We start from the raw sequence: 72089 nt of genomic DNA, 5'->3' as shown, positions 1-72089 counted from the left end.
GTAAATAAATTAGGTGTCTTTATTCTAATTACTAAAGGTAAGGAGAGGAAGCAGTATATTTTCTAATTAACACAGTCACCTGCTTTCCTATTTTACTGTTGTGACCTGGGTTTTTTATGCCATTTTCTGTGGTGAATATCAGAGGGAATTGTGTCATTGACTTTGGGGGATGTCTTCATCCCCCATAGGTCTTTACTCAGACATTTCTCCTGAAAGTAACCTGTAAGCTTTCCAATGAGTTTTGTTGCTTTAAACTCAGACTATCCAAAAATCTCTGCCAGAAACTTCAGCTCACCTGACAACCATGGTTACCTGCCTGCAGTGGTTTCTGTCACATGCTCAGATTTGCAGTTCGGTGGTTGTTTTTGACCTTTTTCCTTGCCTTGAAATTTACATATTCTGAATTCATGCTCATTTGTGTTTTATATTTCTTTGAAAATAATACAAAATATTTTTCTTTGGTTTATAAACATTTCTGTGAATCACAATTAGAACTTGTGTTGTCAGTGTGTCTGCTTCCAGTTCTACTGTGTACATACTCAGCTTTAATTGGTCTTCATTACTATCAAGAATCCCTAATATGATTAGGTTATTAAGATTTCCTACCCTATTATACTCAGAAAAACAATTAAGACTTCCTTTCCTTTTATACTAGCTTCTCTTCATTTGCAAATTTCCTGTTCTTCCTGTTGAAAATCTTTTTACCTCTATATAGTTTGGTTGGCATGTTAGGTTTTTTCACCTTTTATTTCTGCATCACCTTTCTTGCATAAATTACTCCTAACTAATTGGTGCTGTGTGAGAAATGGATTTTTTGATCAGCCACTTTATTCTTGCCCACTGCTCAGTTTTTCAGAAAAACTCACTGCTTCTCCATCCCACTTTTCATACTCTCCTGCTGTGTTCTGCCCATGGTCCTTAGAGCTTTGCTTGAATAATTTTGTTTGCTTTCTTCCTTTTTCTTTGCTTTTTCCTGTACTGCAGTGGCATCCAGTCACGATATGAACTGTAGTGAGTATAAACTTCTAAGTCAAGTTGCCTCTGTGTAATACACAGAAACACGTGTATTACAAAAATAAAACTGCTTTCTAAAAAATTTCTCGAATTTAAAAAAAAGAAAGCAGTACCACTTCCACATGTAACTGTTGCCTTAAAATTCACTCCCAGTTAGCTTTCCACCACTTGAGGAAAGGGAGTCTTGTTAAACATTGAAAAAGCTAAAATACAAGACTTGCAAAAGTTTCTACACTAGTATGTTAGTTATTTCCCGTAACTGACTGCTGTGTGCTAATCCAGTGGTAATCATTTACACATATATAAAGTTTTTTCTCTGAGGAGTTCAAAGTGTTTTTAAAGCTCCAGCAAAATCAAAGAACAACACTGTGGAATAAGTTAATACCATTTTGTTTTGTATTAGAAATTACTTTTACTTCCAAACTCATGGCAAAAAAAATTCTGAGAAGAACCTTTTCACCCAATAGCTTTACAAAATAGTAAACTCAATTTCTGGGGGCTTCATTGAACTAATTTTCACTCCCCTTCCCTATAGAGGTGTCCTAACACAAACACTCTTTTGACCTCTGTGTCACTATCCTATTCAAACAATCCTTGGATGGATATTTCCTTTTGTTCTCTAGAAGTCACAGTGCTTCTCTGCATCAAGTAACTTCCTGTCTCAGTACAGGGAAAAAAAGTAATCAAGACCTTTATTCAAAAACAATAGGCTCAAAATTTTCATTTATATGCCTAGAATGCTAATAACTTATTTCACAGTGCTGTTTCAGTTCAACATTATCTTTATAAATTGCAGATTCTTAAAAACAAGCACAAGTTTACTCAATATGTTGAAGTACAGATAAATATTTTTATAGTAATCCCAGCTAGTTTTTCATACCACAGTTGTCTGATATGATTAAAAGAAATCTTTTATATAAGATTTTAACCACTGTTTTTATGAAATAATGTTACTGGGCAGTAACTGGGGTAAAGGTAGTTCCAGGAGTGGGAGACCATGATCACTGATATTGGCCACCTATTCAAAATGGACCACTGACTCAAATGTAGAGAAGAATTGTGCATGTAGATTAATTAGGATGAGAAGCAAGAGACATAACTAGCAAACAGTGGGTTGAGTATGAATTAATGAAAAAGTTAAGCAATTTTTAACCAGTGAGTGCTGATTCCTTTCTGTGTTAAAATCTATAAATAGTGTAATGTTTTGATGATTGGGGAACCACGCTTTTGTGGGTTACCACCCTGCTTTGCACAATCCAGAATAAAATTAGAAATATCTCACCTCAGTGCGTGAACTGGCACTGTGCACTGGATAACTTTTCAGAACAATTTTTTGCGACCCAGATAGGACAGCTTTAGTGCCTTTTCTGGATAAAAGGGTCACTCTAAGCAAAAGCTCTTGACTGGATGAATTCCAGTTGTCGGGTTTCCAGCCCCATATTGGGGTGACCCCAAAAGATGGAAAAGTCTCTCCTCCAACCCGTGCTTTCAAAGAAAGACTCAGTAGTCCTCTGTTGTCCGGTCTCAAGGTTGTTTATTGTTGGTTATCTAAAAGATTCTTTTCCTGAACTGCTGTGGCCCGTTCAGCAGGTCAGACAAAGGCACACTGCCCTCCCAGGGGGCTGGTGCCATCTTTTATATCATATATTACGTACTACATGTTTATACTTTTTCCCCAATGCCTACTATCTATATTGAATAGTGACTTTCTACTCTAAACCAATCTGTGAGTGCCAACATCACCAAAGACATGGAGGTTAGGAAGGAGAAAGAAAGAGGACAGGGCACACCCAAATCCCTCCATCTTAGAACTCTTGACCCCCATGTACAAAACTTGGACCCCTGCGTACAAGGCTTAAAACCCCCTTGTACAGCACTCAGAAATCCTTTCACTTTGTGACGACTTCTACTACAATACCTAACTTGTGTGTGTGGCTTGTAATTCTTCATACAGAGTTGGTAATTTGCTCCACAGGCTAAGATCAAAACCCCACGTGTGTCTTTGGCTGCATGCCAGGGTCTCACAGCCCCCTGCCAGTGGCTCTGGCCATCCAGGGCACCCAGAGGAATGTCCCGGGTTCCAACACTTTTCTCCTGGTTAATATACATTCCCTTTTAATAAAAAAAATCACCAATCAAATGGTTTGCCAATGAAATGGTAATATTTGAGAAGTTTTTCAAATCTCTACACTTAATTAAGCTTTCTAGATCTGCATTTTACTTTACAACCAGTGGTTAAATTTTAAAACCCAGTACATATCTTGAACTTTCACTTCATTTTGACTGAGTGTTTAAGACTTGTATGACTATGTCATTTAAGCTGGGTTCTAAATACATGATTTAGGCTTTTATATTTAAAAACAACCCACAGGCAGAAAGATATAAAAGAAAGATAAATGTCTTCTGTATATCATTGGCTCTGTAGCCTTCTGCTACTATCAACCAGTGCAGCAATGTGCGACTTCTTCTTCAAATGACTGTAAATGCCTACTCGGAAGAAAATTGGATTGCAGGAGGTTGCTCTGGAGAGGAAAGGACATGAAATTGAAGGTGACAGAGCAGAAATTAAAAAAAGGTACCTAATGTTTTTCCTACCAAAGTGAAAAGAGATCATCATACCTTTCTGTAATGGTATATATAAATCTGAGGCCTCATGTCATATGGTGAAAAGTAGTACTATTCTGCATCACAAAAGCAAGAATGCAGATAGTAAGTAAACATTTTGCAGTAGCAGCATTGTGAAAACTCATCTATTCTTAAGGCTTCTGTTTGAGTTCAGTTGTGTTAGGAACCAGGTAGCTAGAATGGATATTGCCACCATACCTTGAAAGGTGTGCAGAGGTCTGCAGTAGTGGATTAAAAAGAAAAAAACTTTTTTTTTTTTTTTTAGTACAGAGTAACAGCTTTCACTTTTTGCTTTCACAGTAGTATTCTTTGTTTAAAATCTCATTTATTAAAGATATTTTTTCTACAATCCTAACACTGATTTCTACGTGCATCTCTCATTAATCAGTCTCCAAACATTTATTTTTAATGATCCATTTCAAAAGCTGATTGAGTTTGCAATGACATGACATGACATGCTGTTTTGGGATTTTTTTGTAGTGACCTACCTCTTTGTTAAGTATTCACGATTAAAAGGGAAGAAAATAAGCAACTTAATGATAGAGTTTGTGCTGGCAGCTGTTGTGTTAGCAGCTTGTAGAATTAGTTTAGATAAAACAAATGTGAAACCTTACTTTTAATAATTACTTAGGGTTTTCTGGAATTTTAATTATGCCAGTTAATTGAGCAAGTTAGCTAAATTGATGAATAATGATCTATGCAAACATCATTTTACAGATGCAGCAAAGGAAGTTTAGCCAATCATGAAATAAATTAAAAATAAACAGAAAACCTAGGAGGCAGTATCACTACACTTGCAAGGTAAATATTTGAAATAAAAAGGAGAACATTTTAAAGTGTAACAATGAGCAGATATTTCAGAAGACAGAGAATGAAACTGGTATTTCAACTGGGCAGAAAAATTGTACCCTAAGTAGTCAATGGAAGTTGAATCAAAAACTAAATCGGAGTCATAATGGCCTTGTGTCATGAGAATGAGAAACAGAAATGATGGAGCTGAAGATCACAATCACCTCTGATAGTAACTTAAATCAACAGGAGTTTTTTATGCACATAAAACTCAATGTAAGTTTTGAGTACACAAAGAGTACAAGGAAATTATTATAATAATTGAGGTATTAAAGGGCTATCTGGAAAAAAATCTAATAGCGTTTTCTGACTTTCTGAATTTTGTAAATACATTTCAGTTTAGAATTACTTTTGTTTTAAAATATACTTTAATTCCAGAAATATTCAATTATAGATATGAAAATTTAAATGAAATTATTTCATGGACACGAAAAAAGGATTTTCAGGGTATGACTGTGGATATGAGGCAAGTGGGGAGTTTAACAGAATTAAGGAAAACTTTCTATCCACAAATATCTCAGATCTTACTTCACAAATTTATATATGACATAGAAACAATATATAGTTGTCCATGACAAGAAAAACAAAGCAAAGAATGTAGCAAAATTACTCAGGCTAGAGACTCCTAAAAATTGTCAGTGATTGTAATGTATAGAGATATAGAGAAGATCTCCAAAATAAGGAAGATTTCCTCTAACCAAGAATATTACTGAAAACTGAAAAATATTCAGTATGCAGACTCCACAACTGTTATAACATAAGAACTTGTGCCCATCATTAAAGGTATCTTAATAAAGCTTTTATTGCTGAAACATCTTTTGTTGCATTTGAATAGCAAGTGTACAAGGTGAGCAAGAGTGCTTTGAACCCCATGCATTTTCTGAGTTGTTGGTACAGCTTGCTAAGGTACCTTTCCAGTTTTGTTGATATTGCAAAAACACTCCAGATAATAGAACACATTTTCATCCTCGCTTGTATTTCCCCACCCAACTTCCAACTTCAGCTCCTGGCACAACCTATTACACACGTGAAGACACACATCTCTCCACTTGTTTTATATTCACCCAATCAATCATTTTCTTGCCTTTCTTGCCTTACAGCAACACAATCAGCTCAAACTTTTTTTTGTTGTTGTTGTTGTGTTTTTTTTCTTTTTTCCACTCAGGGAAAGCTAACTGTCTAAACAAAAAATATGCATCATTTTAATAACATGTAGGTGCACAACCAAGTAGAGGCAATGGACATCTCAACATTATTCTCAGTCACCAGTGACAGAAGGATATAACAGCACACTCCTGTGGTCACAAAAATAGAGAGAAAATGCTTGAAAGGAGCATTTTTGTACATAGTTCAGACCTATGTTAAAAAAAAAAAGAGCAAAAGAAAGGGTTTAACTATTGCAAAACACTTAAACCTTAATGGGAAACTATGGAAACAGAGAGGAGGTAATTCATGACATAGTAAACTGATTTTTCTTCCCACATATATTACTGAATATTTGTATCACACAATTTGACTTTTTTTCAGACTTTTTAACAGGAAAAGGCCAGCAAAAATAAAGGCCAGAAATGTATGCCTGAAAGCATCTGAAAGATTTCTACCTAATTTCACAGGAAATTCAAATATTCAGAGAACAATGGAACTCTGGACCAGAGCCAATTTCAATTTAGCCGGAGTGAAAAAAAAAATTGAAGTTATTCTGACCAGTTTATAAAAAGAGGTCTAAGCTAGGAGCTTTGTGGCAGAAATGGGGTATACTGTGTAATGTGGCCCTTATATGTGGTTCCATGTTTCTTCACACGCATGCAAAGACAAGAAACATGGTGCATATTCTGTGATATCTGTGTCCTTTCCTTAGCAGGACGCAGCAACACAGCTTGAGTCAACAGCCAAGAAGATTAAAATTGCTCAGAGTTCCACTGTTCATGTGTAGTCTAACATGTTAATGGTTCCCTAATAGAATTTTTTTAAAGCAATCTCAGAGCAACTTTCCTCCCTAGTTACATTCTTTCTTCTCTGATATGATGCCCTGGATCTTGACTATTATACAGTCTATTTTCCCCTTAGTCCTGAAGTTTGAATTAGTTGGAAAGGAAATTATTTCCATTCAGAGAAAGAAAAAGAGTTTCTGCAAGCAGTGGAAGAATTCTTCATATTTTTTGATCCATAATACTCTTGTGAGAAATAGCACTTTTTTTTTCTCTCAAAAAAAGCCTCAGATACTTGCAGTTTGACCGATGAATCACCTTTTGATAAGTATAGCTTCATAATTATAGATCTAAATGTACATTTTAAGGAAATTTGAAAGAAGATAAAAACTAAAATTTAAGGTTTAGTAAATTCTAAGTGTTAAAGTCATGTTAGATGTGAACAATTTCAACTGCCTTTCAAATATTGATGACAGTGAGAGTAAACTTATATGTAAGTAACTCAATAAATCTAAGCTTTTTTCCCTCAAAGTAGTTTGAAAGTACAGCTCAGAACAGAGCCACAATGAAGAGAATAGCAATCAAATGTAGAAAATGAAGTGGTTCAAAGAAGAGAAGGTAGTAGGTAAATAAGGTTTTAAGGGTGACCATTCCTTCTTTTCTCTCTCAAGAACCTCATTTGCAGAGAGCAGACTTCCTGTTTAGTGTTTTGGCACAAAGAACCACAGAAAGAAGCTAAAGAAACCAAAGCTCCATGGTGGGGGAGAACAAACAAAATGAATAAAAAGAAAAAAGATGGGGGGAAAAAAAAAACTTTGGAAAAACTATAGACTTAGGGAAAGATTAAAATGACAGTCAAAAATAGTGAAAGTATTATTTGTGGGCCATGTAAAGCCCTGTGATAGAAGAGGAAAGTGTGTACAGAGGAGGAATACCATTAGAGAACCATATCTCCTGGTGAGACAGGGCTCTTCAACTTGTAAGGACAATGACTGTGGGTAATAAATGCAAATAAAGAATGTCTTCATAATCTGTGTAAAGAGCTCAACCTGCATCTTGCTGGGAGTCCAGGAGGCTAAAGAAGATAACACAAAAGAATGGGTAGAAAGGACTGACAAATGTGTGAGGAATTTAGGTGGAAGAAGGGAAGCTAAATGTATTTTTTGATCATTGGAGCTTGAAGGCATGGTGGATTACTGCTAGTGTTTGTGGGTACTTGAATGGACCTAGTGCTGAACCAGATGAGCACAGATGGCTTATGTACTTCTCTACTTCCTTAGTGCATTTTTCCACTTTCAGGGCAGGAGCTGAACCCTGTGATGGCCACTGTGCCTAGAGCCACCTTCCCATGCCTTCACACAGGCTGTAAAAAGAACATCAAGTGATGACCAACACAGCTGTGTTGTTTGATCAGGTTTGCCACCTCTCAGCAGGCCAGTTGAAGGTGATGACCTGCAGGGCGTCAAGAAAAGGAGCATGTGGTACCAGAAATGCATAAACAGCATCTGCCATGAGGCAGTCAGACCTGTGCAGACTGAGAATCGTGCATGCTTTTCTGGCCTAAATCCTGGGTGGTGGAGAACTCAAACTATTTGGTATCATGACAGCTGTCAGCATAAAATGTTGCAGTGTCCATGAAGATTATCCAGGACCTGAAAAGCTTGTAGGGATAAGAAGTGGTAACTTGGGGCTCATAAGCTCATAAAAGACTTGTAAATAACACCAAGTCTACAAGGCTCCTATGCACTTGTAGCTACTGTCCTGGGAGAAGGCTCACACATCGTCCTCAACTTTTTGATGAATCCTGGTCATGGGTGATTGATTTCACTCTTCACACTTTGGACACAGAGGGTCAGCATCATGATGCTCACTGACTTTCCAGACCTTGTTTTGTGTGGGATAGCAAGCCAAGGGGGCCATGAGTATGGTACAATCATACAATATCCTGAAGTGGAAAGGATCCACATGGATCATCAAAATTCTACTCCTAGCCCTGCATAAGATAACCCCAAGAATCCCAGTGTGACTGAGAGTGCTGCCCAAATGCTTGAACTCAGTCAGGCTGGTGCTGTGGCTGCTTCCCTGGGGAGCCTGTTCCAGTGCCAGACCACTCCCTGGATGAAGAACCTTTTCTAATATCCAACCTAAACCTCCCCTGACACAACTTCAGGCCATTTCCTTAGGTCATTGAACACCTTGTGAGGAAGCTGTAGACTGCTATGGGACCCTCAGTCTCCTGTTCTCCAGGACCATCTTGCCCCTGTCTTCTTCTCCGGACATAGGATGCCCAAACAGTCAAATCACAGGTGATTAAAAATGATCCGGTTTTGCTGGACAGTACATGCTGTATAGGATATTGTCCCAGATAGCTCCAAGACAAATATGCAAAGTACCTTTTTTCCTCCCCTCCATCTTTCCACAAAACAGTATAATATATCAACCAGAGATTTCTGGTGAAAATGGTATCTGACTTCATGGAAGACATGATGACAGTTAGAACTAGTCTCTCTTATTTGCCATGCATTCAAATATAATACCCTACATTCTAGAAATTATTCTCTTTAGTCTTTGATACAGTCTACAGAAACATAATTCTGAAATGACATAGCAATGTTGAACGTAGACACGTTTTGAGTGAGAAGTGGCGGTTATGAGTCTAGATGGATCCCCTGCTTGATATTTTGCAATTTGTTTGGGTTTTGGAGGGTGGTTTCTTCCATCTTCTCCTTCCCGTCCATATACATCCCACAGGATTCATTTGGTACTTAGAAAGTCTTTTAAGGAATTTACTCAATATTGATCTAAAGGATTCAAATTATGGAATCCTATTACATTCCTAATGAAAGCTATTCATCTGTTAATAAATAAACCTTTGTAGTCTATTTCTATAAAAATATCTATTTTTTCTCCCCAAAATGGATCCTGTTTGTTTGGTTTGGGTTGTTTGGGTTTTTTTCTATAAGATGAAAGTAGTCTTTAAACCAGAACTGTTCTTCATGTAGTTATGCAGTGATCAAGATCAAGTAACATTTTGACTTACTTTTTGGTAAACAAAATGAATTGAGGTGTCTTTAGTGTCTCATTATAAGACACTTTTGCCTGACCTCAAATCATTATGGTAACTATGTTCTGAATCCTTTCTTTTTTTGTTGTCTTTTTTCCAAGACAGTACAATTTTGTGGTAAGAATCTCATTATTCTGATATGTATTGCAGTTTTACTGCTACTCAATATTATTTTTCCTATATTATTGCACAGTTTCTTCTGCTAGCAGAATTCAGCCAGAGATCTGAAGAGCGCAGAAACTAGCTACTCTCTGACATAAACATCACCTTTGCTCCACCTAAAAAAAGGATTTGTTATTTTGAGGTTAAATATTTTAGTTCTTTTTAGGGAAAAAAATGGCAATAAATACTGAAGTAGGAAAACAAGTAGAGGATATCAAGCCTTCTTTGCATTTCTACTCCTAAAATCACAGTCTGACTGAAGTAAAAACATTATTCTTTTAATACATAGGCATTTCAATCTTCTCCTAAAAAGACATACTAAAATTTTAAACCACATTCCTTTCATCTATGATTACTCTTATCAAAGTGTAGTACTCTCATCACAGCAGCACTGCATTGATAGCAGAAATTTTGAACTAATAAAGGCCGCTATCTTTCAAAGTCACTTTCAAAATTCTGTGTCATGGGAGAAAAATGAATGAAACATCATTAGTAAAATATGGCAGAGGAGCATGGTGACCAAAATAAAGTGCTTTCTTTGAGCAACAGTCCATACACTGGCAAGAAACATTTAACTGCTTTTTGTGCAAAGAGAACTAAACTGGGATTTTTTTGCTTTATATCAAGAATGTCAAAAAGATTAAAAACCCGATTTGACCCAAGACCTTGAGCAAAAAAAGAGTCTCATTTATTCTTTCTTGTCTGGTGTTTCTCTGCTCTTATGTTCTGCCTTTGGGCACCGAGCTAAAATAAAAGAGATTTGTCCACCTGTGTGTCAGTGCTGACACACAGATGACAAGACTGAGAAAACCATGACCAGAGAGTACAAAAGAATACCTGGATTGTTTCTTTAAAGCCTCACATGGCTTTCACCAAGGAATAGAGGACATGGTATCTTGGTATATATCATGGAAGGATATGTACAATGGGTTTTAAAGTTCAGTTTTTGCTATTTTAGTTTTTAGGAAGCAAAACACCTTTCACTTCTCGTTCTGGCTGAAACTCTTCTGTATGACCTGAGCTTTTGCTTAGAAAGAACCCAGGTATGCAAAAGTTTTCTACTGCCAGATAGATAAACTGTAATTATACAAGACTGTATACAACGAATCAATATAGTCTCACTCCAGAATAAGCTTTAGATTTTTCACATAGATATTTAGACCTTTGAGGCAATTAAAAGGCAAAAATATTCAGACAGCTGAGATAGATAAGCTGCAAACATATTTATTTGTGTATTAGAAAAGGACATCGATAGCCTGACTGAAAGGTGAGGAAATGATTCACTAGCTAAGTGAATCTCACTCTGCCTTTGTGAGCCATTTACCATTTGCCTTATATTTATAGTTAATACCATTTCAGTGGGGAAATCATAAGTCCTTCTTAGACTTTGGCTATCTCACAGCATGTGTCCAGCTCCAACTATCATGAGATCCCAGTGTAATTTACAACTTTTCATGGAAATGCTTTAAAATATGTCAGATATATTCATACAGATAAACACACACACACGCACACATACACACACACTAACATTTCTGAAAATCTAAAGAAGACTGTGTTGTTTGACTCTTAATATTAACTATTGTATATACATCTAGCACTTTCTAATTAATGACAATAATAAAAATAAAATAACAAAAACCACACAAATATATTTATCTGTAATACATAATAGATATTTCTAGAAATCATAAAATGATAACTAATAATGGGACAACAATAAAATAGTACAAAATACAATTGAGAATTCTTGACTGAAGTCCTAACTTTTCAAGGTATTTTATTATTTTGCATCATATAACATGATACATGAAAATTCATAATTGCTGCTATATTGTTAGAGTAATCCAAAAGAATGCAAATAAATCCATGAAAATAACCATTTTAATGAATCTTATATTGTTCCTTTATTTCATTGGGTTTATTTCGGCCTCTTAACGATGGAAAGCTTACCCCTGAAAGGAGGCCAGTGAAACAGGGATGCATGACTGCCGATAACTTCATGGGAGTCCCTTCACGCTAGGAGAAGGGACAATGAACATACTTAGCTGCGCTCCCCCAAACCACCGTAATGTGCAGACCCAAAAGATCTGCAATGACAATAGGACTGTGTAGCTAGTGTTATGCTGTAAGAGGGAAGAGCTGTGAGACATAGTGGTTTTATCTTCTTATCACTACATCTTATGGGGCAAATGCAAGAACTTAAAAAACACAATTAATTCTCTCAAAACACTGCAAATAAGGAAATTTCCATAAGCCACCAGAAGAGGAACTTTAGATAAGCACAGGTAGCAATAAAGAAGACTCTAATTCCAGGCCTAAAAGAGGAGAAGGAGGCATTTCTTTTAACAATTGGGTCATAACAGCAAGGTAAGATGAAATGAAGACAGAAAACATGGAATCACTTCATGAGTAATTCAGTGAGTTTTGTTTTCAACAGCACATCTATGAATGAACCACAGGTTTTACAATTTGCTCTGATAAGTGTGGCCCAACAGTTTTCTAAAAAAAATTTCAGGTTGCATTTCATGGAGTTCCTCCAAAGTATTTTATGCTCAGAATGGCAAATGTTAACTACTCAGATATTTTCTGGGAAAATCCTGGGTCAGTTCAAATAAGCAGGAATTGAGTCATTTGTTTCAATTGGGAGTGGACAAACCTTTTATTATTTCAAAGTAAAAAAAAGAGGCAGTGCTGTCCCTGAAAATTAGCAGAAACGAGATGTCTCCTAATAGACCATTATTAAGGTTCAGCTGCTTAATTAACTGGAGGATCTTAAGTACAAGCTCAATTGATACCATAAAAGTATGAGGACACAGAAAAGTAACTGCGAAATACAGGGAAGACATTAAGGAATTCACAGAAGGCTCAGAAATCACCTTGGGGAGGTAGAATGTTAGAAAAGACAAGGCTATTCGATATGGTGCAGGACAGACTAGTCTTTCATCTGCTGTCAGAGGTGAAAAAAAAAAGGGGTTCTGTTTCAGTTCAGCTTTATATAACAAACATCTAAGGTCATGAGGTGCATATGTAAAAGAGGACTCATAAATTAAATTACAACAGACAATATAAATTTCTAAAAATAAAGTAAATAACCCAAAAAAATAGATGAAAGTTCTTTATAAATTGTTTCATTATAGTAAAGGAATTTCTGCCATTTACCTTTGCTTTATATAAGCACTAGGAAACCCTGATTCTATGGGGGGGAGAAGATTACCAATTCAAGGTTTATTTGCAAGTATTATTGCTTGCCACATCAGACAATACATTAAATTCCTAGTTACACCCATAATAAGTAAAATTAAAGCATAACCAAATGAAGTAAAATTATCATAATTTCATTACCTTACACAATTTTGCAGAAGGCATTCCCTGATGCCTTAAACATTTGATCTTGTCTATAGTTACAAATGAGGTTGTAGTCTCATACATTCCCATGTAATTCTGATTTTCATTAGATCATTAAGGAACTCTGTGAAGTGTGGCGCTCCATCACATGAATGTTTTCTTCAGTGCCAATCCATTGTTATGTGGGACTTCGTTACAGAAATCCAGCACAGACTTGAACAAAAAGTTCCAGACATAAAAATAATCCTACACAGAAATGTATATTACATACAGGTATATATGCATTATTCAATACATAATTATAAATAAATAACAAGAGAGAAATCATATAATACTTTCAAGAATGCATTGTTTATATGTTCCACCCACCCCCTATACAGACACCCAAGCATGTATACACAAATTGGAGCTATTGTCTGTGAATGCAACTTATTGGGAAAACAGAAAAGAAAAAGTTACTGACAGATGCCACCACCAAAACTAGAAAGCAGGATTTTGCACAAATTATCAGATTTTCTAGAACATGGGCAAGCTTCTGGGCTTATTCCAGACTCTTTTTCAAAATACTTTTTTGCCATTTCTTTCTGCATCTGAACTTTGTTATGTTTTTACTATTTAGAAATTCAAAAGCATATATCTTAACCTTAGCTGGCCCATTTCAAGGACTGGCTCATTAAGGAGAGTAAGAATATGCCTGTTCTCACATAGCAGATTCTCACGCATTGAATGCTCATCTATGTGAGTATATATTTCTGTGTTCGCACATTAACATGACTGAATACCCACAGCAGATTGGGTGCATTAAAAGGAGTCTTTGAATACCATAAAGGGGGAATAGTGATAGTCTTTTCAGTAGCCTTTGAAGAAATAATTTCTTTTTCCAGATCAGAATTTACACTCAGGAAATCAGGAGGAAAATATAGTGAAGCATTTCAAAAGGCAACAGTCCCTTTAAGTAGAATGGGAATCAAGATGATACCACATGCTACCTCTGAGGAAAACTGTTGATTTCCTTAGAAGCAATATAATCTGAAAGAAAACATTCCAGACATCCCTACAAAGCTAAAAAAAAAAAGGAAAAAAATTACCAGCATACAACAATCAAGAGCTCTTAAGGCAGAGAAATGTGTCCTCACAGTCAATTCCAGTTTCTTAAAAGGAAAAAACTGAAAAGCTCTGAAGAAGGAATGCTGCTTCAATTATCCTTAGAAGTTGCGATGATTGGTTCTAGGCATAGAATTACCTAATTACCTCATAGTCTCTGGCATCTCTGTGCCCTCTTCTATTTTTTAAATCTTATCTACATGCTAAAGAAGGTGTCTATCTCCACAAAACACTAATGCTGAAAATAGAGGAGACTGCCAGAAGCAGAGACATTTCACAGAACTGTGTGAACATGGAAAAAGGGTTTCAGGGTATCTAAGAAAATCCTAATTTTGTTGTAGTATTAGAAAGTAGAGATTAGTTAACATTTGGCAGGCTCAGTCAGATATCAGAAGTAATTCAAGAAAAAAATCAGTGTTTTTCTTTGCTTATACAATCATTCATATGCAGAATTAAACACTCTCTCTGTTAAGTAACTTTCTTGTAATTTCAGTAGTGCTTGGAATGGATATCCCATCAAATCTGTGAAGTGATTTCTCGTGCAAGGCTGTACAGCACCATGATACATGGATCAAAAGAGCTCTGTATTTAAATTATTACAGTTATTCAAGCATAAATCCTCATAGTAATTGGTGATGAAAACAATTTTTTCCAATGTATTTTAAAATTATATATGTGCATGTGTATGTATATGTATGTATAATACTTTTTATTCTATTTATCAATTTCATTAGTTTTGCTTAGATTTGCCAATCTGTCATTTGTTTAAGTGCAACCAGTCTCAGCCCTTATAGCACAATTGGTTAAACTATGGCTTATAAGCAGAACATGAAGCTTCCTGAGCAGCTCTGGTTCATCTTTCAAAGTAAGATTCAGAGCAAAATTTATGTAGCTTACCTTAATCACCAGCTCCTTATTATAAAACATGTTAACACCTTATTGGGTTTAGATGAGACATTTAAGCTGGATTTCAAGAACTACAGGGGCTGGATGCTCAGTTAGGCAGGGCTGTCAAGCCTTTCAGCTTTATAGTCAGGACTTATAAGCCTATAAAGATTGGCCTGGGGAAAGAATAATGTCTCTGTCATAAGGGACTATTCACATACTGGGGATTTTTTTGTGCACAATATTGCACTGGAGAACCTGCTCATCAGACACTAAGGCCAGCAAAAGAGGTAACATTAAGGCAACATCACTTTATATTCTCAGTGCTGTACAGCATGTGAGTGGTAATTATTAATATTTGTTCCAAAGCTAAAGTTGTTATATTTGGATACCAACACATTATAATCCTATTGCCTTCAGCAGAACTACATCATTCTGATATGATTCATCATGCTGCATATATAAGAACAGGATGCTCTTTTTGTAGACTCTAAACAAGTTTCCAGTGAAAACTGGAGCCCTGACTTTCATCCACAAGATAATTCAAGTGTCAGACATGTGGCAGAATCAGGTGCTTTGACTAAGAGTAAAATTGCAGTCTTTAGCATAATTGTTAATATACTGTACTAAGCACTGTGCCAGTTCATCATGTGACATCTGCACTCTTGGCCTAAGGGACAATTTAGACCAACTAAAAGGAACTTCTTGGGTGAGAGAAAGGATACAATGCAAGAATTGCTTCACACATCATATAGTTTCTGGAGACTAGCTGATATATTATTAACAAAACATAAAGACAATATAAATCAGTGCATGGTGTTTTGTAAACTGCAATTATTTTCTTGCTGACACGTATATTATATTTCATAAGACCAAATCCTAAATCTATAAAACTATAGACTAGTCATAAAGTATCAATACTTATTCACATCTTTACTGATGCATCATATTTTAATTTTTTTCGGTAAGTCTCTTAGACAGTATCCTGTTTTTCTTCTGAGTCACAGAAAGAATGGTACTGATGTTATATTAATTTTTTTTCTAAAACTTCTTGAAATAAATTAAAATAAAAACTTGCAAATTTTTGTATGGAAATGACAATAATGTGATTAAATTTTAACTAATAGTAGCCATTTGATTTCCTTTACTGTTGTTTTCAAGGGATAAAACCCATGGTGGTTTTGTCTTCATCTAATAAATATGCATATTTTGTAAATATAGCATTAATATCTGAAAACCTGCCACTTGGTCTTCAGTTCTTGAAAGATTACTCTAGCTCCATACTGGTTAACATCCAAAACTGCCTCCTCAAAGGTACTATATGCTTATTTCAGGCATTTACACATTTAATTCTGATACTATCAGTGAGCTTGGACAGCTCTTCTTCTAGCACTCAGACAATGGTCTCTCCTATCTTTTGGGAGATGTGATCAAATCCACATAGTTTGCTATGCAACATTAATTTCCAAACAACAACAAAAAAAAGTTAATTAAAGACCTTAGGGGACAATGATTCATTGGCAAGGACAACACAACCTACAGTTTGAACCTCCCTTCTATTTAATATTTAAGCAAAATATTTCTCTTTGAGAAATGCAAACATCATGAGGCACATTTGTCTTTCACTGGCATTATTTATCCTTGAACTGGATTTATCTAATCTATTTTGATCCAAAGAGTGTACCATTTCCTCACCTAAAATCAATCTAAACACAAGCCAAAGTGCACAGACAGAGTTCATCCTTGAAACCTCTTTCATGTAGAAATAGCATTTTAGCCAATAAGAATTTAGGACATAGCGTGTGACTTTCAAAAACATTGTGTCCTGTCCCAGCTGTGGTTCCACCTGTAGCAAGTGACAAAGTGATGCCTTGAGAGGCTACCTAGAACAGAGGCTAGACAGTGCTACAGGAATAACGTAGGTGTTTATTGAAAGGCCTACAAAGGATACACCTTGGACAGTACAAAAGCCCAGCTGGGACGACACCAAAATCACGAGTTTCACGACATGACACCAAAGTCACGTCGACGCTGAGTCACGAGTTTCACACTTTTATAAGTTTGGGTCCATTTACATATTGGGGTTAATTGTCCAATTACAGCTTCAGGTTATGAAGTCCCATCCTCCTAGTTTGCTCACTTCAATTCACCGTTTTTTATGCTTTTTGGGCCTGAAGCTGCAATGGTGTCCTTTGTTCTCAGGCTAGAAAAGGATTGTTTCGTCTAACTAAACTGTGAAGAGAAATTGCTAACACTTTATATGCAGTTCAGAGTTATATAGTAATGTAGTACGGAATCTGGAAAATATGAAAGCTAAAACACATCATTCCCTCTGTTTGGAGGCTAGACAAAGCCTCTACCTTGGCACTTCTACTAAATCATCTACTCAAGGCATTAACAGCATGACTTGTGACGTGACCATATCCAACCAGATATCCAACCAACTAGATACTCTTCACACTGACTGAGTTTCTGCTTACATGAACCTTATTATCATTCATATCAAGACAAGATATTTTTCACACAGTTTTCTTTCCCACTTTGCGTTTTCTAGTAATAATCCTTACAAAGAATTAAGGCTTTGTTTTGCAATATGTGTCAGAAAATTCAACTTGTCCTTCTGTAGGTTGCTATGTAAATAGTAGAAATACACAGAATGTATGCTCACTCATGTCTTGTGCTTCCCTAATCCTCTGTGATCTATGATACATTAACATATACTGATGTATATATACATGATAAGCAGGTGGGTTTGAGGGAGATATACCTTGATAATAATGCTATTTTGAAAACCAGAAGTTTGTTTGACTTGTAAGTTTCTAGACCCAAATCATGTCTGGAAGAGAGGATATCTCCTGGAATGGCTCAGATCAGTTCAATGCATGGCACACCTTACCCACACATTAGCCCTAAACCCAAATGCTTTTCTGCCACACTTCTAAAGGGACATTTCATTGACAGTCTATTATACTGATATTTGTTTTCCAGAAATATGTTTTAATGTGTCTCTTACTGGTTTAGATGTCTTTTTCACATATTGATACACATTTTTATCTTGCCTGGACAGGAGATACTGTTGGAAATTCACATAATCTCCTCCACAAATCTTGGAATATCTACTGGTTTTCATAATACCCCAGCTCCAGTAGTCAGTAGAAACGTATCTAAAATGATACTTTAAATCCTACGAGATTAGGTGAAAGTTTAAAAATGTGACTTGTGATTTAAAATATGGAATGCTAATAAAAAGCATTCAAAACTTCCATTTTTCCTTGACTTTTTTGAACTTTCAATATTTTCTTTGTCCTGATCAATGCATTTTGAATCTTTAGAACTGGCAAATGTACTACTTTACAGCACCACAAGTATTTTGAACATGGGCTGTATATGATTAGCGACTACAACTTCAGTATTTATCCTACCTTGTATTTGTAAGCAAAATGTGAGCCTTACACTAAAAAATCTGAGCTATGAGATTTGATGATATTGATTTTGTTTCAGAGAAGTCCCAAGAGCTACCTCCATAACCTATTTTGATCATAGGATTATCAGACCAGAGTAGAAATGTGAATTATTCATTGCAATCATAATGATTCAATGTAGAGAGCAGTTAGGGGGATGGTCCAATCACTTTATGGTATTTTGGGTATTTTGGGCCATAACCTGCTCTGTGCCATTTGTTCCTAGCATCTATGATTAAGACATGTCCTGGAAGCTAGAGGGTTCCAATTAAAGTGTATTGTACTTAGCAATCTTTGGTGGCACGTATTGCCCTAAGGTTATTGCAAATTGCTGCATTAATTTCATTGCATTCCTCAAGGCTGTCCAAATAAACAAGCAATTTCCTCTCCCAGCTGCAGAAGTAAACTGTTTCTTTGCATGTTAAAAGTGAAAGGGATTAAATCCTATCCCTCAGAAGAACCATAACAGAAGAAACAAAAGAAATTTTCATGCGCAGGAGGTCACTGGACTTTGGCAGCTACTTCAGGCAGTGAGGCAGGTTGAAAGCTACAGCTTTTTTTTACTGGCAGTGGTGGCTAATTTCCCCCAGAGTCTTTAGTGTGAATGGTTACATATGCCTCTACTGTCAAAGGTCTTACTGTATACTCACTGCACTAGGGTGCTGCTACTGCTACAAAAAAGGGAATGCAGAAGAGATAAACATTACGCATCGACACTTTTGTTTACTTAGCAGTTACACAGAGTTCACATAGAGTATCACCCCCTCCACATATTTTTATGCTTATAAATAAATCAAACACTGAACAAATTAATTACAAACATACTTGAAATAATACATTTACTGTCCTAATGGCTTTTTGGGTTGAGAAATTTAATTACTTTCCTATACACTGAAGAACAGAAGTTTGATAATCAGGAGTGAGCGCCTCAGTTCTAAACTCTTGTTAAAGCTCTGGTTTGCCAGGCAATGAAAACTTTTTATTTTGAGTGATCAGTGTAGAATTTATGCATAAATTCTCTCCTCATACCCCCTTCTTTCAGAGATGAAACATGGGGTTTAAAATAACTAAATAAGAAAGATACTGATTTGTGTGGTTGAAAAAAGCTCTATGACCTTTCCTTTTTATAGGAGGTTGTTCATGGTCTAAATCCACAAACATTGTGATCAGATGTTAAACTGAAAGAAATGTTAAGATTGGAGGGGGGTTATATTTAGCTTGAATTTTAGTAGATTACTTGAGTATATTTGATCACATATACTTTGTATATTTAATTGTAAAAACATGCAAGCAAACACAGAACTCCACATATTATGGTAGGTTTAAAACTCCTGTTTATACTCCTGCCATTGGACTGTCACCAGAGCTCATTACTCTCAGATGCTGGCAGAAGATTATTGAAACTGAGGTCCTCAGTGTCCATCTCTGACAATGAAGAGAACATTTAATCTTGAACTACTATCAATTTCAGTAATGCAGTGCTAGCTGCAGTACTGCAGCATCTTATATTCGGGAAAAAGATTTATGCTGTGTAATCTGTCCACCACAATATATCTGTCAGCAAAGCCCAGAAGAAATCTTATGAAATTAGGTAGTTCTGTTTCTAGATCACAGAATCTAAACATGAATGAAAATTACAATAACATAAAAATTTAAATTTGATGTTGTGTAAAATTACAGATGAAGTAAACTCTTCTAAATTAAAGTGTCTTTCTTGCATCTTTAGCTGAAGTTTACAATGAACACTTAGCTGGAATAGACAAATAGGAAAAAAAATTAATGGTTCCCTGACCTCCTTATTTTCCTACCAGAAAAAATGATTATCCATGGTAATAATTGCTGATTATCCATTATTCCCTTGTGGAATGCCATGTTTCATCTTGTGTGATCAACCAATATAAGTAAATATATACCAACCTCCCATTTTTGTGTAGAATTACTGCATTTTTATTTGCAGTACAAAAAGCAGTACAAATCAACTGCTCTGTGCTGGGTACAAAGTTGCTTTAAAATAATGCTGAGGGTCAAATCAGTGAATATAGCAAGGGAAGAGCATTTTATACTTTATGACTTTTATTTCCAAATATCCTGCATTAGTATGACTTCTTTTGTAGGCAGGAAAAGTGTAATATGATTCCTTCAGATGCTACTCAGCTTCACTCTTGTATAAGGAGTCACTTTGTTACTCACACGAGAGGACTTAAAATCACAATATTGTCTGTAAACCTGACTGTACTGTGTCTTTACTATATTACAAGACAGTTTTGTTCTTGTAACAAAGAACATGGGTCATTAATCAAATCCTAGTGTTTTTCTCTTGGACAGTCATGTGAGCTTGTAAGTTCCATCTGTATTACAAATAGTAAGATTTGTTTAACTAGAAGACCTCTGTTTAATCGAATTATCCACCCTCTGCTGTATTGGTTCTGGCATACTATAACATTATAATTACTTTTAATGAATTTTCCATTTCATGGAGGAAGGATGAGGAGTTTGATTTTAAAAATCCATTGCATGTTTTATCTCACACTACTAATTGCTATTTAGGAAGGAACTATGACAAGATGATTCACTGATGGAAAGAAACATTGAAAAATTAGGCAACATCAATTCGTACAGTAAAAAGTAAATGTCATAAAAGAAATTAGAATACAAAACTTACATCTACCTTGTTGCACCTGGAGTCATTATTACACTATGTAGATGGGGGTTTTTTGTTAAATCAAAGGAATGTGTGTAAATTATCCAGGAAGAGGAGATTACATAAAGCTATCACTGTGCTAGAATGTCCTTTTTAAGCTAAAAAATGTAAGTTTCTGTCAAAAAATTATATACTATGAAATTAAAATCTCAAACCGTGAGTAATAGAACAAAACTAGAAACGAACTTCACAAGTAAGACAAAATTATAAACTGAGTGATGGAACACATATACAAAAGCTGCACCAATATTATTTCTGGGTTTATTAGCCCATCTGCCTCTGAAGCTTTGTCTCTTCAACTCAATTGCATTAATGTGAATGAGGCTTTAGAAAAGGAATTGGTATTAAGTTGCCAAAAAAAATTTCAAAACAAACAACAAAACCATTACAGAAATCTAAGTACATGTAAAATAAAAGTCTAATAAAAATAAAATATATGTCACCAAAATCCTACCTAGACCACTGCCTTTTTCAAGCATTACATTCAGGTTTTATTACCATGAAAGGAAAGAAACAGATGATCTTTTCTCCTCATCATTCTTCTTCTGCTTAAAGAAGCAGATAACTTAAGTGTAAAAATGTTGCTATACACTTCTGAACCTTTGCCACCTTTATATTCTGTGTATTGTTATACCTGGATGATTCCATGATGCGATAGGTCTGTACTTAAAATCCAAACCAAGCTAACTTCCATCAAAGTTCAGTGAGCTCTCTGCATGTTAAAACTGACATACCCTTGCCAGTTTTCAGATGTGTTTGTCAAAAGTGTTAGGATGACAGCCTAGATTGTATCCAGAATAGGCAACTGCCTCCAAATGTCTTCCAGCTTGCTCTCCTCCTTGTTCAGCTATTGGATATTCATTACAGAGCTGATACAACTGGTGTACAAGTTGGAATCTATGAGTGTAAACTGAGCATCAAATGAACACCCCAAATGAACACCCAAAGTCTTCAGTACCTAGAAAAGTTGTGGTATTAAATTTTCATCTAAGAGGCATAAAAGGAGGAGGCATAACCATTTTTTTTTTGTGTTTGGGGAATTTTTTTAAGAGAGCACAAAACCAGGAAAATAGCCTTGCAATATTTTTCTGATGCTGGTATTTGATCTGTGCAGATCATAGTGTCCTCGTATGTTGAAGATTATGAGATATTTTAAATTCCAGCATGGTCCTCAGCCCATAATAACATAAAATCCCAGTAAATGGAGGACAGACTGGACAGATTGTTTCTCTGGACAGACTGAAAAGGAGGAAAGTAGCACTGCTTTACGGCTGAATTTTATAGGCTCTTTGCATTCTGATTTATAAGGCTTGTAGCTGTCTGTAGAGTTTGTGGAGTTTTCCCCCACAGTTAGTAGGTTCACAAACTCTCTTCTTCTGAAATTGCAGTCAGAAGAACTGTGAGAACAGTTCTAAAATGTGCAGCCCTCACAGGGTACTTACTCCTGTAAACTGACTTAGCTCCACATAAATAAGTCACCAAGTGCTCAGATTTTGAAATAAGTCTTTTGGTAAAGCATGTGGTTTCCAGCTAATTCTTTTAACTTCCTGGTATTTTAAATTTGCATATTTAAATTTTTCAGGGAAATATTGGCACAGAATAAATTATTAATTATTTTTCATTTGGATGCATTCCTAAGATCATCCTTTCTAATTCCATAATTAGGCACCAGATATAGGCAGTGAAAATCAAAGAGAAAAAAATGGGCACTCACATTACTTTATTGAAGCAACAAATATAGTATTTCAGTGAAAGAGAGAACAGCTTACTTCTATCCTTAATGATGCCTAGCACCTCTGGAGAACCTTTATGAAGTCTGGTTCAACAGACACAGAAACACACATTAAGTCTCAGAGAGCAAAGCCTTGTAGAAATCGTAATTCACTGCAGCTCTTCAGATAAAGTAATCCATCCATAAAAATTAATAGCAGTTTTAGGAAATGTATTAGTGTGCAGAATCCAATTGAAATCAAAGTTTCCCCTAGTAAAAGTAAAGTAATACTTTACTTTATCAATGTGCTTTGCATCTAGTCCTTCCATCTTGCCATTATTCATTTGGTGTGATGAATGACACTGCTTTTGCTGAAGGTGGTGAAGTAGAAGCTTTTCTCCCTGAAGAACAAAGAGTGGTTAGCACATGTTAGTCAAACCTACATCCGCCACATTTAATGTGATTCATATCAATTCTTTATTGTCTTGGTTATTATAGTAGGAAACATCATCTCTGTCTTTATTACCCATTTTTCCTAGATCAAACTAGGATGGTTGTTATGCAACTCTTCCTCAATACTCTAAACTTATTTTAAGTAAATAAATATATCTGCTAAATACACTGCTAAAGTCCTTCATCTCCTAGGAATTATATCTATGAAATTGACTTGTTTCTGTGAGTAACTCCAAACTAAATTGTACATTTTTCTCTTGAGCCATCTGTGGCACATACAGCCAGTGGCAGCCAGCAAGGGAATAACCCAACTCAATACAGTACAACACAATATGAGGCTCTGCTGGGTATCCCAGAAGCAGCCAGACAATGTGATTATATTGTTCAAAAACCAAAACTAGTTCATTTTTCACTAACTTAGCTGTCTTTGAATTGTTTCACTTTGCTCATTGCAGAGTGTGCAAGTTCTTCACAAAAATCGATGCATATGTAGAGATGAATAATAATCAGATGTGGTGGAAATTGGTTTGCTGAATAACTACCTCTTAGGAATTCTTGACTAAACAGTATTAGTTGGCAGGGCATTTAACCTCATTTTTTGAGTTTCCTGTACAAAGCAGTGATAATGACAGAGTCACTGTACAGTTTTCTTTCATTACTTATGCTAGAATGTTTTAAAATCTCAAAGCAAAAAATTTGTTAGCAATATAACATATAATAATTATGACAGTTTTCAGGGTCAGTTTAGGCTGTATGAAGATTCCTCATAATTTTATGATCCATCTGCAGCAAATTAATGAGGAGTAAAAGTAAAAATATTATTAGGATGAACAGCTTTTTCCCTCAATGTCAGAAACATCAGTACTCTTTTCTGTAATTACTCTTAAAAAAAAAAAAAAACCTATTAAGGAATTCTTCTGGTGTCATATTTTCTCAGGATTTCATCAAGCTGATTTACAATCTACCATTCAGCAACACTGATTATATTATTTTATATCCAAACAGTAATCCAGATCTATCCATTTTAATAGACATTCAACTCAGACTATAAAGTTAATTAACTTTTACAATATTTAGAAATGAGTTTAGACATTCTCAGACCTTGGAATCAGAGACATTAGCCAAGTCAAATGATTTTACAGGCAGTTTGGTTAATGGGGCTATAATCTAGCAATAACAGCTTCTTTGGGCTTGGGCCAAGGTAAGCATTTTAAATATGCCTCCTTCCTCTGTCAATAGCTGACTCAGAACTTTAGAAGGAAAAATGTATCCCTCAACTTTAGAGAAGTAAAGACACGACAGTGAAAATCTGGATTGATTAATTTTGCAATGTCCTTGTACTTTTCTGTGACCCGGCAGGAAGATTTTACATTAAGAAACTTCTATCAATTTGAGAGACAGCCTCCTTTTCTGCATTAAAGCCACATTACATATATGACAGTAACTCCTAAATTACTTGGGATGTCTGTTACATTATTTGCTCTTTTAGGTATGATAAATTATAAGGACAAAATGTAGTGGGCACAAATTAAAACACCTCAAAATTCCATCTGAAAAGAAAAAAACACTTTTGCTGTGAGGGCGGTCAAACATGGCACAGCTTGTTCAGAGAGACTGTGATATCTTCATTCTTGCAGATATTCAAAGCCTGATTCTACACATTCCTTGTCAAATTGTAATAGCTGTTCCTGCTTGAGCAGATGGTTTGACTAGGTGACCTCAAGGGATGCCTTCTAACTTCAAATGATCCTCTGCTAAAAACAGGATTGGACTGCTTTTATTTTTAAAATAAATCTGAAACTGTATTTTCAAATAACCTCATAACAGGAAGGGGGAAAATTAAGACTGAAACATAGAAGAAACACAAAAGGTCTCTGTGTGCCTGAAGTCTCTGCTTTTAATTTAGGGCTGTATTTTTTGCATTGTATAGGAATGCAAACTCCACTATGAAGCAGACATAGCCACCAGGAGTGGCACTTGGGCTGGACACAGCTCTTTCTAGCTCACCCCAAAGTAGGCCCACCACTAGCCAAAGCTGAGCCCATCAGCAACTCCAGTGGCACTTCTGTGATATTTAACTGCACAAATTGCTATATAGAAGCTGTGTAAGAGAGAAGAAACACATAAGGTAAACAGTTCTGCAGACATCAAGTTCAGTCAAGAAGGGGGAGAAGAAGTGCTCCAGACACTGGAGGAGAGGTTCCCCTGCAGACCACGATGAAGCAGGCTACTCCCCCGAGGCAAGAGGAGGACCCCACCCTGCAGCAGATGGACATACCCTGAAAGAAGCTACAGTCTGCAGCAAGCCCACACTGGAGTTCCTGGCAGGAACTGCAGCCGTCTGAAGGGAGACCATGCAGGAGAAGGTTTTCTGGCAGGAGCTGCTGTCGTTGGGAATGATGGGAGAAATTCATTCCTGAAAGGACTGCAGCCTGTGGGAAAGGACCTGTGATAGAGCAGTTCCTGAAAAACAGCACGTGGGAAGGATACACCTTGGAGAAATTTGTGAAGAATTTTATCTCATGGGATCAATTTTGTTCATACACATCCAGTCCACCTCCCCTGTAACAGGAGGATGGAGTCAAAATATTTATAGGCCTTCCCTCTTTCTGAGCTTCCGTGGCAATGTAAAAGTGATTCTGTGACTCCTTAGAGTTAGGCAGGAGAAACTTTTTAGTTTCCCATAAAAAGAACAAGCTTGAAAAAAGCTCCCTCTTCATGTCTGGTTTTGGATTTTTTTAATATATATACTTTTTACTTGAAAATGAAACCAAAGAAAACATTTTCACAAGCCACTAAAACAGGTACTGCATGAGGAATTTGCCATTGCTGCATACCTAATCACCTTGACTTCATTTTGTTCAGATGGTCCTAGGTAACCTTGGAAACACTGGCATCAAATGTTTATAAACAATGAAGATCACACTTATTTAGTGGTACATGTTTCTTAGGATTGACATCATCATTACTTTTACATGCATAATGTAATGTGTTTACAAATTTGACTAAATAAAGAGATATTTTTATTCTTAATTAATATATCTTTTTAATGTTCTTAAAATATTTCTCTCAAGATATTGGTAGTAGCATCTAAACTGCCCTACTTTTCCATGTATATGAGGAACACATCTTTACAAATACTTCAATTTATTTAGTAAAACAAATTGTTGTCAGCTGCCAGTTTTGAACATTCCAATATGATCTTAGCCACCCTTAGAAAACACAGTAGAAAATTGAAAACTTATCTTTTTTTTTTCTTCCATCTCAAATGTCAGGAAGAACAAATCTATTTATGCTATGATTTCCATATTGAAATAATATATGACAAGCTGTAAGTCAAAGTGATTTCTTTTAATGTCTTCTATATAAAGTAAAAAATGAAGATTTGGGGGGTTTGCTGGTTTTTTTTCTTTTTCTACCCTAAAAACCTCTGAATCAGAAAGATAAGGTTCAAAGAGTGAAAGAAAAATTGTTTAGGTAAGGTGAGCAATGAGATAGGAGTTGTCATTAGTAAAAACAAATACAAAAAAAAGTCACCACTTTGTAAAAAATTTGAATCTGTTTGTATTTGCATGAAATTATTGTCTATAATGCAACTGTGTTACAAATATCAGGAAGACTTAGAACTGAGATGATATCCAAAAATGGCAGCAAAATTACCAATATTTCCATTTCAAGCAGAATTACAGAATTTTAGTCTTTTTGTGCATCTCTTATGCTCTCCTGCCTTTTGCATTTTTTTGTAACTCAAATGTAACTGATATGAGTTTTCACAGGAAGTAGGTACTAAAAGATAAACAATTAACTGATGAATAATGTTGTAATATAACAGATAAATGTATAACCAGAGCAGCTTTTGAAAGAGGGCAAATTCAAAATTAAAATATTATTAAATTCTAAATTAACTTCCAAAAATACAATACCCAGCTGAGAACCAATCTCAACAGCACTGAATTCTTTATTCCATTATTTCTTTAAATCTAGTTGTAATCACTTTCTGAATGTTGTTTTATATCTCAGGCAGTATACAGAATCCATTTCAGCAGAGTTCTGTTAAGCAGGTCTCGTAAGAGTAACTCATTTATTCCAGGGTGTTGAGGGTAACCCAAAATGTTCCTGTATTCCATATCTATCTACATTTTTACTGTCTCTCTAAGACCCCACAGCCAGGACCTTGGGTCCTTGAAAACCTGGAAACACCAAAACTCAACTCTCTTTCTTGTTTGGGGTCATCTTTGCTCAAGAGAGTCTGCTTTGGGTTTTTTTCCCCTCTCTTCTGTTCCTTCCTTGCATCTTGGACTGCCTTGGGGTGAATCCACAGGTTCCTGTCTTAAGTTGTGGTGCCATGCAGGGGGAGATGGGACGGCCCTGCTCTGGTCTGAGTCTCCTGCAGCTCACCAGCAGCACCTAACCAAGGAGAGGAGACACCAATTGCTGCAGCCTACCTGCTTTGCTTTGCCGTGTCTGCCATTTCCTGCCCTGCACAAGGCAAAGCCCCTCCCGGAATTCCAGCCCTTGATAGACCACAAGCTGCCTTTGGATATCCAGCTGACAGAGAGACAAGAGAGGAGGAAGAAGGCAGACACCACCTTCCCTTTTTCTTTATAACCACACACTCAGCTGCAGAGCACCATCTTTTGTGGAGAAGGGGGCTTCCCACCACTTCAAGTCTTTCTTTATTCCCATGTGTTTCATGGGATTAGACAATTTTGTTTATAGATATTATTTAGTGTTATTTCTTGCCTGTTGCTATTTTGCTTATTAGTAAACTGTTTATTTTCACTTATATCCACTTGTATGTGTCCCTTATTGGTGGAATCTGTATTTGGAACGGTTAATATCATAGGGAAAGACAAGTCGTTCCAGAATGCCAATCTCTTAAATAGCCTCAAATCAAGATATAGGGTAAAATTATACAGATACTTATTTGAAATTTGTGCAGGAATTGATTGCTTAGCTATTCTTTGGGTAAAAAAAATAAAAAGAAAGGGAACAAAAGAGCTTAAGAACAAATAAAATATTCTGTTGAGTCATAGAGTGCATCCATCCCCATCTCCTGGTCAGCTGTGGCACTGTCTTGGCCTCTCTTCTACATCAAATGCAGTGCAGCCCGCAAGTCAAGGGAGGTGATTCTTCCTCTCCACTCTGTTCTTGTGAGACCCCACCTGGAGCACTGTGTGTAGTTCTGGTGCCCCCAAAATAAGAATGACATGGAATTGTTGGAGCAACAGAGGAGATCACAAAGTTGATAATGGGAATGGAGCACCTTCCCTATGAGGATGGGAAGAGGAAGGTGAGACTGTTCAATATGGAGGAGAGAAAGTTGCATGGTGACATCAAAGCAACATTACAGTATCTGAATGGGGCCTACTGAAGGAAGCCAAAGAGGGATCCTTCTTCAGGAACTTTAGTGACAGGACAAGAGGGAGTGGTTTCTAACTGAAAGAGAGTGTGTTTAGATTAGTTGCTAGGAAAAAAGTCTTTACTGAAAGGGAGGTGAGGAACAGGTTCTCCAGAGGCTGTGGATGCCCCATCCCCAGAAGTGTTCAAGGCCAGGTTGGACAAGGCTTTGACCAACCTGGCTGCCCCTATCTGTGGCAGTAGGGTTAGAATGAGATTACCTATAAGGTCCCTTCCAAACTAAACTATTCCATGATTCTATGATTCTCCATCACTTTTCTGATACAGCTGGATGTGGTCAAAGTGTTTCTCACCAAGCATTCATCCATTCTGACCCTAGTTTGGATAAGGCAACATAGTCTGGGGCAAGGAATATAGAAAAGGAGCAGGAAAATATAAACTACAGCCCAAGTGCCTATAGTAGATTGAAAAGGATTGTTCCTGGTTGCTTCTGTTGTCTTTGACTGAGCCCTGTTGCCAGTTGATTTCTTCTACAGAACAAAGAAACAACGAGATGTTAGATGGAAAAAATAAGAGGGGCTTTGCATTTCTTTTAACTGTAGGGTGGCCTAAGATTTCAGTGGTAAAGCTTGTGATCAAATGTATTTGTTCTTTGGGATCAAATAGTTCAAATCACAAGCATGAGGCCCCCAGGCAAGCTAAAGTGAAAAACATGGGCAGGACAGGCTCTTGCCCTGAAAGAAAATAAACAAAACACCTTAGTCAGATTTCAAAGATAGACTTTAGGATAAAGTCACATGGACAAGGAAATGGAGATAAACACTTCTCCCTAAAAGCGCAGCGTTTTTTAACTTTCAAAAATATGAACACAGAGATTATGCTACAATGGTTTTGCACAGCCACATGGCTACAATTTAAAATAAATATGCTTTGAAAACTTAGCTTTGAATGTTTTTAGATGGATCATGGATTACAGGCTTTCCTTGTGTTTTTACGTTTGTATATTTCCCTTGAAAAATATCAGCATTTCAATGTCACATATGATATAGCTTCTGTATTCTTACTTCAGTTCTTATATATCATTTGGTCAGTCCTGTCAAGAAATGTTCATTATTTGTTCTGCATCGTGAATGATCTGGACAACACTCCTCTCTAAACAAATCCAAATTATTTGCAAGAGACAATGATTTATCATGAAGATTTTCCTTCTTACATGATCACAGTTATGTTTTAGATTATTTTTCCACATACAGCACTTTTTAGTACTAGTCAATTCAAAATGCTTTCAGTTTTACAGAATAAAAATTTATGCTTCTATTTTCCTTTTCCTTGTTGCTTCATATTACCAAATGCCTTTCAGATTTACTATGCTCCATCAATGAGATGTCTTATAACATGTCTTAGAACTGCTTGCTCAATATTACTACTCGTAAAGATTATGTTGGTCTGAGAGTGATAGCTTTTTCATTCTACTAACAACTTCCTCTAAATAAGAAAAGAAATGTTTTTTGGTTTGTTTTTTTTTCTGCTATGGTAGTAAGAACAAGACTTCATTATATATCCATTAACATCAATTAAGCATTTTAAGAAAAATAATACCTTATATGCTTTTTTTTAAGCAATGGGGTTTTTTTACAAAAAAAGTATTTTTGCTTCCCCAGAAAGTATCCATACAGGAAAATGTTTATTTATACTTGCACAATGGGAAATGTTAAAATTATTTTGCATATAATTTGTTACCAGTTTCAAAAGTCCTAAGTTGCAGAGCAAAAATACAGACCAAATTTGCTTGATGGAAAAAAGCTACACAAAATCCACTGTAATTCAGAAAAATCTCTGTTATTGAAAATAATGAGCCTTTTACTGCAACACATTATGATTGATAAAGAAGTGGTGAAATCCTTCAGGTATACCACTGAAAAGTCTTTTCTCTAAAGACATCTTTCAGATTTTGAAATAGAAAATAATTTGGCAGTGAGAGTCTCAGAAGTGGGGGAAAAAGAAAGAAAAGTCCCTGGACTTACATCTCTATCAGCCCATGGGAAACTCATGGTGTGATGTAATTTGACCACTCCTAATTAAAAATGTGAGTACTGCTATAAAATATTTTAACAGAGTATATCTGCAGCAGGTTATTTTTTAATAATAACTTTCCATTAATTTTCACAGACACTGGGAACTAGACCCACTTTGAAGAAGCAAGCAGGCTTATCAAGAATTTCCTCCAAACTGTTCAATCAAAAAAAATGCATGCTTAAGTACTGCTGTCACCTCCAGAACATAAACATAACATACTCAGTCTGCCTACTGATTATTAATATGAGCATTATAAAAGCTTTTACTTAGGCATGTTTCTTCCTGGACATTGTAGTAACTGGAAACCAGGTGGAAGAATCCAATATAATATTTCTGGTTTTGTATATCAAGGCACCACAATGATTACTTTTTAATAAATTTATTAAATAATAAGATTCCCTCAACTATAATCAACAAAGCTGAAGAGAGAAGTTTCTTTTTACCTGTACTGTCACATAGAATTCCACCAAAATGATACCTGAAAATCCTATGCAATATTTCTTTCATCACTTGGAAAATAATAAAAACAACCTAACCCTTTGTGTTGGTTAACTTTCTTCACAGTGGCTAGTGTGAGGCTATACTTTGTTTTTGTGCTGAATATACAGATAATATAGAGATGTTTTCGTTATTGCTGAGCACTACCTGCACTACATCAAGGCCTTGTCTGCCTCTTATACCACCCCACCAAGGAGTCTGCAGTGGGTGTGTGGAAAATTGAGGGGAGTCACGCCCAGGACAGCTGACCCCAACAGACCAAAGAGATGTCTCAGACCCTATGGCATCATACCCAGTTTATAAGGTGGAAAGAGAGACTGGGGATGTTCACCATGATGATGTTGGTCTGCTCAAGTAACACTTGCATGTGATGGGGCCCTGCTCTTTTGGAGATGGCTGAACTTCCCATGGAAAAGGTGAATAAATTTCGTGTTTGACTTTGCCTCTGTGCATGGTTTTTGCTTTATCTCTTAGACTGTACTCATCTCAACTCACCAGTTTTCTTATTTTCAGCCTTCTGATTCTCTTTTACATCATAAGGTGGAGGGAGAGAAGAGGGGAAGGAGTGTGAGAGTATCTGCATAGGGTTTAAATGTTGTCTGGGGTTAAACCATGAGAAACCTCCAAAAAATGAAAGGTTTATATTGCGGTGGAAGAGAAGACACAGACACAGTCCTTTGTTTTACTTTTTGTAATAGCTAGCTCCCGTAGGCATGTGTTAAGAAAATTGTTTGGCTAGCTCTCTTACATAGTATTTAGCTTACATAGCACTCTTATATAGTATTTAATATATTTATTAATATTAAATATATTTTATATGACTGCCATGGCTTTTCAATAGATTAGCAGGTAAGTTATTTAAAATGAAGAAAAACATTTTAAGGAGGACAATGAATCTTACGTTATAATATCAACTGTTCTTGGTTCAAAGGAAAAACTTTTTAAAATACTCCTCTTGGGTATTTTAAGATTGGGCCTCTGATTCTCAGCTTAAAAGCAGCCTATGCTTTCTTTTTACAAAACATGCAATTTAAGCTATCTACATTTTTAGATATTTCAGTAATTTAAAAATAAAGCTTTATATATGATTGTTTGAGGGAGGACTTTAATAGAAAAAGTTTCTTTTAAATATGATTTCCACTCATTCTTTAAATCCAGTCCTTCTATTTATTTATTTAATATTCTAGGGCATACACAGTTTCACTTAAGTCACTGACCTTCAGATGCTGAATTATAAAAGATATCTTATATCTCCACCCAGGGATGTTCTAAAAATAAAGACTTTAAAAAAGAGAGAGAAAAAACCCCAACAACAATAACCATACAAAAACCCAAGCAAAACCATGTAGACATTAATCTGACACCACAGGCTTGAAACTCTCAACAGTAACACAGTGAGGTTTCCTAGCCAAGGTCTTTGCCATTTATACTGCATTGTGTGAAACATAATTTAGTGTTTGCACATTATTATAAGTCCCATTGCCTTTTTTTCTTCCTTAAATTACGTAAAATAATCATGAACACAGCTAACAATGCAAAAATGACAGGCTTGAGTATGGTATTTTATGTAATGTGCAGTTTCATTTGGATGAAAGTGGCAGTGACAACACAGTGACAACAAATTAAGTAAATATTGGCCAAAAGCAGTCTTTCAGTTGAGTATAAATTGGCACTGCTGTCACGCCCATCTGTCCAGTTAGTCTGGGGGAATGTTGATTATGTTCTGCTGCAACTTTTTTCAAAAATGTCAAATGTAATCCTTTATTAGGCTCAGAAAACAGCGCTTTTGAATTCTATTTCAAAAAGGGAGAAAAATGCTTCATACATATACTGCAATATAAAGTAAATATTTTTGCCAATTAAGAACTGTCTTTGGGTAGTTAATAGCCATTACAAGTCTGCCAGTAAACTCTGCTTCTCTGTGTACCAGTGCTACCAGTAGATTATGTACACTCTTAATTGCACTTTTTTGCTAGTTTAGGGAGGAGTGATCTTTCAGGAATAATTCCAAACACTACTTTTTTTAAATTAAAAATCAAGCTGATACATTTGGATAATACTTTTGCCCCAAAGGCAGTCAGAACAGAATGATGGATATACTTCTTCAGTAACCCAAGAGAATGGTAGAGGGGTTGGAGCAGCAGCATGTTTAACCAGAATTTTCTGTATTAAGGAAGGATGGTCTCTGACAATGGGATAGCATTCCTGTCTTAATGGGTTTTTTTCCACTCTGAGAAGGTGAGTTGATCATCATCACTCACATTCTTCAAAAGATTTTAAACTAACTAGAGGATAACATAGCCATACATGTATAGAGAAATAGGCTGTGTAAACACTGTTTTTCCTGAAGTGCTAGGACATCATTTAACATTTGGTTTTCTGTTAAAGAGAATTAACATTATCCACTGTAAGATTTGTATTTATGAGAATGCTTAATAAAGTTGAAGGACACCTGCAGTGGAAATTATTACTTGAAACACAAGTAATATATATAAGCCTAGCAATTTAAGTCCTTTCTTAAAAATTCTTCAATCTTTTATACCTGTTTCTCGTCTGTATTTAAGAAACTTTCATTGAAGCTATAGTTTTGTTATAGATTTAACAAAAATGATACTAATAATATGGTGTTCTACTGTCCTTGACTCTCATAATTAATTTGCCACACTTCTTTCACTGGAAATTTGTTCTGTTCCTTATTATCTACAGAATCCCCCCCCTACCAGCAAACACTCCCATTTCAAAGTTAATATTAAGCAAGAAAATCAATATGTATATGCATAAAGTTATTTCTCATGCATTTTAATAACAAAAATGATAATAAAAAGATCAAAGTATCCATACTAATACAAACTCTAGGCTCTTCCTGCATATTAGTTTTTCTGGCAGTCTAGATGATTTTGATTGCAGAAGATCTCTTTATACTGATCTTTATCTTGGCCACATTTAGCCAAGATGTACGCCATATAGACTGGAAAAAAGAACCTGTGAGTTGTCAAGATTTTTTAAAAAGCCATGCTGAATACAACATACTGAATTCACTCCCATTCAAAGTAAAAACATGTATCTGTGCAAGCTGTGCAACCCTGGCTATGACTTCCTTCTTTTTCATGGGGTGTGTTAAAATACAGGGACCAAAAATATGTTGCAAACTTCCAGCTAATTATAGTTTTGCCATTTTTCACTATGCTGTTTTTTCCTTTAATCTTCTCCTTTTATTTTATTCATTCCTAGTTAGTGAAATACCTGCTTTCAAGTGAGAATGCAAGCGAATCTTTTTATTGGTTTGTTAATCAGTAATGAGTGGGTGGGACAGGTCAGAAATCCTTGTAGTATTTTCTCCCACTTATATTTTTCCTTCCTCATCTTTATTTCTCTATAAGGTGTTTTTATTTTTCCTTTTCATCATGGAAAGTGAAAAAAGTTTAAAGAAAGTTAGACTTTATAATCTACTTTTCCAAAGAGAGATTTTGTACGCCCACTGCTCTAAAATATACATGAGAAATTATTTTCCTGAATTTTCACTATAGCCACTGAAATCCTTCTTTCAACATAAAAGTGTGTTCCTTTATTTTGATTTTAAATCTGTTATTTGTAGTTAGTCGTTAGTCCCTTTGCAGGTGGTCATACATTAAATCTTTCTGTCTTTCAGTGATGCCAGATCTGTCTCCATTTTTTCCATTGTCCTCAAAGTACTGACACTTTTCTTTCTGCAGTATTTCACAGACAAGAAAAGAGAGCACCACAGGGCCATTATAGGAAACTGTGGTTCCTGGGAGACAGATGGAATAAAGGAGAAAAGCTCAAAAAACATAGGTCAAGCTCTATGAAAGAAAGGTCCCTCTTTCCAATATGATTTTACTTTTCTGTAAAACAAATTGGTTAATTAGGACTATCCTCTCTCAAAACTATGTTCTATCACCACAGGACTCTTTCTTAATGGAGCTCCTGGACATCTGTATCAGATTTGTTCAGCTGTAGTTTTCCTCTGTAATTGAAACTAGACTAAAATGAAGTAAAAAGCATGTTGAAGTTGCTGCTTCCTTTCTGCTGTCTATTTCTGTGTGATAGTTATCAAAATGCTCAGAATTACTTTCTTCTCCCTAATCTTTATTCTCACACAATGTTGCTAATATGTCAATACTCAGAGCCATCTCTGTTGCTCAGCCATGAGAAAGAATCCCTGATCTCCATGAACTTAAGTAGCTCCCCTTTGACAATACAAATCAAGTCCCATTGATTGTTTTGGTCTTTTGATTCTGTATTTTTTCCCCAAAAGTAGGTGTAGAAAAGAAAAATCATGATAGGTTGTTATGGCTCCAACATCAAACAAAAGTCTCCAATTTTGCAACAAGGTAATGAATGTCACTTTGGTAGGGACTTGCAAAATGGGGAGAACAAAGGATCCTTGCAAATCCTTGCAAAACCAGGATTTATTCCCACTACTCAGTCTTGGCTATGAACTTAAATCATTGGCATCATAGCAGTAACTGGTGATCAATTTGGTTTCTCAAGCCCTGAAATTTTAAAGTCTTGAAGAAGATCAGTAAAAGTCACAAGGAATCAGACTTTGTTACTCTCAATAAAATTTCATGCAATGCTAATTCAGTATAGGAGAGCTCACCTGTCATTTTCAGAATGCCAAAACCACGCTGAGAGTTTTGAACAGGATAACAGCAAGAAAAATGATATTCATAAACACACAGTCACTATTTTGTTTAATTAAACCTAGTTAGAGTACTAAATAGCTAGAATCAAACTAATTACCCAGCTTAATTTAGGAAAGGAAATTCAGAAATACTGAACCAGATGATGATTTCTGGATAAAAGTTGACAGCACCAAACACAAATAACCATTTAATCCCAAATGCACCCTGAGACAATTACAAACTCTCTGACTGTATGTAGTGTGACTGATATTTTATCAAAGCTTCTTTCCTGGCTTCTTACATTACTGCTGTTTGTTTTTCAAGAAAAATATCTTAATTTTTGATGTCCACTCCATTGTGTATGCTGCCCAAAGAAAGGTTCCTTTTGGTTTTTTAGCACAATCATCCAATAATTCAGTTGAACGTGAACTATGAAAGCCTACCATTTCTATTTCTGGGTTTTCATTTTTTATGTGCTTTATAAGAAACACTAAAACTGCCTCCATGTTTATCCTTGAGTTCTTGTTTTTGCCCTTCCTACCAGGAAAACATGTCCTGTCTTCACTTTGAAAGGACTGTCACTTTGAAAGGACCGTTCAAAGGTTCCTGCTGGTTTTAGAGAATACCAGAAGATTCAGAGATATCCCTGCTCAATACTGCACATTTGTCTATAGGACACCATAGTTTTTCTTGTAGATATGTTTGTGCTAATTTTTAACAAGCACCACTTTTTTAAAAAGGTTAACTGTTTCATTTAAGTTTTCCATGCCACCATTTAACCTGTGATTACTTTGCTGCATCTCTCATTCACATTATTGTTGCACTATGTGCTTGATTATACTTTGTTCACTCAATATCCATCTACAGCTATGGTTTTCTAGTGGTCACATTCCTACTAGTGTGTTTATGCTTATAATCTTTCTGATTTCTATTATTTCTGCTAAATCATTTTTACTTCTTAATTTTAGCTTGAACCATAATCAGCAGAAAATATTTGCAGACATATGGTAAAGTTTTATTTCACTAATTTAAAGTAATTTCTATTGTACATAAAGAATGTCTATTTCCCATAAGCTACCTTTTCATATTCTTTTTTCCTGGAAATTCCAAGAGATATCCATTAATATTTGATCGTCACTGGTTTGTTCTTGCCTGGGCCCTGCCTTCCCCTTATTTCTTATTTCTAACTTCTTGTTCAAAGACAGCCTTTGAACGCACATGCACAGTACATTTCAGTAACAACACCAATTTTGGAAGAAAAAGTATCTGTGATTTCCTTAATTAAGTCAGAATTGCTGTTACAACAATTCACTTGTCGCCTTTTATCTTAGTTTTCAAGAAAGACGAATGGCTGTTCCTCCCAGACACTTGTCATGGAGCACTGAGGGCTGGCTTCTCTGCACCATGACAGACACCCAGATCCAGAGGGATGGGAGTGAGCTGGACAGTCTGGCTGGGGGTGATGTCCTAAGATCAACCTGCAAATCTGTGTGGCACAGCTCACAAAATATCGCCTTTTCTTCAGGGACAAATGGTGACTCCTGATAAACTCAGTGAATAACTCCAAATTAGCTGCAGCTAAAACATTGTCTGGGTACAGGACTCACACCCATGTGATCGCCTCTGCTTGAACAACCAGCTGCAGGCAGCCTGCTGCTGATGCATCTTGCTGGAGAAACCTGGGCACAACAGACCTTGGGCTTTCCACAGGCAGCGTTCACATGCACAGGCAAGCTGTGGAGGTATCATGCACACAATAGTGATACGCTGATGTTTTGCACAATTTTACAGAATTCTTCATTCATCTACTTATTTAGAGCTTTTTTATGTAAGGGTAAGGTTTCCCCAGACTGTAGCCAAGTCTGGGGCATTAATTGTCCTATGCCACTTAATTGTCCTGGAAATCCAGTTCAAAGAACTTCATGGCTTCTCTCAATGTTCACAATTCTTAACTATTTCTCTTTTTTCAATTATTACTATTTTGCTTTTTATTTTGAATAGGTTGAAAAGTTCAGCTAATATTATACAGCAAAAAAACACACAAGGAAAGATTTTCTTGGTAGAAACATTTAGAAGGGAGTATACCAAAAAAGGTAAATTTACACCAGAGACCAGAAAAGAAGCTAACCCATGGAACAGGCCTTCATATATTTCATATATATGCATTACAACATCTCTGTAGCTGGTATAAATTTCTGTATCTCTAGAACATCAGCTTAGATGGGCTAATTTACATCAGTAGAGGAGCTAGTCCATCTGACACTGCCTTCTCCTCTCATCATATACAAAAAGGGAAAGGCTACAACACTTTCTGCTGAAGTTTCACAATTGTTCTGAGTGGGATTTTGAGCCCTCCGCTTGCTCAGCAGTCTTCCATCTGTCTCCCATTTGCCATATTCAGGGGTAGGGTGTTATGGGTGTGTTTTGAAGTGTTGAAGCAGAGTTACTGAAATTCATGAAATTGTTTTCATTAGGCAAACAAATTGTACTCCCTTATGTACATAATATATACAATACTTATTATTGGATTTTTTTCCTTAATATTTTAAAATTACGTATTTTATTTAACAGGTAATTAATAGTCAGTAAATATTCAGTAACTCAAAAACTCACGCTCCTTTTTAAGGCATACCTAATTAGAAACAATAATGTTATAATCTAAAGCATTCTATAATCTAAATTACCCCCAACAGAGCTCATTACCTTAGAAATACAAGTGTCTTACAAGAAAAGATACTCCATCCCAAGAGTCCCGTTAACAGCGCTGAAGGTCTTTAGCTAACTTTGCCAGGCCCTCAAACACAGAATATTAAGGAGCACATTGAAACTATTTTGTACTAAAAGCTACCATTTCTAGGGAATGTTTCCTCTACAGTGTCATGGATTAATTGTGAAATGGAGTCAGAACATCAGTAGATTTGTCCCCAGTGCAATGGGACACAAGTAGGGGAGACAATGTTGCATGCATCTCACAAATTAATTCAAGCTAGAGTCTTTGTGACTTTCTTGTCTAATAATAGAGGTAAAAACCATGGAAGTATACGGTACGATGTAGTCATACAAACATATGACATGGGTTGCATATATAGCTATGGTATGTGGCTTTCCTAGTATACAATGCATTTTTTCTCAGCATGTTATAGCCCTCTGAGTAACAACAAACCCTATTCCCAAAATACACACTAACTGCATGTGATCTTCTGCATGAAGATCATATTTGTTTATATTTGTTTCCTTGTTAATTGTTGTACTGCTTTTATTTATTTTTCATACATATCCTATCTAGGTCTATAAGTACAAGTTTCTTCCTAAAAGACATAAAAGGAGGAAAAAAAGTACTTTTCTGCTGACCTAGAAAAGCATTTAATTTCTTTTCCACAGAAAGAGTACACTGTCTTTCTCTAGTTCCACCTGTCCTAGTTTAGGGCAAATTTGGGAGAAAATCTGCAAAAGGAGGCCCCTCCAGAAAGCAAACCCACACAGCCCCTCCCTCCAACCGGTTCGGGAAGGATTCCTCGGAGAGAAGTGGAAAGAACCTGTTTATTTAACAGGCACAGCACCCCCCAGCACACAGAATGAACAATACCAGATGATAACACTCCTTCACCACTCTGAAAAGGATGACAAATTCAGAAAGTCTCTCTTGGGGGGTGGTTGCTCTGTTGTCAGTCCCTCCGGCGCTGGAGATGGCTGCTACAAGCCACGAGGTGCAAGCTCTCGGTGTTTCCAGGTCCCAGTCCAGAGCAGGTTCAAGTAGTTCCAAAAAGGGGAGGAAAAAAAAAGGGAAAAAAAAGAAAAAAAGGAAAAAAGGAAAAAAAAACAGTCCAGGGGGAAAAAAAAAAAAAAATGGACTGCTTAGCTAAACTAGCTAATGAGCAGAAGCAGAAGCAAAAGCAAGAGCAAAGCAGGAGCAAGCAGAAGCCAGAGCAAGAGCAAAGCAAAAAGCCCAGCAAAAAGCAAAAGCCGCACTATGTACTCCCTGTCTCTGTGTCCCGCCAGCCGTGGGGGAGCGGGCAGATAACAAAACCCAAAACAAAACATTCACTCTTCAGAGCCAGTCTTGAAGGCACAGAACATAATATCCAGCATAAACAGAACACACAAATGGGGATACAAGCATCATGACGTCACCCTAGGACACACCTTTATGTGAAGAGACAGCAGTGGGAGGAGAGATGTGTTCTTGAATCATCTGCACAACCTTGATGATCATCCTTCAGATAGTACTTAACAGATCTTTATTACATGTTTTCTGCAAACTAGATATCTGTCTTACAACAGAGGACTTCAGATTTGTCAGACTCAAAACAGCTCCCCTGAAAATTTCAGCTAGAATCAGCGTTTTCCTCAGGGCATTGTCTGAAGTTGTTGGACTAGTTATTTATGCTTTTGTTTTGATTTGTTAGTTAGCTGGCCCAAATGAGATGTATACCCACAAAAATCACATATTTCCAAGGAACTCTTCAGATGAAATTATCCTGAAGCTTAATTGAATGATTAATCATTTTAGATATATGTTACTCATTTGATTGAGGAAGGAAAGAGGACAAGGGAAGCTGATTGTTTTATATGGTTTTGCTGATTTTCTTATTTATCTTTTCCTGAGAAACTTAAAACAAAGTATGGTGTCTGTCCATATATCTGTCCATGGATGACTTCAGTGGCTTAAATGTACTAAAGGTCATACTATATGACAAGCTGAAAAACCTCCTTTCCCTTGAGTACAGAACAAATACTTTCAGGCCTCAGCTTTTAATGTGTTTTAACCCATCTTCTCACAAAATACTCCTATATTATAATTAATTAATTTAAAAATTTTTCCTTGTGTGGCTTTTTATATTAATAATTTAAAATGCAGGAGCAGGTGTATTTATTGCAAGCACATTTCTCATATCTTCAGAACGACTGTTCTCCTTTCCACAAATGTTAAAATACTGCCTGTTGCGAATGGTGATCCAGATGAGAGGGGCAAATCAGCATGGAAGTATATGATTTTTGTGCAGTAGTATCATCATTATAAAGTACTTTCGCATTAACCTTTCCTAACACTGTTGCTTTGACGAAATTACAGGGCACAGCTCTACTGTATACACGAGATCAGTGCTCACTCCATTTCTTAATATCCCAAATCAAATAGTGATTAGTTTCAAGATCATGGTTTTGAACCAATCTATCAGCCCATGGTGAAACAGATGCTGCTGAAGTTAAACAGATTAAAAGGACTTCCCAGAGCACCAAGTTGAAACTCTCTAACCTCCTACATTTTCATAAAGCAAAGATTTTCTGACTTTAAAGTGGAGCTGGGTTTTGCCTCTACTGCTTCTATGTGAAGGTTGTCCCATAATAGGATGGGTCTGATGATTAAAAGAACTTCCAATTTCCATTTTAATTAACATTAAAAGAACTTATAATTTCCAATAAATTAACATTTATTCATTACAAAAAAGCTGTGTTTTGATGGATTTCCACATTCTAACATTTTTCTCCATGTGCTTATCATTAGAAATAATGTTTTTTCCAAGTTTCTGGTTTGCTAGCATGACAAAAAATTACACAAATTTAAAAGTTTTGCCTTAAAATCTTCTGCATTTTCCTAATTGGCCTAACATTCTTTCTACGTGTTTTCTATAAGTATTTCTTACTTTTGAAACATGCATCTACTGTTGCACAGCACTGGATTTATAGAATATGATTTCACTTGCTACTTTTGTTGACTTAATGCTTTCATATTTACTGGTGGCACTGGTGCTTCATGTTCACTCAAAAGGCATCAGATAGATCTTCTACCTCTGTTACATATTTATCAAGATGCTGCAAAGATTTATATTGCCTAATCTCACATTTACATTCCATTTATAGCTCAAATATTCACACAAATGCACATGCATGAACTTAAAAAATTATTTTATGTTTTGAAAAAAGTGAAAATTTTCAAGTTTTGAAGTGTTCATTTCTTTGGTATACAGCTATAATGCAGAATCATTCACCTGTCAGTTTAAAACAAAAAGTTATGAAAAAAAGATTAAAAATATATTTAATAAAAATCAGTGCTATAATAGAAACAAAATCCCATAATGCTAGCACATCATGCAGAAGACAACTATTTGCTAAAATTTCTACTTGTATAGGTCTAGCATTAGTATATCAAAGTCAATACAAGTCTGAAGTCATCATAAAATCTTTTCTTTTATTCCCTTCAGTTTTATACACTATTTAAACCATGCAGCAGATATAGATTTTCCATCTCCTGTTAAATCTAGGAAGTGTAGAAAGAATCAAAAGACTTTGTATTTACGTATGAAAGTACACATAACTGTCAATGTATCTGAAACTTCTAATAAAGGGATACCTTGAAAAGCAATAATAAGAAATTTATTTCAGGAGCAGAGAGAATGAAAGCATTTGGAGTCTGTAGTACAAAGTATATTTTGAAATTCACATAAAATAATTAAGTATGTATGGTACATATTAAACATTTTTAATATTTATTAAGATGAGAATTATCATAGTTGGTTACATTAAGCAAAGTTTGTAATACCCCTTGCTTGACTTGAGTAAACAGTCAAATCTTCAAGAGTCTGGCCTCACCTACATCAGTGAGTGTATAGAGTGTGTGCTTTGCCATCATCTTTCTTGCTCTTGTAGAGACCCAACAGTGTGATATTTAGTGTCACTTCTTTAGCCTGCAGAGCCATTTGAAAGGAAAAAATGTTCTTCATTATTTGGTTCTATACTAAAATGTATTATCATGTAGTGACTCTGAATTGCTCTACAGGACTCTGTTGATCCTGAGAGATACATTAGATCAGAGCAAAAGGTTTTATGGAAGAATTCAATCAGAGCAATAGACAAAGTAGGTCATTGGGGCAGTTCTATGAAGGGAGTAAAAATTTTAAAAGAGGAAGCAATCACAAGAGAGCAAGGGAATCAGTTAGATTCCAGAAGCAATGCTGAAGAGCACTTTAAATGCATACCACTTGCTGCATCTTATATTATTTGCATCCTAATAATTCAGTGTTGACTTTTCTCCAAGGAACAAACAACCTTTGAGAACTAACAAAAATTTCTAGTAGCTTCTGCCTGATTACAAAAAATGGTATACCAATGCAATAATTTACAGCTTTACAATAAAATCTGAGGAGCAGCATGCAGGATATTGAATTTTTCCAAAATGTTTTAAGCAACTAGTACGATTACTAAATATCTTTTTAGAAGTCAGTTTTGAAAACTCAGAGATTGTAGCATCCCAACAACTTTTTTTTTCTTTCTTTTTCTGCAGTCACTTTCACAAACATACAGAAGGCTCTAACCCATTATCTGGAGAGTAGGAAGGATTGTGAAAAATTGTGAAAAGAATTGTGAAAATTCCCACTATATCCAATTGTGCTTCAAAATGTTTCTCGGTTTCTTTATTATTCAGAATAACAGATTAACAAATTCTCATTTTCAGGAGTGCAAAGCAATACCTTCTCTTTGTGAGTGATCCATTCAGCAGTAGATTCAGAGGCCAGAGTCTCCCCCACCATAGTATTGAAGTATTTTCTTGGTGGCAAAGACATTCAAATCACTTGCTTTATGTTTACCTTCTACCTAAAAAGCACTTTCTCTTTGAGCCAGCTGTCAAAATCCAGTGTGTAATATTTTACTGTAAGTTTGCTTGGAAAAGATGTTGGTTCCTTCACAGCTTAAATCTTGAATTATTGTTTCATTTTGGTTCAGGTTTTTGGTTTGTTTTTTTTTTTTCCCAATTGTCTTCTGCACTGGTACTTTTTAGCACAGTAAAAGGAAAAGGAAAATAAAGGAGGAAAAATGCAAATTCCTACTCTTGCCTTTCCTCATAGCTCATTGACCTACAAGGTAGTGCTCTAAGTGAATTACATAAATATGAAAAATTGTCTTTTCTCATTTTTTTATTAAAGTAGTTCTCAGTACTAGTAACTGAAGTCATTTAAAGACATTACAAAACCAGTTCACTCTTGCCTTAAGGATTCAGTTTATTCCTTTCTTTTGCAGAACAAATGAGAAATCATTTAATTGACCTCAAACGTGTTTTATGGCCAATAATCCTCTATTCACTATTGAAGATTCATGGAGCACTTACATTTCCTTAGGAAAGACTAGCAATTTTAAAGAAGAAAGATTTCCGAATATGCAAAAGTTTAATAGCAGGCTAACAAAGTTAAAAGCCATCATTCTCCCTCCAAATTTTCCTTAGGTGCTCTTTGGTGGTGCTGTGTCTGCAATCTACAACATCAGTTAATAGTGTATTATTTTTATTGCTTCTGAGGCCCTTCTGATCAATACAAAGAAAGCAATTTATGTATGGGTTGCCTGTTCCTCAATCACACAACAAATGGATTATGCAATATATTCTTTTTTTTTTTTCCAAATGAAATAAGTGTATAAATTAAACAAAGGACATCAAATATAAAAACTCTGCAGCAGTACCATCTCACTTTGTATTTTCTAAGTTGCTTTACTAAAAATAAACAACCAAAAAAAACCCTCCATCCAGCTACTTTGCACATTAATAAGGACTTAAAAAAAATGATACATGGGAAATAAAAGCTAAAATTAGAAAGATGTAAAACTGATGTTGAAATAGGTAGCTCTACACATTCATAGACACTTCAGGAATCAAAACCTCCTGGTTTATTGTCTCTATGTAATTTTTTTCTGAAAGTATTCTTGTTTGTTCAGAGCTACTGCAACTTTACATAAATGAGCTCTCCTCTCTCATTCACATTTGCTTTTGTCTCTTGTGAAGACACATTTCCCACCACCACCCAAAAAAAATCTTTCTCAATATTATTTTTTTTCTGCTTGCTAAAATTTATTTTAATTCCTCTTTTCATTGTGGACACCTTGTTCATTTGAATTTCGTCCAACAGTTTTTTCTCTATATATGCTAAATGTTATAAAATACAATTTTCTGTAGAGCCTGACACATTAGATCTGCCATAACAAACACAAATGCATTGCAAAAAACCAAAAAATTCACAGTTGCACATGGAAACACATATGTGCATTTGTGTAACTGAATATAAGTACCAAAAAAAGTATAAAACTACATAACATTTGTTTAATTCTAATTTTCTTCCCTGCCATCACTGTCTACCCTATCCTGCCCATTGCCTTATTTCAAAAATTATTGAGATAGAGTGGTTATATTCTCCCTCCATAAGAAATTAATGTTTGAATTCTCTCATAGCTTTCTAAATATTCTCTGAGGAGCTTAAAAATAAAAAAGAAGTTGGAGAGTTTTTACTCAACCTTGCACAGAAAAAAATAAATATGAACTCATGAAGGGGGCAGAGGCTCTCTTTTCACTGATTTCACTTCTTTGAATGCTGGGTCCCCAGCCTTTCTGTTTGAACAATGTCTATCACTACAGAAGTCGGCTATGAGACTACCAGGATAAAAGAAAGTTGTGAGGGTCAGCCAGGCACAAGTCCAAAACTTGTAGTGGAGTACAGCCTTGTGACAGATAAATAGAAGAATGCTTTAGCACTTAAGAGCTAAATAATAATCTAGCCATTGGCATTGCCTCAGTAAATGGGAAGAGGAATCATCCCTCAGGAGGGACACTGAGGTGTTGGAGTGTGTCCAGAGAAGGGCAATGAAGCTGGTGAAGGATCTAGAGCGCATCTGATTACTAGCAGCTGAGGGAGCTGGGAGTGTTCAGCCTGGAGAAAAGGAGGTTCATGGGTTACCTCATCACTCTCTACAACTGCCTGAAAGGAGGGTGTAGCCAGGTGGGAGTCAGTCTCTTCTCACTCACAGGCAGCATGTGACAGGACAAGAGGACACAGTCTTAAGCTGCACCAGGGGAGGTTTAAGCTGGACATCAGAAAGAATTTCTTCCCAGAAGGGGTTATTGCACATTGCAATGGACTGCCATGGGGATGGAAGTGTCACCATTCCCATAAGTGTTTAAGGAAAGACTGGATGTGGCACTCAGTGTCATGGTCTAATTGAAAAGGTGGTGTTTTGTCATAGGTTAGACTCAATGATCTCAGAGGTCTCTTCCAACATAATTGAGTCTGTAATTCTCAAAAAGGTGATTTATTTTTTTCTTTCTCACCCTCTCTTTTTTTTTTTTTTTGCTTTTTTTCTTCTTGACATAACAAGCCTAATTTAAGTTACTCACTGCATGGAGTAGATACTTCTCCCCAGGAGGATTGAGGAATTAAGGTTCTAACAAGAGAGCAGATGTATTTTCTTCTTAACTACAGCAATGATTTTCTCTGTAACAATTTGCTGTAGAGGGAATGGAAGTTACCATCTTGTATAAAAGAAATATTCAAACTTAACTTGTTAATTTGTCAATAGAGTCTCATAAAATATGAATTTTCTAATTCTTCAGATATCAATTATTTATTTTAAAATTAGTTATTATGTTCTGATTTCTTACGTATGTAATTTATCTTTGAGTAGTCATAAAATGTTTATAGATTATTTTCTATCTATTAGGACCTGATAAAATTCCTGTCCACCTTAAATGAGATGGTTTCTCTACCAAGTGTGCATACAAATTTCTTCATGAGATAAGTTTTCTGTTCTAAGAATTTTTATCAGATGGGGGAAAAGAATTTTTTACAGTTTCATGCACAGCTTGGAGAAATTAAGACAGTAATTAGAAAGAAAAATGGGATCGTTGCCACATGAAAAAGAATAGTCAGTTTATATGATGAATTTTGATTTGATTATCCAAGAAAAGTAATGAACTCACGTCATGGAAATAATCAGTGTTAGTAGACTCTCATTTTTCATTATAAATGGGGGGAAATAATTTCTATCAGTATATAAAAAGGACTTCATTTTAACATTGCTTATGTTAAGTATCAAAGAACCTCTCAGTTGGGAGAGTCTCTCAGTTTCTGTAAGACATTGAAAATTTTGAAGTATTGTATGAAAGAGAAAATACTCTCATAGCTCATAAGGCATGAGAACCCAAATAAGAAAACAGAAATTGTAAGTACGCCAAATAAAATGTATAATCCATCATCATAAAATGGTTTCATAGAGAAATAGCCATTTTTACATAAACAGTACTAAGCAAACTAAGTAGATAATGATATCCCTTCTCCCAGTTTTTAGCAAAATGTTATAGTTCAAAGTAGAAAGCATGGAAAAATTAATAATGATTGAACCAAAAACTTCTTCTCACTCTACTTTGGTACTGCAAAATCTTTGGTACTGCATTTCTATTTATATATATATATATATATATATATATATATATATATATATATATATATATATACACCCATACATACATGGTTTCATCTAGGGTAGAGTTAATTTCTTCTCAGTAGCTATTACACTGTTACATTGCCGTGTTTTGTATTCAGAATGGGATAGTGTTGATAACATACTGATATGTGGGGTTTTTCCAAGTTGTGTTTATCCTAGACTTCTCTCGTGCTCTGCCAGTGAGGAGGACACGGGAGAAACTGGGAGGGAGAAACTGGGAGGGAGCACAGCTTGGACAGATAACCCAAACTGATCAAAGGGATGTTCCACACCGTATCCTGCCCAGTATATAAACTGGGGCATTTATCAGGAAGAGAGATCAATCTGTGCTCACTGGGTGGGGGTCTGGCATCAGTCAGCAGATGATGAGCAGACGCACTGAGCATCACTTGGTCTTCCTGTTTTGTTATCAGTGTTATTGTCATTTGCCATTATTACTATATTTTAGTTTATTTTCAATGGTTAAACTTTTCTTATCTCAACAGACATATTTTACTTTTAATCTCCTCCCCGTTCCACCAGGGTGGGGTGGAGAGAAGGGGGTTTGAGTGAGTAGCTGTGTAGTGTTTAATTTCCAGCTGGATTTAAACCATGACAATATCAAATATATATGTGTGCATGTATATATATCTAAATATACCTAGATAGATACATATTTATACTTGTAGAGAAAGATAGCAAACTGTCCATTTGGTTTTGTTCATGTTTGCTGAATGGCATTCTAGCTTTAAATTACTGTACTGGAAATATTTTGTTCAGCATTCAAACTGCCATTCTCAGTAATGTGCTGCTTCTGTGAAAAGAGAATCTGTAAATTCTATTACATAATGATTCTGCATCATAGCTTTTAAATGTGACCAAATATGGTTTTCAAACTGCCTGTTTTCAAACACAACCTGTATCAGATTCATTGTTCTTTTATCAATACAGTAAACTATTGAGGGATAATAAATATCACCCTAAGTATCCACCAGAACTGAAAAACAAGTCTATTTTTGGTTGTATTATTATTTCATCTGAAATAAAGTCATGAAAATGATTCTGGTTTCCTACTTGATTGCTTACAGTAAATAGGTAATAATGACATATGGATACTACCCAGATATAGTGCAAGTCAAACACACTTCTTGATAAGGGTTTTTAAAGACAAAGTTCTGAAAACTCTATATGTACAATACGCATTCAATTTAGTAAAGCAGGCAAGGTTTTCTTTGAAACTTTGCAGTTAAGACCACATGCATCCCTTGTGGGTTTGTCCTCTGGTTCAATGGGAAAAAAATTAGTTTTCCTTATCACTTATTCCACCAAAAGCTGTCATTCAGCAAGGAAACTGGCTAACAGACAAAGAACCTCCCACAAATAAACAACCCCAAAAATAGTTCAGCCTTTTTCTATCCCTTCTAATCTTCTTTTGAAGTATATGTTTTCCTGAACAATTTTGAAGTCATAATTTTTCTAATCTTTATTTGATTCTTAGGTCATTACTGAAAACACCCTACAAATTACCTCCACTGGTCTTAACAGAAATTCCAGACAGTTTCTAACTATTCCTAGATATATATATATATATATATATATATACACACATATATATATATACACATATATATATTATATATATATATATATATATAAAATAACTATTTCTAACAGCGTTTTAACCACAGAGATTATACTAATTCTGCATATCTAAATTTGAACTTCTTGAAAGACATTTGGTATTGATATGCTGTATGTTCCCAGCCTATAAATAAAAAACCTCTTAGGTGTGCAACTAAAAAAGCTTATGAGCAAAGGCTATATTTGGAGTGGAAAATGTTCAAGGACTGTGAAGAGTGTGGCTTGTGTTCCAAGCTGATACCAATATGGTAACTCACAGTTATCATTACAGACACTAGTTTTCAGGGCTTATGAACCAAAAACCAGAAAGAAATCTCATGTCATTCAAGAAATCTCATGTCATTCATTCATGGGGAGGCATCAATACAGAATTTTGGGCTTGTCCAACAAAGGCAAAATGAAGATATATATATATATATATACACTCATTAGCATGAGCAATAAAAACTATAAATATATTTTCTAGATATAGCATAGCTTAAACATAACCTTAAAAAATGCTGAATGCATCACACATACATTTTTTTCATACATTAAGTTTTCAAAGTGTATTCTAAAATGCTCAGCACACTTCGAATGGTTTGATTCACCATCTGTCCAATATTTTCTTAGTAAAACTGATAGAATATCTTTCTCTCTTTTTCTTTTTTTTAAATTTTAGAGACAAAAAACAATGCTTTCCTCAAAGGACATGACTATCTAAGTTCATGACACCGGACACAACTCATGTGCCTACAATACAGCTGAGAGACATTGCCTCACTTGCATGCATTGTCACTTTTATCAGGTGATAGTTTGAAGCCCTCAACACAGTGAGATTTTTACTCAGCCTAGCATGCATATGTACATTCAGATCTTCCCTGTAAATCTCCAAGGACAATAGCTTCTTGCAGTTAAATCTCAGGCTTCTCTTGAAGTATATATCCATAACTAGACCACATGCTTTTCAAGTGCCATTCCATCATTTGTCTGCTCAAAATACAGATTAAAATCTGGCTTTTCTACCTTGGTGTACATTATTTTTAGGCCTATTGTATTTAGGATAAATGGGAACAAAATATAACTTTTGTTCATTGAACCTATACTTCACTGTAAAACATTAATACTAATATCCACTACATTGCAGGTGAGCATCAGGTGTTGATAAGATGGTCATAAACAGCAAAAATAGTGAATACACAATTCCTTTATACTGTAATTTTTTAAGTAACTTTATTTCAGGGAAGTAGGTACAGTAACATTTCCTACAAGATTTTTTTTTCTTGTGCCATGATCATGGGTTTTCCTTTTGACTTAAATTACTGCATATGTAGTATGCACATGCATAACACTGTACATATTGCAATATTACATATTGTCCTTCATAGAAGGTCACTATTCAAATATTTTTTCAGATTTTTCAATCCCTTCAGACACAATTTATCTGGCAGGCAGTTTCTGGTGTCAGTGTCATTCCATAAGGAGGAATGTGAAAGTTACTTGCACTAAATATAAATAACTTCCATTTAATAGTATGTAACAACTTCTATTTCACATGGACTTCTTTTTTTGGATTCAGTTCCTGAGTACTGTACACTTTGTCAAAACACTTCTAATTAATAAAAAACAAGTCTTGAAATATATGAATTTTTTACTTGGCAAATTCTCAATAGTCTTGTAAGTGTTGAATGAAAGGGCCTAAATTAGACAGTCAAATCAAGTCTTTGTCCCTTCAGCTGTTTGTTGTCGGCTTTTTTTTTTTTTTTTTTTTTTTTTTGTGACAGGAGGAGATTGTATGTTTTTGATGGCAGTGATCTCAAGCAGACTGTCTTTTCTTAGAATTCAGGGGGAAATTTACAATTCCAAGGCTGGCTTTCAGTAAAATCTACCACATCCCCCTTGACAGAATCATGTTCTTTCAAAATATTTTTTTAAGCATATTCTCACATTTAATTTTTTGTTTGTAGTTCACTTGCCTGCAATGGCAACCTGTGCATCATACTTGACACATACAGAATTCTTTCTTCTTTTCCTGCAAAACAGGTCGTTTATTCTACTAAAATTCAGTTAGCCAAACTCTTTTGGTTATTATACCTTCAGAAAACTAAATATTGTTCCTGTGTGTTCCTGTTTGTCTGTGTACTCATGGTCTGATTTTAGTCTTATTTTTATTAGAGCTTGTGAGGCTTTTTTTGATGTGTCCAGAGACAATAGCAGTGGCATAAGCTAAAACACAGGATTTTTCTCCAGAACATCAGGAAACACTTTTTTACTGTGAGGGTGAGTAGTAACTGGCAGAAGTTGCCCAGAGATGGAGTCTCCATCATAAAGATTCTCAGAGATTTTCCAGACTCACCTGTGCATGATCCTGGACGGACCTGCTTGAGCAGGAGAGTGGAACCAAAGGACCTCCAGAGGTCTCTTCCAATCCCAGACACTCTGATTCTTTGAAACAGCCTGCGGCATTATTGGTATTAGTGGCTGTATATACCTAAAGGGCATTGTCTGAAAACATCGTCAATAAAAGCTTCTAAAATATTCATCATTTAAACTTTAAATAGCCTGCCACAGGATCAACATACTAAAGAATAAAAACTCTTTTCACTTGACTTTAATACGTCACAATAACTCAGAGTAGTTACATCAAGACAATTTTAACAATATTATCCTTAGCTCAATTATCAGGTATTTCTGCAGACTTGTTTTGTTTTGCTATTTGTTCTGCTCGAGGAGAAAAAACTTTCTGAAAAGATTAAATAATGTCATGAAAATTCTGAATCTTTGAAAAAAAAAAATTCTCAAGATATTATTCATGATTTCACAGGAAAAGAAAAAGGTTTTATTTTAATGACTTGATATTTTTCAGTAGCTTCCATTTTAATTCTCTGTTACTGTTTCCACATAAGTTCATGTCATGTCCTACTTGAAACAGACAAAACACTATTCTGGTCTGCAAAAATCAATCAACTCATAAATTTGAGTTGATTAAAATAATGGAACAAATAGTCTAAGGCTTTTAAATAGTCTCTATAGTCAATATATCTAGACAAATAGCCTTCATATTTCAGCTGCCTGTAGAGAGTTGATACATATTGAGAGTTCAGCTTGTGTGACAGATGTAGAAGGGCCAAGATGCAGTTCACTGCACAACTCAGCAAAGGTTGCCCGCAATTACATTAACATTGCTTGCTGAAGCCTGCTCAGGACTAGAGAGAATGTGGCATGTTTGCTTACCATATGAGGTAGTAGCTCTTATCTAGTGCTAATAAGAGACAGATCCATATGTCTGCTTTCCCTGATAGGGAAAGATGAAATTTTCAACCTTCCAGAATTAACGATTTCAGAATTAAATTGATATGTTAAGTCTCAACAGAAGGTGAAAGGTAGAAACAAAGGAAAAAAAAAAACTCAATGAAAAATAAAGGCAATTTTAAAGAAGATTTTCTAAAAACAAAAGAATTTGTTTGACTTAGAGAACTTCCTGCTTTATTTTTGAATAGTTCTATACAAGACAGTGTCAATATGTTTAAAGAAAAAAAATACATATATATATAAAAGGGAACAATGGTATAAAATTTCACTGATGTTTTAATACAATAGGTTTTAACAATGAATTCTAGTGAATTTTATTATCCAGTTGTTGACCAAGGACCAGAAATCACATCTCTGTATGTTTACTTCAACCCAAGTTTCAAAGGAGGCTAATTCTCTTCTTTTTTCAGCCATAAGATATTTTGTATTGTATACTCAACCTCTTTTTTTTTATGCATATCATAATTTGGGGAACATAAGCAATCAAAAAGTGACTTTTTATCTGTATATAATGCTTAGAGTATTATACTACTGCACAATACACTTTGGAAGAAAAGTACCTCTAAGAAGTAATGAAACCAAGGCTAATGTGGCAATTGTGGTATATCAAATGTGGGCACAGCTAATTGTCCATGTTCTATGTAAATCAGTCTTCTGATAAAATTCATTAAGAATGCCCATTAAAGAAATTGGAAATCACATCACCTTTTAGTCAAATGTCTCCTTTCTAACAACATTGTTAGTATTGTGAGAATTCTGTTTAGTGAGCTCATTGCACAGGTGTATTGACAGTAATTCAGTGAAGCAATTTGAAAATCTCTAGAAAGTCTTCAAATTATCTAACTTTAAAGCCATCTAATAAGGTGTAGGAGTTCATCAGATTCTCACTCTTCTCTCCCTGTTTTTAAATATCACATTTATATACTTGACAAAAGATAAATGCTAGACTACAGGCTTGAATCTGTAAAAAATCTTACTATGTAGCATCTTGCAAATGATAAGAACAATAGCAATTATGTCAGTAGCCACACTTCGAAGGGTTTTTGGTCAACTTTAAGAACACAACAAAACATATGGATGGTATGCAGATCTTAGCACCTTGAGGGAGTTGCAGAATTATCATCATAATAAAAATAATCCAATTCTATTCCAGAAGAAGGGAGCATACCCTGAAAGGCTAGCTGATAAAAATGTCCTGTTTGTGACTGAAGTACACAAAGCTGGCCTTAGGCAAAACTGAAGTACTTGCATTTAAATCCAAATCACTCCCAAAATGGTCCATGGAATTATATAACGTTGGAGATATCAACTTAAGGTATATACAAGCATTTTATACAACATTTAATAGATGTAATACATCACAACGTTTCACATAAAAATCCACCCTTTCCAATTTTGTGCTTTTGAGGATACCCATTACGGACTAGATCATCTTATACCTCATGTACATCTCCAAGCAAAAACTAAAACTTTCTTTGCCAGTGCTCTCCTGACACTGAAGACCCAGCCTTAGGATCAGGCTTTTGTTATTATTTATTTATTCATTTTTTAGGTAGTTGCTTTATTTTAAAGCAGATATGAAGAAAAGAGCAGTACATACACAGCAGCTAAAGAACTGAGTCAGAGGTGAATATCTTGTGCTCAGCACTCTTCCTGGCCCAAGGACATTCAAGGCCATATCTTTCACCACCAAGGAAAATACCAGGCTACAATCAGGCCAAAGGAGAGCTTTGTCTTTGCAGTATTCACCTGCTTTGTTGCAACTGCATCACTTGTACAGGAAACAGAATATTTACAGTGAGGTCATGTAGACCACATCTCTGGTCTTCCTGTTTAGCCCAGTCTTGTAAGGAGGAACTGGGACTTCAGCTTCTGCACAATAAATTATTTCTCTATTTTTTTCCAGTGATTGTACTGACTAAGGCAAACCCTTGACAGGAACCATCATTCATCTGGCCAGTCCATTTCCACTTGTCTTCAGAAGAAAATATGCTAGATGGATAGTGAATGGTGTATTGAACCAGAGCTCTGAGTGATACATGTTTGTTGAAGCTCAGGATTCTAACCATCAAACAATTTTATTTGCTTGAAATATTTCAAGTTACATAAAATGTTGCATTAACTATCTAAGTGTCAATAACAACTAAAATAAATGTGTGAAACTCAGATTTGATAAATAGTTTGAAAGCTATTTTTTTTGGGTTTGGGTTTGGGTTTGTTTTGTTTTGTTTTGTTTTGTTTTGTTTTGTTTTGTTTTGTTTTGTTTTGTTTTGTTTTGTGTGACACACAGGAAACTGTCCTACCTTGGGATCTCATTTCATGTTGTGCTATTCTGTCTTTGAGAGACAGCTGGAAGCTAGGGCTTTTAACTGTAGGTTTATTTTCTTTTGGGACATTTAGTTTTGCAGCTGGCCATTTTGTAACAGATGCGGCTTTCACTTACTATCTAAATTAAAAATTGCAATTTTATTATTGGCATACAGTGTGCAGGAAGATTATGTCAGGGGACCACAGAGTAGGAAGAGCCTTTTGGTGAAACTTTCCCACTTATTTAAAGATAGGTATCTAAAGAACATCAAAATGGTTCCAATCTCTATGTATGTATTTCTACAAAACACAAAAAATTACAAGAATAGGGAATAAAATAACCCATTAAAAATCTTCTTTTCCTCAAGTTTTGCCTTCTGTTCTCACAGTTTTAAGTTTCCTTACTCAAAAAAAGCTCTGTGAAGGTTCCTCCTTTTTCTCAGAAGCAGCACCCTTCACTTTCACTTGCAACCAGACTTTTTTTTTTTTTTCCATCAGAAGCCTCCCAGAGTGCTGTCTTCTTCCAGGATTCTGCCTGTTTTAGTGATTTAGAGTATGAGATGATAAAACACTGTGTTGAGTACAGTGATACAAACTATATTTTCAAGACAGCAAAGGTTTTAATTGTTTTTGTATAGGAATTTACACACAAAGGTAAAGGGAACGAAGAGGTATTTAGCTTCAATAACTCCTTGTTGCACATCCAATGTTGATTGTGGTCAAATGAAATCCTGAGTCAAGCATGACATTAGTCTTCCCTACACAGAGGATCTGTTGCACATTTAGGAAAAAAAAAAAAAAGGCTAGTGTTTCATTTACGTGAAAGGTAAATCCTTACCGAGTCTTCACTTTTTCCTCTCTGTGGGAAGCCAAGGAAGAGTCCTTTCAGGCATCCCAGAGATGCCAAACACTTTTTTCCTCACCTCAGGTCTGTATTCCCTGACCATCTAGGCTTTTAGAGAAACTAAACTACTCCAACACAACAGTCTCTAGGCAATTAAGTACAATTGTTCACCTTATCCTGAAGCTCTGTCATTTTCTGAGGATTTACAATAAACCAAGATAAACAACATGTAATGAAATCCACAGCTGTGTGCATAAAAGATGCTTTTCAAAACAAATCCTTCCTACTTAATACAGGACTTTATGTGTATATATATCATAACAATGTGAGCTCTGGAAGTAAAAATTATCATTTCACATGCTGAGATTTATGTTTTACCTATTCATTTTCAACTGTGTTAATACTTTCCTGAAATCCCAATCCATCAGAGTGATTATTCACAGAAGATACTCATTGCTTTTAATTGTAAATGTCAGCAAGTAGAATATAATTGAAATACTCTTTCCAAACAGGTTCACATCTATAAAGTTTATTTTATGTTATGCTAAATTAGGCAGCTTTCTTGTGAGATGTCAAGAGAGGTAGGAGGGGGCAAGGAAAAGACATGCTGAGGATTTATAGTACACAGGAAAACATTCATATCTCATGTTCTACCAATAATCTTAAACATCAAACTGTAGCCCCAGAATTATTCTTAGAGCAATAACTATTGAATTCCACTGCCTGATCAACCTGTAGTCTATTTACAAGACTGTTAATTATGCATCATAGTTACTGAAATGGAATAGAGTAAGCTGTTTTCATAAGGACCACCAATATTAAGCCATTATTTTCTTTAATTGAAAAATAATTAATATATTTCTCTCATTTGTTTTTTTTTTTCTTTTCTGATTTGAATTGATTTAGCAACAACAGGAGCTCAGTACATTAGAATTGTAGAAACTGAATATATAGTACATTTGTCAGGTTTCTTTCCTCTTAGTTCACCATTCATACCAGACGTGAATGCAAGTGGCATAGCCAGCCAGATTAACACTAGGCCATGTTTTGGCTTAATGAATGTTCTTACATTTTGCTTTTGTTTAGGAAATTCTTTATATTATCATAATACAAACTTTTGTTCTCACTTTCATATTGGTTGAAACTGTCACTTCAGTTCAGTGTCTAAATACCACAAGTTTAAAACAAAAACATTTGCTAATGTGCTCTGCTAAACTAGGTTTTGGAGCCAAGTTTGTAAAAAAGTCAATTAGAAAGTTTAGGGGAAACAGATCCAACATGCATTTTTAACATTAGATGTAAAATGGAGTTTTGCCCTTTCACACTTCATATCAACCTTCCTGAAGTATCTTGTTCAAAATTCACTCCATTATTAAAAAGTTTCTCAGGCTCTACTCTAATCTACAGTGGATTATGTCTTTCTTCTGTGTTCTAATTCCTTCCCTTGGCAATGTTCATAGACCCAGACAGTACTTCAGAGACACCAGTCTTCCCTTGCAGGTAAGACACACTGATACCTGATAAGAAAGGAACATCTTCACTTGCCGACCAGCGGGTTACAGCTTGGTACCATTTTCCATCTTACTCTGCGAAAATAAAATGTTTGATTTGGTGTATATATAAGAGAGAGGTCATGAATGCAGTATAAATAGACTGTGAGGAACAAGTAGTGCATAATCAAATTAATATTTAGCAAGTAATGTGAGCTGTCAGACTTGCTGTCCACTGATTGAGTGCAAGATGGACCAAGGAGAATAGACAATTGCAATGCATTTGTGTTGCCATACAGTATGTAATTATTGTTTTTTCCTTCAAGCTTTAGATATGAGAAAAATGAAATTAATAGAATATTCAGTAGTACTTCCAGCAAAGAAAATAAGTCAAATTAACCACTCTTTGTGACTTGAATATGTTTGAAGAAAGACAGGGGTGGTTAGAAAAACATATAGCCTCTGGCTTCATTGTTCCTTTAGCCCATATCTTTATATTCATAAATTATCTTTAATAATTAGTTTAATAGTTGACTTTTTCAAATTACAGTATTTACTTTGTCTAATAATTTTGAAAAGATGCTTCCTTTTTAATACCTTGTCACATTCCACAAATGCAATTGATTTGGTTACATTTCCTACTTGTGGGACACACATGCACACACCCACACACACACCCACACACACACTTTACTAAGCAAATAAGTTACATAACCAGATTTCATTAGTGAAAGTCCACTGGGTGGAAATTTCTAACACTGAAGAGATATACAGAAGAAGTATTTGCAATTTCTATACCATTGACATTGGAGCTAGGAAAAGGAGAAAAAAAAGGAAGTCGGTGTCTGCCAGTCCAAATTCAATCACACATAAAAACTGTAGGTGAATATATCTGTAGGGGTTTTATTCATTTACATTATTGTGTTGGCACATAACTCCAGTAATTTGACTGGAGACATACCACAGCTAAACAATGGCACTGACTACATCATCAGCGAATATACTCATAGATTTTACACTGAACAATAACCCATCCTAGTTCAATAAATTCATTTCATAATGTATTTTTCTATAAAAAATTCAGACATATGCAGAAATTATCTAAATTATGAAAACAATGAAAGAGTTTTCTATCCATATGTAAAATACATTGACAGAGTACATTAGGCCAAGTAAGTTGCTCATAGAAAAGGATTTTAGTATATTTCTGCTGAATTGTATTTTTTAGATACTAATTCCTGACATACCACTAATAGTGTGCAGTATGATAAATTTTAACAAATCAGGCATCATTTAATGAGAGAAACTTGACATTATTACCTAATTCTTTATATTCTAAGCATTTATTTAAACATGTGTGTGATGTGATATTATATGAGGTAGCGCGTATTAATCATCCTTGGAAACCATATGAGACGTCTATGGAATCAGCTATATTAAGTCTCTTTTCCATTCATCTTATGTGATATTTTAAGTGACTTTTGGACATTTCCAGTTTGATAAAACACTAGAATATCTACATATTCAACATGAACTACGAACTGGGTTTTCATAGGCAGTGACAGAACATGATTTCAGAAAATATTTAAGTGAAATATTCAGCAAACTTCAGATCCATATTCTTCTACATATATATTTCTAGAGTGAGAACAGTGCTCTTACTAGAGTGAGGTATATTATATACTAAATGTACTTAGGAAAAAAAAAGCTCCAAAAGTTTTCAGTTGGTAAGATACATTCCTTATGCAATATACATAATGTTAGTTGAGAAAAATAATTGGTTGGTTCATCTTCTGTTTGAATCTAAGTGTTATCCAGTAAAGGAAAATGGAGAAATAAATAATGATACGAGCAAAAGAATTAATCTCTAAATTCAGAGATGAAATTAATTATAACATCCGATAGCAAGTACTCAAAAACTAATTCATTCTCTTCAAAAGACATTTTTAAGAGTCATACAGTAGCCTTTTCTTTGAAGAGACAGGGAGAACAAAAAAGAGAATAATAAAATCATAATTTTATCTGAAATATCCTGCTCCCTAAATTATTGTGTGTTTTAAGACAATCACTTAAGTAGCTGAAGCTCTTGATGTTTGTGTGATATTACTGTTATAAATAGGAAAAGGTGCAGGAATGCCAATTAACCTGAAGAAACCAGGGGCAAGCTTCTGATTTTGCATTTGTTACAACAGAATATGTTAATACTGTCCACAACTTAGTTAATCACCATGTAAAGCCAAAAAAATAATGTACCACTGCAATGACATTCTACAATTTGAGTTGGGTTCATATGAGACATTAAATGGAATTAGAGTGAGTTAAATTTAGAGAAATCTCATTGGAGCAATTGTTGTTAATTCCAAGGTGGCACCTACAATACATGTTACTACTATATATAGGAGAGGAGTTAGGCAAAAGAGAGGATTGTCATTCTTGAAGGAAGGAATGTGGTAGGACACCTAGGAAGCTACTAATTTATATAGACTCATCTGATAGCAGTTCAAGGTGTACGGTATGAACTGATGTCCATGGGATATTAATGCAATTCTGACAGCATGGATGGAAATTTAACAAGGGACTGGCATCATTTTCATAGCAGGCTAATTTCTCTCCTAATTAATACAGAGGCAAAAAATAAGTGACTCCAGGTCTACATGAAAAGTTGCCAGGGGAGAAAATTTCATTTGTCTAAGAAAATGGCCTTTATACAGTTATGCAGGAAGTAATACCTGTCATTGGGCCATTTCAGCAGCACGCTGCTGAAAATGTAAAATAGTTTCTTAACTCCAAGATCACAATAGATATTGTTGTCTCATGTAAAGGAGAGCATGTTGGGTCTTGGCTTTTTTCTCTATTTAGGCCTCAACCTATTTTATCATTGTGTGGACTATACTAGAGGCAAAATAAAAACCCCTCAAAAAACCAAAAAACCAAAACACATTAAAATAGTGAAATTAGTTGTGCAGTTTCTTTACTGCATTTGTATTTCAAAGAACATTTTGGTTGTTAACATCCAGACCATATCTGTGTTTAAATATGTAGAACTTTTCAGCATGCAGTTACTGGTTAGAAAATACGCCTATCCATAGGCACCTGTTGCATGTATTCTTAAGTCACTCTGAATTCCCTGTCTTCCAAGAGTCATCCAGCTGCTGAATGCACTGTTTTCTAGCTGTTGAGGTGCACTCTGTCTCTTGGCCTGAAGAGATGGGGTGAAATACATCACAAAAGTTAGAGCTGGTCTCTGAGGCACCCACTTGGTCATGTTGCTTTACATGTCAGTTTGCATTAAAAAACATTGGCTGTTGCTTCATTACAAGACAAAACGTGTGGAAATCTATCCAAAACATGCAACTTTTATCACAAATATGCTGAACACAGGGTTGATAACATAGAGATATTTCTGTTACTGTTGCACAGGGCTCGCACAGCACCAAGGCCTTTTTTGACTTTTCATCCCGGTACAATGTCAAGGAGATTGGTGATACATGGGAGGTTGGGATGGGACACAGCCAGGACATATTCATAATTTAAACATTAAGAAAGGTACAGTAAATCCAAGAGTTATCGATTTTTTTTTTTCTTCAGTACTTCAGGTATCCTAGAACCTTCCATGTCACTTGTATATCCCCTGAGACCTCATTGGTGTATTCAAACTGTTTTCCTCCTCTGTTATTCCCTATTGGGTTCCCCTCCCCTGGTTCCCTCCAATTTGTTGAAGTCTGTACCCTCCCCTGGTTACCTCTGCCCTTTATAAGTTACTGTACCCTATTGTTTTGTAGTTCTTTGCCTCTGACTCCTCTCTGGAATAAACCTCTTGGGAATTCATGCAAGGGACCCTTCTCATTTCTTTATCTCAATCTTTGAAGCTGTTTAAGATCGGTAACTGTAGAGAGCAGCCCAGCTGGTTTGCGTGCCAAGCAGCCCTGCTCACACCACTACCCAGACTGACCTCAAGGTGGATAGGGAGTGGCCACTCTTGGAGCGTCCAGGAGAGGGCTAGCCTGGGAATATCTCCAGTGAATCCACATTGCAGGTCTGTTGGGGAAGATGAAACAGAAAAGCCTTATAAATATGACTGCCTGGCAAAAGATTTTGAGAATACAGAAACTATAAGCGAGATTGAAATGAAAGCAAGCTTTGAGATACCAGACCTTAGTTACTGAACCACTGGAAAACAACAGGATGGCCAGCTGAAGGTAATCCCCTTTTGATTAGACAACACCCTCTGCTTGCAGACACGTCCAAAGGTCAGAGCAGACCCTACTAGCTTGGCAGAAGTGGTCCAAAGAGTAGTTTTTAGGGTTTAAAATGTAACACAGTATGGTAATGTAATGATTCTTATAGGCTGTATGTAAACGACATAGGATTTGTAGTAGATTGGTTAGTGAAAATTTGAGTATTCAGTACAGAAGATTTATTCTACTGTAAGAACTTCGCTCTCTTTCCCTTTTGCTCTTAATCTTTGTGCTCTCTCTCTCTCCTCCTCTCTTTCAAGCTCCTCTTTCAGGCCTGCTCCGAGCTGCAGCTGGCAGCTCCAAGCAGGACCCCTGCACCCACACCCTTAGCAATAAACCACAATTTCCAATACCTGGCTTCAGAGATGTCTCATCTCCATCCTACCCACCATCACTCCTACACAGGTCAACTTTCCAGCAGTCTGAAATTGTGGAGGTATAAACCAGGCAATCTGGTCAAAAAATATACAGGAAGGGAAGAGCCCTATTAACCATCCATGCTGATGAGATTAGCTCAGTTGGTGAGAGCGCAGTGCTAATAAGTCCAAGATTGTGTCTTTGATCCCTAGACGGCCATTCACTTCAGAGTTGGACTCCGTGACCCTTGTGGATGCCTTCCAAAATAGAATGTTCTGTGATACTTCCCATACCAATATCCAGTAGTTGTAACTTTCACTGCTTCCAGTTCAGCTAGGGCAGAATTTGGTAGCTGTTGCTGCATGAATCCCGTGTACATACATAAATGAATGTAGTACCCTGGCTTGAGAACACCTATATAGACTTCCTGTATATGCTTATTATTAACTTATGTTTACTATTTTCACCAAACTTTGGTTGGTTTTTAGTTTTTGTTTTTTTCTATTGTAAAGAGTATTGACTAGAAATAGTTGAAAAACATTAACAAGGCTTTTATGAAATATATATATTCACGATTTCCATGGTGCCTATTGTTTTATGCATGTATGCAACATGACTGAGTGCACACTGATTTATGCTTGCAATTTGTGCTAATCATAAAAAAAAAGCAGTAGTTTTTGGTTGGGCTTTTTTTGGTTTGGTTTGGTTTTTTATTTTTGTTTGTGTGGTTTTGTTTGTTTGTTTGTTTGTTGGGATTTTTTTGCTTTGAAGAAAAAAAACACATCATAAATAAAAATCTTAGAAAAGCCCTGAAAACCATCACATAAAATTAAGTGCAAAGAGAAATATTCACACACACAGAGTTAGGCTATTTCATATAAAGGAAAGCCGAAATAAAAATACATGCATCTAAGTTATTTTTGAGAACTACTTTTTTCTTTTTAAGTAGTGAGAGTTGTTGAGCAGGCAAATTGTTTGTTTTATATTTCTCTTCAGAGAAAACTGCCACCAAGGAAATTATGCAAGTATACAAGCATTCTCACATGTGTATGCTCATGGGAGTAAATGCCAAAGTAATACATTATCTGTGACACTGTTGAAATTAAAAACAGACTTTAGAAATTCCAGAATACTGTGAAGGTTACCAAATGAATGTTTTACTCATTCTCAAACTAATAAATAGATCCCTTGTACTCAGAGTAGTATTTTTACCAACTATGAAAATGCACAATAAGCAAAAAAAAAAAAAAAAGCCTAAATAGTAACAAAGGTGAATTTGTTTGAACATTTATAGCCTAGTTTCCCAGTAAGTAAGTCTCACCTGACCACTTATGCTTATGCTTATGCAGCAATAGTAATTGTTGAGCTTGTTGGCCAGTACACCAAACTTCGATGGGCAGGGGGGAGGAGGAGTTAGTTCACAAAACTCATAAGGTGGCTGTGAAAGCAGGTAATTAAACAGTGAAGGGAGGCTGCAGCTAGGGAAAGGGCTGTAACCTAAGCATATGAATTTTGTATCAGGATACCTACATAGGAGAAAGTGTATTCCTAAAGTTGCCACAATTTTAAGAAATATTTCAGTGAAAGAAAGAAAGAAAGAAAGAAAGAAAGAAAGAAAGAAAGAAAGAAAGAAAGAAAGAAAGAAAGAAAGAAAGAAAGAAAGAAAGAAAGAAAGAAAGAAAGAAAGAAAGAAAGAAAGAAAGAAAGAAAAGAAAAGAAAGAAAGAAATCTGCAAGAAAAATTGCTCATTACTTCAGGTTTTCATACATTTAATTGGTTTATTTTGTTTCCATTCTAATTTGTCAGGTGAAATTCTTCACATATGTCCTTTCTTCTTACTAAAAATATAATTTTTGCAGAAAAATTTTAGACACAAGTAGTGCCTAAATCACCAAATTTTGTTCAATGATGATAATGTACACAATGTGAATTTTTGCTTCCTTGACTAGCAGCAAATTTGCCTCTCTTTACAGAGGCCTATCAGACTATATGTTGATGTAACTGTAATCAATATGAACCTAAAAATTTGCTGCTGCTATTAGAATTGCCCTGATCACCAGCCCTGAATATCAGGAAATCAGGTCATGTCCATTTTGGTTTGTTATAGCAACAAAGGAAAATGGACTTGTATTACATTAACAGTAAAATAAGACTGACTTTATATTTACCTTTTTTTCCGATGAAAGATTGTATAATACAGAAGTGCAAGAGGAACTGTTTCAACCTCTAATGAAATAAAATCATCTGCTTCAGTATAACAGCTGGTATCTTCTCCCTAAGTCTTAATGTTTAACTTAATCACTGTATTTTATATAGGAGAAAACAGTCTCCCCCTTGCTAGATTTCAATTGAGACACTTCACTATGTGGTAAAACCTAGAGGTCAAAAGGAGTACCGACAATTCCTCTCTAGGCACTACTCTCAGTTTTAAAACGCAAGTATGGTACTGCATGGGAGTGTAGTAAACACAGTAGAGATGGGAGATGCCATTGAATAAGATGACAGCTTCACTTGTGCTCTGTGTTTTTCTGTCAATTTCCTGATTTAGAGAAGGACAAGCATGAGTCTCTTGATAATATTTATTGATTATTAGTGGCCTTTCAAAGATCAGTTCTTTGAATAATTTAGCCAAGAAGGAGAAGAGAATGGAAGAAGAGCACAGCTTAATAACTATAAAAGAAGCTACTGGAAAGACAGTAGTTAAACCATAAGCAAAACGTCCAAAGGTTGTTACTACTCAAATATAGTAATACTATGCGGTGCAGACTTTTTGTTTCATTAACAGATGTGCTGCAATAAAGAAGCCAGAGTACTTGAATTTGATTTATCTATCAAAAATCTATTGCATTTGCAAAAGACTAGGGGTTATTTTTTAATGTTAATGCTGTCCTAAATAATTTTAAATGCATTGCATGAAATTTAGCCAATATGCAGTCAATGAGAGCTCTGATTTTCATTTCTGTGGCACTGTAATTTCATGTCTAACTACTATCTGCAAAACAGTTATTATTATTTATTTTTAAATTTTGAAAAGCTAGAATGTTCAACATCCCAAATTGAGATCCATCTAGATATTTCATTCATCTTGCATCAGATGAATCCAAGTCAGAAAAAAAAAAAAAGGAAGTACTTTTTACTTTTTTGGTTTGAATTTTCATACATGAAAAACCAATATCATTAGTTGTGGGGCAGAAAGTTTTTTCTCAGGATGACTGATTAAACCTGTTCTGTGTGGTCCCTTTTGTGCACTGATGAAATCTAAAGGACCACTGTGCTGATTTCAGATATGGTAGAGTTAATTTTCTTCAGAGTGGCTGGTATGGGGTTGTGTTTTGGATTTGTACTGAACACAGGCTTGATAATATAGAAATGATTTTGTTATTGTTGTGCAGGGCTTGCACAGCACCAAGGCTTTTTCTGGTTTTCTGGCTTTTTCTGCATATTGGCACAATGTCAGGGAGACTGAGGGTACATGAGGGTACCTGTCATGGATATGTTGGGATGGGACACAGCCGGGACAGGTGACCCCATTCCCCAAAGGCATATTCTAGGCCATATGACATCAGGCTCAGCATATAAAGGTAGTGAGAAGAAGGAGGAAGGGAAGGATATTTGGAGTGATGTTGCTTGTCTTCCCAAGTAACAATTACACGTGATGGGGCCTGCTCTATGGGAGATGGCTGAACACCTACCTGCCCATCAGAAGTACTGATTTAATTATTTGTTTTACTTTTCTTGTGTATGTGGCTTTTGCTTTCCCTATAAAACTATCTTTATCTCAACCCATTAATTTTCTGGCTTTTATCCTTCCAGCTCTCTCCCCAGTACTGATGGTGTGTGAATGAGAGAGCAGCTGTGTGGGGCTTAGCTGCTGGCTGGGGTTAAACCATGACAACCACTTAAGAACTTCTTTTCCATTTTATGTAGATATGTAAAATGCTTATGAAAAATCTTAATATACCACATTGAAAGCAAAAAACATAGATAGAAAAGTCTGTGACCCAATACAAATACTTCCCTTCTCTGTGTCAGCTGCACACTTCTCATCTTTGAGTATCAAAATGTTTTATACGTCTCTGCCAACATCTTCTTGCAAAAGAGTCTGTAATCTCACAGCACAGGTTCAAACCTCCAAAGTAAAATAAGTTCTGATAGAAGGAAGAGTATAACATGAGTCAAAATCTTTCCACTAAGAACCTTACTATGAAACATGAAAGATACCAAAAATTTTAGGCCATCATTTGAATATATAAATAATAATGTGAGCTATCTTATATCCCTAAATGAAAGGTGATGACTCCTGTCTTATCTCAGTTTGTGCTTCTATAGAGATGCATATGTGTAGAACGAATGGCAAAAATTAAATGAGTAAAATTTTAGAATCAGTCATGTGATTAGTGAGTAGGATTTCTCTTACACCTCATAAAGCAAAGTACATCATTCTGACTTAAGCTGTAAGGATACCCACTCCTAAAATAAAAACAGCTAATTCAATTTCATAGCTAGCCCACCTGTTTCCAGCATTACTGCTTGAAGTATCTACATGAGGACAACCGTCCCTTCAAAACATTCGTTTGGACACAGGAATATAAAGCAAACACAAGTGTTCAAAGAAAAGGGAATTTATGCAAATCCAGCATGAGCACTTCCACTGCCATGTGCAAAAGACAAATGTTGACTTTATTTTGCCTATAGTTTGTGAAATTATTCAGTTCAAATTCATAAATATACAAATTAATGTATGAAGCTTTAATCACATTGTTTTTCTTTTATAGCAAAAAAGCACAGGCCTATGGGGTGCACTGTGAACAATTTAAACATAATAATTAACCATATTGTCTTTCTATTTTTTCTGACATAATCATGCAGAGTTTTTAATAGAACACATGGGAACCTATGAACATGCTGTCATCCAGTCCTTTATATAACATTTCACAGAATAAAACACTGGAATACAGTGGAAAGAGTAATTTTATATTGCAGAAGAATTTTTGGACTGTCTGGCTAGGTTTCATCATCTCTCAGGCCTTTATCCTACTTCTATACATATATAGAAACTTTGTCTTCAGTCTTTTAATGGATTGCATGGGTTGGGATTTTGTTGGCAAAATTTTGCAATAATTGCTTTACTACCCATGAACATGTTTTTCTGAAATTTTATGACACAGTTGAAACTTATGGGAGATTTACGAGTTTTTCTTTCAGTCCCTATCCAACTAGACATTGATATAAACCCTATTACCATAACAACCAATGATACATCTGTATTTATAATACAGGTATTGCCTACTGTTGGAAAGTGTGCTAAAACTGTTTTGTAAAAACCAAAGAGAATCAGCTTGCTACTAGTTCATCAGATAGGACAGTGTTCACAACAAAATATGCCTTAAACAAGAGAAAGATACTTAAGAAAATTTGTTAAGAAAGTACACGTTCCACTGGAAGTAGTCTCTTCTGTTAGTATTGTCATACTGAAGTTGCTAAGTTGATGAGAGAGTTGTTAAAATTCTTGAATCACTTCATTAATTCACTTCTTTTTTTTTATTAATGATCACAATTAGTATTTATTTTTACATCTCCCTAGAGTATGTTACAAGTTTCAGGGGTCATATTTCACAAATGTATTATAATTAACTGGTTAGCATAGGAATTTGCAAACTTTTTTCATAGTGTAGACCGCAGTCTGAGGCAAGATTACATCTCAGACCACTTCCTTTTCCATTTATGAAATTAATGGCCTCTGTGATTTTTACAGAAACGGCTTACAAAGAGAAAATAACAAAGAAAACATTTAATGGACAATTTCCGCCTTTGTAAAATGAAATAACTTTGGTACAAGTTGTATTGGGTCTGATCGAGATAGAGTTTATTTCCCCGTAGCAGCCTTCACAGTGCTGTGCTTTGCATTGGCAGGGTGTTGATAGCACACCCCTGCTGTGGCTACTGCCGAGCAGCGCTGTCCCTCTGACATTCCCCCACATCGCAGGGCTGGGAGGGGACAAGGTCTGGGAGGGCACACAGCCAGGGCAGCTGACACAAATTAGCCAAAGGGATGTTCCACGCCATATCACACCAGCTCAGTAGCAAAGGTAAGGGAGGGAGGAGGGATGGGCAGGCCTTTGTTGTTCCACAGCGTTCTCCTTCCAGAACAGCTGCTATGTGTGCTGAAGCCCTGCTTCCCAGGAAGGATCTGACATTACTCGCTGATGGGAAGTAGAGATTGACTTTTCCTACTGCTTATGTGAGCACAAACATTCGCTTGTCTTTTTTTTTTTTTTTTTTTCCCTTATAATGAAGTCAACCTACTAGATGTTTTCTCAGCCTACTAGTTGTTTTCCATCTTATTCTCTCTCCCCTGTCCTGCTTGGAAGGGGAGCATGTGGCACCTGGCGCTCAGCCAAGGTCAAACCACTACAGAAGTAAAACAATACAAAAGACATTTGCAACTAGCTTACTGCAAACCACCAAAATACTTTTCCAATACATCAGTATAAAATCCTCCAGCCTTCTAAGAGTGCTCCATCATTTTATCTATGGTAAGGTTAGAATTCACATTAGCTTTTTACCAAGTACCTAACATACCTACCTGCTGTTGATACTAGGCAAAATTTGAAGAAAAATTAGAGGCAGCATTGGGCTTATGTCCTAAGCATAACTTTCAAGCTGGTAAAAATTACTGCTCTGATTACTCTGACTGACTTGAGATCAAATAAAGCATGGCATTTCAAAAATAGTTTTTTCTTAACATTCTTTACTTTTTTATGAATGTTCTAGACAGTTATCTCTTGACAATTAAAAAACATAAGTGTTCTATAAAAATACATGAAATATTTCAGATTAATTATTTACATAGTTAGGCTTTGGCATTAAAAGCTCTCATGGAGAACATTCAGGAAAGAAAAAATGCCCAAAGAAGACATATTATGACTGCTTTTATTTCATCTGTACAAAAGCTGAATCTTTCATGGTATCAGACAAGTTCATGAACAAGATGACGTGCTGATACTGGAAAGGTGCTTAATATCAGTTAAAAAGTGTAAGTGATACATCAGAATTTATTATGTCCTTAAAGTCTTTTCTTTCTCTGAATTTAAGTCACAACCTCAGCTTACTGTGTCATTAACTGTATGTGGACAAAATTCTCTTGTGACAATCAAAATAACTGTTAAAATGACAATTGTTACCAAAAAGTTGAAGCAACTGCTTATTATAGCTCTCCCAAACAAAGGCAGGCACCAGTATAAATCCCAAGCACATGGATTAAAATAAATTAAGAAAGGAATTATTTACATTATCTTTCAGTGTTTTTTTCACCTTCACCAAAATATTGAAAGCGCCCACAATTGCGTGGTTTTCTAACTTTAGGAAATCAATATGGTACAGTTTTTATTCATTCTATTTATAATTTCATTTAAAATTTGTGCCCACACATAGATGTGCATGTGTAGGGATAGATATTAGAGACTACATGGAAACTTGTTCTGCTACAAAACTTAACTAAAAATAAAGATTTGTGTGCAATTTTCCTCAAGACTATTTTCTCACCATAGTCTGAAGAAGGGGAAGGAGAAGGAAAGAAGCAAGGCAAGACAAAAATATTTTGCTTACCAGTTTCTCCTGAAAAAGCAAAATTTACATGATTTGGAATTTACAGATAAAACAAATCTGAAAAACATTTCAGTGATAATAGGTCACTTGTGCTGTAATAGCGTTACACTTTGCCTTATGCTTCCAGTATGATTTTTTGTTGCCACTGAACAGTGAGTTGCTTTTTGAAGACAAATCTATTTCACAAACCCTTCAAGTATTATGAAGTGCTCGGGTGCTATTACAACATCCCTATATGATTATAAATTAAGAGAATTTAGTGTCAATTATGTCCTTCATGCCAGTTCCCAAACCTCGAAAAGAGTGGTTCTACAGTCTTGCCTTCCTCAGAGACATTTGCTTGGACTCTGTGTATGTGTAGTCTTGAGCACATCACCTTTTGGAAAATAATTTTGGGAAGGCACAAAGGTCAGAAGACAGAGCAAAGAAATCATGGAGAATACTTTTACTCTTGACTATCCTGAATTATGGACAATAGAGAGTTGAGAAGAGAAGTTTTACAGAAAGACTGAGGATGATTGAAAATCTGGGTGCTGCTGCATCTGTTGCTGGTAGTAGGTCAAATTGACCAAAAGCTTCAAGATCTGCCTTGTGGTTGAATGTAGCATGATAAACACAGATGTCTGAGCATGAGAAAGTAAGAATTAAAGACATGAAAATAAAGAGAAAACAAAGGTTGATTCTGAGGTCACAATCTCCCCAGTATGAAAATGTCAATCTTGTGAGACTCACCCTTCCCCTATAGTCTGATAATAGGGGAATTAGAAAACATAAGGGAATGTATAGGGAACTGTATAGGGAACTGTAACTTCAGAATTAGCAGTTATGTCGTAATTGAAAATCAAAAAGTTTTAGATTTTTAGATTAAATTATGTAGTTGTTTTGTATGTGGGGTTGGGGTTTTTTTGAACTTCATCATATGCAATTAAATAAGAAGTGACTTACCTGAGAAATGTGATTTTGAGTCTTTCCTAAAGATCAATCCTTAAAGACATGAGAGAGAATGCAAACCTGAGCAAAGCTTAATTAAATTTCATTATAATTAATTGGTGCTTATTTTGTAATCACAGCAGCCCTTATTTCTTTGAAATGAACATTTTTTCCTCTTGAGGAATTCAGCCTGTTCAAACAGCACTAATGTTGTTTCTCTGTTTGTGAAAATTGAGTATGTTTTGTGAGCCTTTTGGCTTTACATAATAGAACATGACATTGGGGAGTGAGTGACAACAATGTAGCTCATTATATATCTGCTTATAAAACATATGGATTTATGGGCTTAAAAAACATATCTAAGACAATTTTTTCAAGGTAAAACAAGGAATCCATTTAGAAAAAAAGTATGTTTGCCTTTATTATCATGCCTGCTTTTATTGATAATTTTCTTCTAAGCATAACTACAACTCCACAGCAACTGAGTGTATCACTATTAAAGTGTTGCAGAACTGCCATAAAGGCAGTGACAAGAACACCGACCTCGGAGCTGAGTAAAGAATTAACAGCTAATGGGGTCTTGTGTCTGGAAGCCAGGTATACCTTTCAACAGACCTGTTCTGATTTAGCCTCAGACAGAAAAAGGTCAGCATAATAGCTGATAGTTATTGACAGCAACTTATTTGGGGACAGATAATAGCTTTGGAAGTAAAATCACAACATTATTTTGGATGAGTGCTTAGAAACTTGACAGATAAATTGAAAATGCTCTTAGCTTGCATTTGCTGGCATTTTTATGAAGTCATTTTGTCGTTTTCTTTTATGGTGACTTGAGTGTTGCTACCCATTATTCACTAAGATCTTGTTTTGAAGAGCATAAAAACTAAATCACATTAAAAAGCTAATATGCATAGCTGAGGAATGCTCCAGTTAACTAAAACGTAACTTTTGCAGCTTTTATGTCTCACCTATTTCTTCAGTTTGTTCCAAAGTGATTATTTTTTCATATTTTGTTAGAAAGAGCACTGAGAAATTATGAAGAAATACTTTGAAAGGACATAGGATATAAATTAATAAAATTGTATCAGTTTTTAAGTTTTAAGGTTCTTGAAGAATAAGAAAATTAAGTTTGTTGCCAGAGGGGAAAGGCACAATTCTCCTGAGGTGAGACAAAGCAGCAGACAGCTTCCTAGTGGAGGGTCAGCATTACTCCCATTCCCTTCAGTTTTTTCTCTTGTCCTGCTGACTGAATAAGGTACTCCAGTGGAGTATTTTTGGCTAAAGAGAAGGATGAATATAGTAATGAAGCATGAAATAAAGCACTGAAGGAGAGGAATTCGTACCTAAATGCAAATTTCTAAAGAAAGATTCAAATAGCAATTTTTGCTACAACTAGTTACAAGATAAAAAAATCTGTAGATTTTATGAGATCAATATCTTCCCATCTTTACTGTTGGAGTAAAAATAAGCAACATATTGTGAAATGAGGTGAAAAAAAGGAGCTTAAATTAAAAACTCATTAAAACTCTCTGATTTCATTAAGCTTTAGAAAGCTGTTACTTCATTTGTATATTTAAAAACACTAATAGCTTGATAAGATTGCAAGTGTTTAATAAGCCTTTCAGTTTGGGAGAGGGAAAAAAGCTCCTAAACATCCCTAAATAGCTCCTTCTAGTAGATAGCTGTGATCACCAAAATAATCTCTTACAACAGAATTTTTCCAGTTTAGCTACTAGTTGTATTGTATCATGCTCTGACTGCAAGATTGAAAGCTGCATGTTAGCCAAAAATTTGGATGAAAACCAAGTAACTGATAGAGCCTAAAGGTGTCTTGAAAATTATGACTTCTCCGAGTGAAAGTGTGACAAAGTTGTGCTATAGGAACTGATAATCAGGAAGAAAATTCATAAAGAAATTAGCTGATTGTGGAAAGGTTTATATGTAGCTAAGAGAACAATCTACATAATTCAGTAAACAGATTATGGACTCATAGAGTCGTGTAATGGTTAGGCTTGGAAGTCTTGGACCTCAAAAATCAGCTAGTGCCAAACCCTTGCTATTGGCAGGGATACCTTCCTCTAGCCCAGATAACTCAGAGCCCCACACAGCCTGGTCTTGAACATCACCAGATGTGGCACTCCACAGTTTCTCTGGTCAATCTGTCCTAGTACCTCAGCACCCTCACAGTAAAGAATTTCTTCTTCATATCTAATAAAAAAAAGTCCTTCAGTTTAAGGCCATTCATCTAATACATAAGCTACA

This window comes from Motacilla alba, chromosome Z, assembly GCF_015832195.1.
Source record: "Motacilla alba alba isolate MOTALB_02 chromosome Z, Motacilla_alba_V1.0_pri, whole genome shotgun sequence".
Lineage (NCBI taxonomy): Eukaryota > Metazoa > Chordata > Aves > Passeriformes > Motacillidae > Motacilla > Motacilla alba.
The sequence above is the reverse complement of the archived record's forward strand: the minus strand, read 5'-3'. Positions refer to the sequence as shown.